Source organism: Squalius cephalus, assembly GCF_949319135.1.
Source record: "Squalius cephalus genome assembly, chromosome: 9".
In the NCBI taxonomy this organism is placed as follows: domain Eukaryota; kingdom Metazoa; phylum Chordata; class Actinopteri; order Cypriniformes; family Leuciscidae; genus Squalius; species Squalius cephalus.
In genome coordinates, this window is record NC_137130.1 from 16596414 (window position 1) to 16668502 (window position 72089).

At 40.2% G+C, this 72089-nt stretch overlaps 1 protein-coding gene and 1 long non-coding RNA gene across 4 annotated transcripts; one reads left to right on the forward strand and one right to left on the reverse strand.

Moving 5' to 3' along the window:
• The first annotated feature begins 7287 nt into the window (after positions 1–7287).
• klf7b (Kruppel like factor 7b) lies at positions 7288–49765 on the forward strand. Of its 2 annotated transcripts, none has more exons than XM_079882477.1 (4): positions 7288–7755; positions 35656–36265; positions 40333–40456; positions 45888–49765. In XM_079882477.1, the coding sequence occupies exons 1-4, from the start codon at positions 7654–7656 to the stop codon at positions 45937–45939; spliced, it is 888 nt and encodes a 295-aa protein (XP_079738603.1). In that variant the 5' UTR covers positions 7288–7653; the 3' UTR covers positions 45940–49765. The 2 variants fall into 2 exon arrangements, 1 of the variants encoding a protein (XP_079738603.1); XR_013822416.1 differs by lacking the exon at positions 45888–49765 and adding an exon at positions 41348–41680 and having other exon boundaries at positions 7305–7755; positions 40333–41086.
• On the reverse strand, positions 31366–50348 carry LOC307165145. 2 transcript variants are annotated; one of them, XR_013822418.1, is made up of 3 exons: positions 50209–50348; positions 37249–37349; positions 31366–32440 (listed from the first exon to the last, which is right to left on the reverse strand). It is a non-coding gene; the product is annotated as an uncharacterized lncRNA (long non-coding RNA). The 2 variants fall into 2 exon arrangements; XR_013822417.1 differs by lacking the exon at positions 37249–37349.
• Positions 50349–72089: the final 21741 nt, after the last annotated feature.

The following is a 72089-nucleotide window of genomic DNA, read 5'->3' on the forward strand; positions in this document are numbered from 1 at the left end:
TAACCCTGTGACTTTCTTCTGCAGAAAACGAAAGAAGATATTTTAAAGAATGTCTCAGTGATTTTTTGTCCTTATAGTTAAAGTCACTGGGGTCCAGTGTTGTTTTTGAACCCACTTTAACTGTACTGACAAAAAAAAAAAGCATCATACAGCTTTGGAACTACATGAGCTTGAGTTAATTATGACAGAATTTTTTATTTTAGGCTGAACTACAGTATCCCTATAAGATTGTTAGCTAACGTTCTAGGACATGATTTCAGCAAGCCTAAATGAAAAATTTCCTTTTAAAAATTCGACCCCCTCAAAGTCATTGCTAAATTTCATATCGCCTATGGATAGTGTGGGCAGTTGGGATGTGGGGGTCTGCAGAGATGCTACCAGCGCTGCTCCTGGAGCCTTCTTTAAATATTTACACTCAGCAGAGCGGAGATAAGGCACTGAGACGATGCAATGGAGAACGCAGCCAACTCCACATACAAAGCATACATGTATAGGGAGGCAATTCGCCGGCAGTGTGTTACTGTGTTTTTATCTTGATTCTCACACACCAAGATTGAGTCAGAGAGACTGATCAGGATAAAAGGTGTGAGATAGAAAGCGCGAGAAAGAGGAGAGGTGAGAGACAGAGAGAAAGACAGCATAGGCGCTTTCAGTGACAAAGATGGAGGCAGTAGCAATACAGGGGGATAAAAGAGGAAGAGATAAAAGTGAGATTAGATGCAAAAGAACAAATACCAAAAAAAAAGCTACAAGATGAGCAGTCTGAACATGTGATTAAGGGCTTGATATAAAAGGAAAAAGGAGAAGAATGTTTGAGGGGACAGTGTGAGGGAGTTCTAAATGTGTCAAATGGATGGATGTGATGCCCACTCTCCTCTCCCCCATAATGCCGTGAGCATGGCGAGCACTGCCGGGTCAGCCTCATAGCATACTAATGAGATTACAGCCCAGTGTGCCACATCAATAGAGCTACGCTGAATCCCCCTCACTCCATACATGCTAAACCAGAACACAGCTAGAAGCTCCAGTGCGCTCTCTCTGTGTCGGATCCATTTGGAGGAATTCCAGACTGAATTTGTACAATCCCATTTTTTTCTAGTATAAGAAAAGATGACAGTAATGTTCAGCAGGAATGTTTGGCCAACAATTCAGGTACTGAACACAAGTTTCTGGAAGACATGCACTCATTTTTTTGTAATTTGCAACTGAATGGACGGTACGCAATACCTCAAGGTTTCCTGGGCTCTCCCGCACGCAGTCAGAGGCGACGGGATGAAAGCGTAAAGATAAATGTATTCCCTTTATCATCCAAAGTATTATTCCTTGTGCTAAATTAATCATTCTGTTCTCAAGAGGTCCAAATCTGAAAACCTTCTTTTCAAAGAGGACCTTTTTTTTGTGCCATAGCAGACCCCCCTCAAAAACCCAGATAATAATAGTAAGGGAGGGAGCCATTCTTTCCATTTCTCATCTTCTCCTCTAGCTCTTTCCATCCAAAGCCACATAAAAGGTGTTCTCTCATGCAAGAGCAAAGGTGCTAGAGGTCAGGGTCATTTTGGTGTACACGCCTAGACGGAAAGAGAAGTGAGGCTGAATGAGACAAAACAACACAGGCTGAGAGAAGGGGAATCTCGGCACGTCTTCAAGAGGGCCAGTCTAATGCGAGTGGATGTTTTCATCTCCGTAGCAGTGCTCCAGTCCAACCTAATTGGGACAATTCCCACTAGTGATATAATTTCATTCCTACCTCAGTGTGACTCCTATGATCTCATGCTGCAACCTTTTACTTCTCCTCTGATTCCCCTTCCCGCACTCTGCCACGTAGGCGACCACTGCACTGCCAACTGGAGTTTGAGCTATACCGAAAAGAAAGTCCGGCGTCTCGCATGAAATCAACGATGACAAATTAATGTGCTCGTGAAACATCGCACGGCTCATGAAATGCAACTTTAAGTATCGTCTTATCTTCGTAAGCTTGTGTTGTCACAACTGAGCAAGCAGGACTCATCATAGCTAAAAATGAGTCTGTGTTTGCCTTCCTGTTTCATCTCACTAACATTTATGTTATGCAGTGAGCGACTCCACTGTGTTGTGAGCTCGCAGCAGTAAGCGCCCGCTGTGCAAGAACACTTAAAAGGATGTCAGAAAGTCGAGTGTGATCACAGGTCACAGATGAGAGTGTGGAGGGCTGTGATGTAAGTGCTAGAGGCTGGGTGGGATGCCGTTGATGAGGGGTACTGGGTGAAGAGTGCCCCGGGGTCGGCTGGTAGGGGTCGCTCTGGGAGTCGGACTGACTGAACAGACAGGAGTGGCGCCAGGCTCTCCCCTGTGTGTGTGTGGAGCAGCGGGGTGCTGTAATGGTACAACCCTGTAGCTGCTAGGATCTGTGAGAATCCCAGTGACACGAGGGACCGCAGGGGAGGAGAGTCAGCCCCGTGTGTTTATGCAAACAGATCAGTTGCCATGACTATCCAAGCAGTGGCAGATTCACATGATGTCACCTTGGCGGCAAGGGAAAAACCATAACACAGAAACACGGCTAATTTAGGACAATGCAAAGCAGGACTATCAACATAACACCCACAAATCAGAGACACTGGTAATGTCTTGGTTAAACACACTTTTTAAAAGAACAGTTCAATTTAAAAATACAATTAACATTGTTTTCTCACCCTCATGTCGCTCCAAACCCGCATGACTTTTTCTTTCTTTCTTTCTCTCTTTTTTTAAACTGTCTCCTTTTATTTTCCAAGAACGTTCATGCTACTCTTTTCCATTCAACAAAAGCATGACCAGCCTAGATACAAAAAAACACCATAAAAGTAATCCATATGACTAGTGTGTAGCATTCCAAGTCTTCTGAAGCCATAAGATAGCTCTTAAATTATTTAAGACTTAGCAATAACATTGTTCATTGATCTTGTAAATCCATTTCAATGCTTTGCAACCTTAAACGTTCAGTTCTCTAAGATGTTGTCTACATTGTTGTTGCAGATTCTGCCTGAAAATGTCACAGAGATAATGTAGACGGCCAACATAAATTCGTTTTTGCCAAAATCGCTAAAACAACTTGTAATAATCTTGAAATATCAGTTTGATTGTGATGAAAATACAAACCAATCGGTGATGTTTTCCATGATATGCCATTTTCCAACAGTGCATTTCTGAAACTATGCAGTTAGGCTACATAATAGCTGTGTAATTTCAGATTGTTGCTAATTTTCTTTTTGAAAAGAAACAAATATATTTGTGAAGAAAAAAATAAAAGAAAACAACATTTAACAAAGAAATCTAACACAGCAAAAATAAAAAGGTATTACTTAGTATATTTATTTATTATTTATTCATTCATTATTATTGTTTTATATAATGGGCCAGTGAAAATGTTGCCACGGCAAGTAAAAATGGAAAAGAATAATTTTAGAGTATTTTCTGGGAATAATTAAAGAGCAGTGTGAGCATTCTTCTTTTGTGTTCCACATAAGAAAAAGTCACAAAGGATTGGAACAATATGAGTAAGTAATGTGTTTTTTGTGTTGTTGTTTTTTTTGTGTGTTGTTTTTGTTAAATTCCCATTTTGGGGTGAACTGTCCTTTTCATTTCTGTGTATGAAGTCAAGAAGAGTCATTTCGTATGCTTAGACACAACTACATGTAAGATTCATGATATTACATGCAGTTGTGTCTAAGCATAACATATTATTCCCCTTTTGACGTCATACAGCCTTTAAAATTTAACACTTCAGCCTCAACAGTAAACGTGTGAGGTAGGAACTGGGGCACCCTGAGTGTGTTTTATTCTGTGTCCATGGCCCAGTTTGGAAGTTGCAGGGTTTGCCCCGGGTCAGGGCTAGGCTCAGTGGGAACCAGCTGTTTCAGACTTGGTGAGACAGCGGGTTAGCCATAGGAGGGAGTGATGAGCCAGTCATCAGGGCTTACCCTGCCCAGCTGTGCCACCGAGCCTGGCAGACTCGCACCTGCCCTTAACCCGCCGCGCAATAACACCAAAGCACACACCTGCTTTTTCTTTCCAGCATCCTCAGTCCCTCGGTAGTGCGCTCTGGCCAATGAGGAAGAGGCAGGACTAAGCCATGTCCCCCCGGATCTGATCTGCTGTGTGCGTCTGCAGCTCAGGAAATCACATGCACTTCGACATTCAGCTGCAAATCTTTCAGTGTATATTTTTGATAGAGACAGGCTAGCGTGTCTTGTGGAGCAGCTTCCACCCCTCCATCCAACCCCCACTCAGGCTAATTCTCTCTGGCAGGGAGACCTGTAAAAATCAATAGGGAAAATGTCCTGAAACAGTCAATCTAGCAACCATCTGCCCCGGTACTCCACTGAGACAAAAACCAATGTCCCCTGGGAAAGTGACGGAAGACACAGACAGCACAACGCGCATACAAACTCAATTACTCACTGCAACTAAAACACTCTTTCGCATTGCAAAATCAGGCTTACACTTTTCTACTGCCTGTCACTAATTGCAACTGAAGTAGTGTTTACAATTATCAAAACATTTTATTTGGTGTTTGTGACAACAAGGTTGGTGCACTTGCAGTTTCAAATTTCAAGCAATCTTTCTAACAAACTGTAGTTAACAAGAGCAGAAATCATTTAAAATGTTCATATTTTAAGTGAACAATAAACCTGTGTTCTGGCAGGTTGTTATGCTATCAAAACTTAATAACTGATTGAATGTAGCATTTGCTTTGTTGATCAAACGTAATTAAATTATTCTTTATCAAGGCATTTTCTCTCACTCAGTCCACAAATTAATGTAATTGCCATATGTTTCTAATTCATTTTAAAATTAAACTGTTCAATTTCCAATGTGATGGTGGCTGCTTCTATTAAAACAAAGAGGCAAAGTCAGTACTGTTGATTTGTCATCGTTCCCTTTAAAATACACCAAAAATACCAGACCCACAACATACCAAAGAAAATCTGGTTTCCCTCTCCCTCTCCCTCTCCCTATGTGTAAAATTATAGATATATTGTATGTATACATACATACACACTCCTGGGCAAAATAAATAAATAAAATGGCTAAACACTAGGCTTTAAATTGCCTTAACCATAAAGTATTGGTCAGGAAATTAGCTAAATTTAAGCAAATTTACTAATTAAAAAGCCATTGCTGTCTCAGAAAAACATCAAAGACAGAATGAAGTTTTTGGCAGAATTTGGGAAGTTAGTGATGAATCACACTGAAACACGAGTTGCATGGTGATGCTCCAGAGCGGTGTCTTTGAACGTCTGGTTAGAATATAATAATAAATGCATCTCTCCCACAGTGAAGCATGGTGGAAGAGACTGTCATTGTGTGGGGAGCCTTTTTAGCTGCTAGTATTGGTGAGCTGCTTCACTGTGAAAACTCATTTAAAGCTTTGGAGTAGAGGAGAATATTGCAGAATGGCTTGCTTTCAAAGGCAAAGTTATCAAAGATGATCAGATGTTATTTTTCAACAAGACAATGCTCCTGCCCAAATTGCAAAGCCAACCAAGAAGTGGCTTGAGAAGAAGTCCATCAGGCTCATGTTTGGCCTGTTCAGTGTCCAGATTTGAACCATATAGTGAATATTTGGTCTCGAATTAAACTCAAACGAACTGGGAGACATTTTTCAACTACTCATGAACTGTTTGAAGCTATTAACATTGGTTGGAACAGCGCTGACTTTTCTTCAAAAGCTGTCCACAAGTTTGCCCACACGGTTTAAATATTTTAGAAAACAAAATGGAAGTCTATGCCATGCTAAATTGCTCTATCTACAGTATTTGTGAAATTCTTGCTAATTGACCAGTGATTTGTAATCAAAAAAATATTAAAAAAATAAATAAAAAAACAAAATATTTTGTCTATTTTTTGCGAGTGTGTATATGTTTCTATAAATGAAGTATATATTTTTTTTTTTTTTTGACGCATTGTACATAGTTGAGTAGTATATCGTCATGTATAAAGCTAAAATAAAATAAAAGATCTGACTTGTGAAGTATGTTATCCCACACTTGTATGTTCTGTCAGAATTCAACATCACAAGTCTGTTAATAGTTATGTAATTTTAATAATATTTTAATACACAAAACAATAATTGTCAAAATCTAGGATTCATCTGTGTAAATGAGACTTCAGAGAGCAAAATAAATTTTACAAAACAACAAAATAGAATTAATCTCCATGCTCTTAGTGTTGTCAATTTAAGATGGTTTATCCATATTTCAAAATAAATAAAGGATAGTATACAGTCAGCTATTATCGGGGAAAAGGCCAGACAGTTGATCAGGATAGAGAGATATAGACACAGAGAGACAGAGAGAGAGACAGAGAGAGAGACAGAGAGAGAGAGAGAGAGAGAGAGAGAGAGAGAGAGAGAGAGAGAGAGAGAGAGAGAGAGAGAGAGCATGAGCCACAGATAGAGATAGACAGACGGATGGATGAATGAGTGGTCACTTATACAGGTTTGCCAGGGGCAACGGTCATTATTCAGAAACAGTATTCTGTTATAGGTTTCTGTTATATGGTTTCAGGAATTAACAGCTTATAGAAGTGTTTCTGGCTTGCGAAAAACATCCTGAAGAGTCAATTACCCTTTACACAACAATAGCCAGATCAGTACTGCAATCAATGCCATCAATTGCTGTAATAGTTGCAATTATAGATGCTCTTTGTGGTAATTTGTGCCATCAGAAGAGCTAAAACTCTAATTTCAAAGTGCTATGCCTCTTATTTCAAAATTCAAATATTTAAAGTATCCCTCATCCTGTCTGTGAACCACTCAATCCTAGTGATTGTGGAACATCTGAGAGGATCTTCACAGAATTTTTTTTTCCCCCAGCACTTGCCTGTGCCTCAATATTAGCCTAGTACAGCACAACATCAATCTATTTTTCTAAACAACTGTTTCCAACTTTATCGGCAGTTCTGTGGTTACCCGTGTACAATTTCCAACTGATATGACTTCATAAAGAGTTAGAATTGCCTCACGTCTCAACTGCAACTTCTACTTCTGTTTGTAGCGTTCTCCCTGGCCGTATGAGAGACGCCAGCGCGCTGCCGCTGCTATATAGCTCTCTAAAAATAGCTCACCTTTCACTGCCTTCTACGGCCCGATTGACAAGCGTCCTGAGCCAATCACGCTATATTATTCAAATTGTACTCCTCCTATTTGGCCATTTTAGCACCGCCTTACTTGGACGCCAGTGAGATCATCAACCCTATTTACCGTATATGGTCACGCACGGAATTGATTGACAACAAACCACGCCCCTCGAGTTCCCTTGGCTTCCTCTCGCTCGCGAGACAGCGAGCCCAGCAACTTGCCTTGGTGATCCACGGCATTCAAGATAAAGGCTACCTGGAATTTATAGCGCAAAAGAGACAGAGGCAATGCGGAAATAGGTGGACAGTTCATGTCACCGATTTTGCATCCCACTCCCAGGCTGAGGATCTGAGAGTTCGCGGGGATTGCAATTAAGTGACAAGAATTATTTTTATTTTTTTCCTTCCTTTTCCTCAAAGCGCTTAAATTACCAGCTTTGAACTACACTTCACTGAGGATTTGAAACATTCTTTTTGCGTTTGGCAGTGGGCTGAGAAGTAAAAATATACCAGAGGATCAAGCAACACTTTTTTTTCCTTCTTGTGAGCATCAACATGGACGTGTTGGCAAATTACAGTATTTTTCAGGAACTTCAGCTGGTGCACGACACGGGCTACTTCTCGGCGATGCCATCGCTGGAGGAGAACTGGCAGCAGGTGAGAGTTTGCGCGTAACTATTGGACTGTTAGTTCGCATAAATAAGCCGTGCTTATTTGCGCACATGGATCTAATGCAAACATTCACAACTTCACAGTGCGCGCGTATGTCTAAACACGCTGTTTCCTTGTACAAATTATTACGTGTAGTGGTTTATAGTGATGACGAAAGCGCTGTTTTGCTGCTTTCATACTAAAGCATGTCTAGAACTCCGGTCTTTTTATTTATACGAGCGAAAGTGATTATTATTAGTTAGACGAATAATCTATATGCTTTAAGGAATGAGACGCATATTTAGTACACTTCTCTGTTGTATACTCAAAGCAAAACAGATGTCAATGACAGAATAAGACACGAGACGATTCATGTGCATTATAGTCTACTTCTGACTGGATCTGACTGAATGGCGCACGTAATGTGGCCAGAGAAAATAAGGGCTTGGCTAACAATAAGCGAATTGTTATTAAATAATGCATTCGTCTGTCAGATAACTTCGTGTTTTTCAGCCCGACGATATCAAGAGCAGTTCCCGATCTTCATGTATTATGTATTACCTCCGCCGCGAGGGTGCGCGCGTGAGTGGATGTGAGGTGAATGCATCCAAATCACCCACTCCTGAGAGCTGGTGTGCATCTGTATGACAATTTGCTGACTCTTGAAGGGGGAGAGGTAATCAATGATAATAGTGGTGTTTTACATTTTTATGATATCCCACTTAAGCCTTCTGGAAAAGCTGGAGATGATGCACATACGTGCCACTGGAACATAGTCATGTTTTTAAGTGATGAGGTCTTAATGTGATCAATGCAAATCAATTGCTTTGTGTTATTGGGCAATGATTGTTTTAGCAGCAAATATAGTAATAATAGCACCAGGATTTAGAAGTTTTATAAATTAAACGGCAGCAATTTAATGATAAGATTTATGATTTGAGGTTAGAAGGACTTCTGGTAATCGATGTGGCGACGGACGCCTCTGAACGCATGCACTGGCTGTCTTCAGCTCATTGCAATTCCATGTGCTCAACTGCAGGGAAATGCAGTGAGTGGTTATTTATTGCTGATGTGTGAACTTGAAACATATCTACCCCCCACCAGCAATTCAACCGGCACGTTTAATACAAATATTACCTGGTAGCAAATGCAAATGCAGACGTATTGGCATGAGTATAGAAGGAAAATACAGGTCTGGCAATCTCTTCTCGAAGATTAGAACAGAGAAGAAATATGTTGTGCAGGAAGACAGACAGGTCTGGTTTATCTGCTAATTCTGGCATTAATTAACTTAAAGCATCATGGTCATATCAAATAATAGCATGCATGTGTACATGGGGAATTTATTCTCTGCAGTGTAAATTGACAGTCCAAGCACAAATGGATCACAATTTAAAGACAGAGTGAGTATCAACTCGCATCAGAAGAGAAGCGGAACAACCATATTGAATCAGAAAAAATAAAGTTGAATCTGATGGCAAGAAAATGAGCATGAAGAGAAAAAGGCCTATCTCTGTAGACAGGCTTTTTTCTTTGAGTAACATCATAGTTAAAGTTTGATTCTTTTACAAGTTGTGATAGTTTTAAAGTGTAGCCCTAGATCTGCCAGTGCAAGGTAAACAGCACCCTTTGAGAAGGAGACAAGATGGATAGCTGTGCTCGGCCCCTTGCGAGTGGAGCATGAATCAGACCTTAATGGATGTGATATGGGTGAATTGAGTTTCAGAGCTCAGTCTTCGACCAGGGATGGGGCGCAAGGGTCACGGAGGGGAGAGTGACAGAGGTGATGTGCTCAGGGATGACGAGAGGTTGTCCACCGAACGTGCACTGCATCTATTCCCCACGAGGAACGCAAACTGCTGGCACTGTCTCCCCCAACTTGAACAAAGACGCTATCTTTCACTGTCAAGAAGAGACACAGAGGAGAGAGAGAAAAAACAGAGGGAAAAGACAGAGAGGGCGGCTTTCTGTAATCACAACTCGCCAACCTTTCTTAGGGTAGAGAAGGGAGGGATTATTTTGGCGATGACCCACAAGCAAGGTTAATTCAAAGAGCGGCTGTTTGTGCAACAAGAGAGCCCCTGTTGGCTCTCACCCCCCTCCCCAAGCAGTGCCACCCAGTATGACTCTCAGAGCTCATCACTGGAGGCTGCAAGAGCAGGTGGAGTGGCCTGGGGAATGAGGCAGAGGCAGTAAACACCACCATCAGAGGCAGTCAAGGCAGCCTGGCCAATTAGTAAGGATCACCTAAGAGACGGGTTGGGGGGCTGAGTCTGTTTGTCTGCATCCATCCATCCATCTGTCCTCCATCAGCTAGCGCACCACGTGGGCCTTTGTTGGTGTGTCCTTCTCTGACAAGAAGGCCTTTTTGTGGGTCACAGCAAAAATGGGTCACTCTCTGTCTTTTTGTCTACAAAGTCTGGCAGACCTGTCCTTACAGTACTCTTCTTCTCGTCGTCAAGTGTTTTGTTCAGAAAGTTTTAATTGCCATCAGTAACTCCAAATGACTTCATTCAAATTTCTGAAGCAGGGTCTAATTGTTGCGCACCCATCCAAAACCTAGGACTACTACTGTAAGTGTTGAAGTCTGAACCCATGATACTTGGCTGTCCTGATAATCCCAGCAAAACCTAAGACCTACTCTTTTTTCCCCTGTTCTATCAATAGCTTTCATGCTAAAGGTTGAGAAAAAGAATCTGAGAAGTGGTGAACTTCTCAAAGCTCACTGGCAGCTGGAGGGCAGACGACTGACCCACAGAAACGCATCACAGTCAGTAGAACTGGAACACGTCTGAGCAGGGTCACGTAAGCCCCTGAGAGAAGCTGCAGGAAGCAGCTATCTGAGATGAAGGCAGTGCACCGCTCAAACGTTGAGACTGGTCTGTCCCAGAGAAGCCCAGTTTGACAAGATAATGAATCACACTGCATGCATATTCTGTGCTGAGTTTTTGCATTTCACAGCCCAGTAATTTTTCGAAACAAAGGGCTGGATCGTTAGGTCGGTGGATGGGGGTTGAGAAAGAGGCTACAAGATAACATTAAAAATGTATTTCAATTGAGTCAGGCTACGTCAGTGCTCCAAGTGGAGGTTCCACACCTGATTGCTGGAGCCTAACATCCTTGCCCCTACGCTTTCTTGCTAATTCCCCCCTGCAGCCCATGGTGCAGGCAGTTGGCCTGCTTTAGCTTCCATCCATGCTTTTATCACATTCCTTCTCTATCCACATTGAGCTTGCTCCAGCTGAAGGCATTCAAACTTTCTCTGGGCAGTGAACACTGAAATGTGCATTATGTAATACCCTGAGGAACACAGCTGCTTTCTCACAGTGTATCTTCTGACAGCACAGACCTTTTCTGCTCTCTTTCTGCAATTGGCAAAGCTCCAGGACACCAAAGTAATGGCCAAACGCATTACCTTGTTGACGACACCAGAGAAAGCTCCCCTGAAGCTGTAGAGTGAGTGGTAACATTGCAATGTCTTCAGAGTCTTCAGATAATGTACTAAGCTCCTACTTATCTACTGGGAGACTTGCAGGTTTAGGCAAAGAAGGATCCTTGTACACCCTCAAAGCTTTGTGCTGCATTTTAGATTCAACAGCCTGAATTTTGTCAGTGGTGATGTCCTCACTGACTGACCTTACTCTGAGGGAAACACCTTGGCATTCAACCTCAAACCTGTTCTACCGGCCTCTCTTTGAAGTGTTAACAGGTCTATCAGTACATGCTGATGCTCAGGCATGCGTTGAAATATAAGGACTCTCGCGTCAAGATAAATAAGCTGTCAAAAAGTTATCTTACACAGATATGCAGTGCATCTGTGGAGGCTTGGCTACTCTGACACATCCCTTCCCCTCCAACAGTTTTGACCTCACTGGCCCCTGCTGAACCAGTCAACAAGCTCCATTAGTCACTATGTTGTTGGTACATACTTTTGACCCACAATGGAAAGTGCCTGTCACTCTGTGTGATCCTATTGCTGATTTTGAGTTTTATAACTTAATTGATCTCGTCAGCTTTCCACTGGATTATCGACTGGCCCATATAATGGCAGGGATCGGCGAGCAGACTGCATTCATAAGTCACCACTGTGTTGGTATTAGTATGACATCATAAACCAACCCATTGTTCTGGGCATTTCCTGTACGCTGCCTCTGCCAGTGACTAGACAGGTCAAAACCAAGAACTGTCTGGGTTTAGTATAGACTTTGAATCACTGTCAAGTCATCATCTGAGATTGCAATAGAGTTGACTATTTTTCTTCCTGCCTACGTATATCTCTCTAATGATTCAGATTTTATGGTGTGCAGTCGAAATGCACTTTAAAATTCTGTGTCAGACAAAAGCAATAATTTGGCATTATGTCAATCTTTAGTCAGACTAAAATCATATTAGTCTGATTTTTGAGAAGTTTTACTAACAGACCTGGATAAGACAATTGTAGCTAAGCTTTGTTCAAGCATATATAAAAGTTAATCTGACTATAATTTACCTCGGCTTTGCGCACTTGCTCCAAAGTTGCAGGTGACATGCAACATGTACCCTTCAAATAGTAGGTTACACATTGTGTCATGTATACTTGGACAGATTGAAACGACTACTATTCGACTTCACAAAAACCCACTGTAGCTCAAATATAACTATAAACAATCTTAGTGACTACTGCAAAAGCGTAGATCCCAGACACAGCAGATCACTCAGCCCCCAGACAGCTGACAGTAATTAGGCAGTAGTGAGGTGCAGCAGGGGTCTTTCATGTATAGGGCTGAACTAGGTTTCCCTTTGAAGTGGGGACCTTTCAGTCACATTCTCCTTTTACGTTTGAGTAAAGTTCATACTAAGCTTTAGCACAGGCTGCTTCTGATGCAACCTAGCAATTTCATGTTGAATTCCATCTCTTTGTTAAAAAAGCTGTAACCACGAGCATGCATGACAGGTCTGGGCAAACTAATAAATAACAAGCTGTGGAAATTATAGAGGAAAAAAAGCAATACCCGACTCGACTATTATTCTGTGATTTTGAGTTACTACATTAAAGTGAAACAGCTTTCACAAGATCATTAGCATTTGAAGCGCAGCCCTAGCTCACCTTCATATACACTGTGTGCCCTGTTTACCAAATATCGTTCACCATGAAATGTGGCAATTGCTCTATAATTTATTCTCAGCGCTAGAGGTAGATCAAAGACGGCATCAAACTGGCAGTTGGTAGGTGTTTGAACAGTCAAACATAGGTTTGGTGAAATGAGAAATTGGGGGATAATTAGCATCTTCAGAGAACACAGCCTTCAACAAACTCAAGGGCTGAAAAAATGCTAAGAAATATATATAATAATGTCATAAGTTAAACAATATTCCAGGATGTTTTTCCATTACAATGACTTGAAATGTGCAATGTCACAAGAGAAGAAACTGCGGCATTTTTTTGCCACATGGTATGAAATGGTATGGTATAAAACCACAGAAGTGTATATAACGCAAACACAATCAGGAACATAAAATAGCTGAGGAAATAAGTATGAAAACAACAGTGCAAAAGTGATTAAAGGTAAGGAAATATACAACTATTATAAGCTAGGGGAGTTAAATAATAAGCTTTGGACTACATTTCAAGGAAGCATTGTAGTTTCCCTCAAGTTGAAGTCAAATATATCCCTCAGAAACCCAAACCAGTGCATTAATGATGAGATCATGTAAATGAATGTTATGAGAAACGCTGAGCAATACTGATTATGTTAAACAGCCTATCCGTTTCCAGTAAGCACTGGAAGTGATCTCACTCTCGATCTGGCCATGCAAGCTCTGAGACGCTAATGGTCCATGCTTATCTTCACTGAGAGTGTCTGTTGTTTGTCTAACTGTGTGTCACCTACAATACGGGCACAAGGAAATGTGTGGTCGCATATGCTGCCTAAGGAACTGCAGATGATTCACAGCATGCAGTTGATTCTCAGATTCTAAGGGTGCATTCCAGATCTTTCTCCAGGAAACGTGTGTACATAACCTATAGTTTCTGGGGTAGGCCTAAATGTTTATGATTTTTGACCCAATAGTAGTGCATGCTAAACTGAATATACCTACCCTCATCCATGCATTCAACATGCTAATTATCCCCATGCCTCCGAGTGATTGCTGATGGAGGTGGTATTGTTATGGAGGGATCAAGAGCTTTTCAGGGGCCATGATTGAGTAGCTGTTGGATGGTGCAGACGGTGTGGGTCATTTGTCTGCCGTCTCTCGAGAGTCTTTCAGCCCATGGAGATGAGAAGTAGTACTAGGATGGACAGAGAGAGAAAAAGACAGAGAAAGATGAGTGTTTGGAATGCATCTTTATGCATGAGTCCTGTCGTCCCCCTTGGTCTCGATGGAGAGGCAGTTTAGCCACTCAAGGATTTGATTAACAGGCTGAGAGGAACCAGCCATTTTTCTCTAAGTGCAAGTGCACACACAGGCATACAAACTCCGACTAACAGCCTGATGATATCTCTCACACCACTCTGAAAAAAACAAAACAAGGAGATTGGAAATCAATACTTTTCCATTGCAAATGGTACCTCAATGCTGTTTGAGATGGCAGCACTCCTTTTTCTGCAAAAATGAGAGTTGCATAAACCAGGAGGACATTTGGTATGAATAATAAATATGATATTTTGTGTATTCCAAACCAGCTATAAGTAGACCTGCTGAATGTCAAGGTAAAAATAAAGAAATGAAGAGAGAGAAGAGCAGAGGAGGAAAGTAAAGGATGCCTCATGTTTATTCAAGTGCTCCTGATGTGAGATTCAGCTCTAACGGTCCTGCACTCGTTCTAGCCTCTTGGCCTTCTGGAATTTCCCTGCACTGATATTGTCCAGATGGGAATGCGCAATAAGGCCAACCTAAGACTGCTGCCAGACTGTCTAATATTCATATTCTTCAGGTAGCCAATGGCAAATTTAAGCCATGTCATCTTGTTTTGTTTTGTTTTTTTTGTAAGAAATTTGCCCTAAACAATACAAAAATACACTTAGAACCAAAAAAAGCACATTATACTCATTATAAAACAACTGACAATAATTGAGAAGTCAATCAGTGCAAACAAATCTGTCATGTCACCTTGTTTGACATCACAGCACTAAAACATACACAACCTACTCTATCATGTACACATCACAGTTCTTTGTATCCAGATGTAAAATTCAATTTAATTCACATTTATTTGTATAGCGCTTTTCACAATACATATTGTTTCAAAGCAGCTTTACCGAAAATCCATGTGTCTTCATTACAATTTAAAGTGATCTGTTATCAGAGGTGACTGTGTCTTTCCATCGATATCAAATTGTAATTTATTTAGCATGCAGATGTTGTAGCAACACTACTGGTTAATCTGAATCATATAATGCATTTCCTCTTGAGTAATTTGGAGTTTTCTGTCTAGTGGAGATTGTGATTTCATATTGGGTTTCGGAGTGGCAGGAAGCTCAGGTCTGAATCACCAAACACCTGTTGTCAAGCTGCCAAACAGGAGTGGTGAGCTCATTGTTTGTTTTGGTGGTGGTGACATAGACACAATAAGGACACAGGTCACAAGACCCATTAAAACACAATGACCAAACAACAGGTACTTTTCCACTAGGTATAACGTGCATTTAGGTTGTGTTTTGTGACCTTGAAACAACTTGAAGTAAAAATTTGTGAATTAATACACTGGCTGGGCTCGTTGATAATTTGATGTAAGTTTATTAAAGTGCAAAGGGATATATATTGTTTTGTTGGAATGTCACAGAGATTTTGATTAATATTATATTTTGATTAAAAACAATACTTCTGTAGTTCTGATCAATCATACTGCACACTTACCAACTGATGTATACTTGACTGGGCCTTAGCAGATCTGTGGAAGCAGCATCTAAAACAACACAATAATAATATTTAGAAATTTTACAATCCAATTCAATCACACGGATACCTTTTAATAAAATATGTATTCATTTGGAACAATGTAGTCCATGAAAAAAACATCTCTCATCTGTGTAGAAGCACTTGTCTGTTGTGATTATTGATATGATTCTCAAAACTGCTAAATCCAGTGTTTCTGAAAGGAAATCAAGCTCAAAGACTATAAGGGCAAACAGAATAATAATACCAGAATAATGCTCTCTTTTGTGCACAGAAAGAAAAGTGTAGTAAAATGTAGTAGACGCATTCTCATGGCCGCTGTAGGCTATGCAAGAGTCTTATAGATGCAAAGAGACATTAAAGTTGCAATCAGACATTTGAAATAAAACAGGGAAAAATATCAATTTAAAATAAATGTTAATAATTTAAATTTCTTGAGGGAACTGAGGGTATCACAGTTTGAGAACCACTGTAGCCTATCATACCCAGCTTGCCTTTTTAATTTGGACTGAACTATATCGTTTCTTGTGTGGGTTATAGAAAACAGAAAATATCATTAACACAATGAAAAAAAATAGAAGTCAATGGAAAGTTGACCATGAAGTCCCACCATGATGTTGAAAACAAACATCTGTGTGCGAGTGCATATTTGCATATCGTCTCTCTCTGATGGTCACATGATCTGGCTCACTCCAGCCTCCTGTTGTGCCAGTCCAGTTTCACTATACTTGCTCATTTTCACTCGCTCATTCTTTTCCTCCTCTCGTTCATTCTCTCTCGCTCTCTTACCCATTTTGACCCTGTCTGCGGTTCACCTTTTAAAGCACAGCCACTGACTGTGCATGATGACATTTTGCATGATGTGGTCTGTTCAAATGTGAAAAATCCTACGCATATCTGGATTCATAGAATTGTATGTCCAAAATAGAAGGCATGTCAATTTATAGCACGGTCATCATATTATGCACTTGAGATATTTTATGCAAAATAATGAATAGTATTAAAATAGGAAAGCAGTACAACCAAGTCTCTGTGATGCAATCTGTTCATGTGGAGGTCAAAGCAGGTGGATGCCTCTTCTGTTGAGAGGTGTGCAGGCAGGATTGGCGTACATCACCCTCACAGAGCCCTCCACCTAACTAACAGCTCTGCTCAGTAATTACATGGGGAGAAAATAAAAAGGGCAGATGCCCCCCTGGCACCGGGCACACAACCGGTGTGTGTTCAACCTGGCGGTGTGGAAGAGCATACTGCTAATACACTAGAGAGCTGACTTTGAGCACAGTTCAGAAGGCAGGACCGCCCCATCAAGCACACACAAAGAATGTTTGCGGTTCTGCTCTTCGAAAGCGAGTTTCGAAGTGTGCTGTTACCACTTCCTCCCCATTCGTTGCCAATTCAGTGGAGGAAACCAAGCCCTTGTTTACTGACGGGATTCTCCACTATCGCCCACCCCCCACCCGCAGGCCTCCCTTTCCTTCCCCCTGCCCCAAAAGTTGCTCCCTCCACATGGACAACTGCCAACATCCTCTCCATTCATCAACCCAACAGCCGTACTGTTACAGTTATACTGGTTACAGCCCCTTGTGATGGTTGCTAAGCTGGTGCAAGTACCATATTGTGTAAGCTTTATTTTAAGCCTTTTATTTTAGGCAGGCCAGACCTTCTGTAAATTGTGCCAGGTGCCATACTGTATACCTGATATAGCTCTGGCTAAGGATCTGCATTGCTCTGCTTGTTTCTCCTTGAGGCGGCTCTGAGCTGCTCTGCTGTGAGACCCACCTGTTCACATTTGCTGGCATGCTTCGCTTTTCCACCAAACTCAAACAAAAGCTGAATCCTAATAAAGCTGAGTAAAATTTTTAACGGGTAGCTGTTAGATAAAGTTGATAAGAAATAAAGTCAAACTGTGAGATTATATAGTTGTTATTGTGAAACCTAAAATCGCAGTGTGAGAAATGAAGTCAGGTCATAAATAAGTCTCAGTTAGTATAAACAATACCAAACAAAGGTTTAGGGTCAGCAAAAAGTAATACCTTTGTTCAAAGAATTTTTTTCTTAAATTCACAAAAAATAAAATAAATAAAATGTGTATATATATATATATATATATATATATATATATATATATATATATATATATATATATATATACACACACACACACATATTACATAGCTTCCCAATTGCTCATATTATTCCTCTTGTATCAAAATATTGCTCATCTTGAAAAGTGTAATGTGTTTATAAATCTTTCTTAAATTGGAGCTCCCCTAACAAGCACAATTCTCCCCACCACGTCCACACTACACTCAAATGCGCTCTTTCGTCCTGAACGTTGTGCAGTGCGAGTCCTGCTGAGTGGTTTTGGGGAAGGAGTTTGTTATGGCTCAGTTAAATGGGTCATGTGCTGAGGACCAGCGACCTTGGAGCATTTGTCCTGCTCATTGAGACATTCAGTCTTCTCCCTTTGTTTTGCACAGACAGAGACCCACTTTCAACCATTTGCTCCTAAATCCTAATCATTGCAACATAATTTATACAAAAATTGGCCGTAATAACCATTCTTTTTAGTGTTTTTGGTGGAGTTACCAGGTTCTTTTAGCACCGCTTTATCAAAGCACCTGGATGCTATAACAGCGCAGTGGGTGCGAACGCATTGGAATAGAAGTGCAAAAATGACAGTGATTGTAAGGTGTTTGCAGTCAAGAACGTAAAGTCTGCCTTCTCTGAAGGCGAGGATGAGCCAGTGTACAGCTATGTGGGTCGGCTGCTATTTTAATCTGTAATGTTGCCGGGAATACCTGAGGGAACAGCCCGGCTCTGTTGGAATGGGGGCTTGTCTGTGTGCAAGTGCCAGTTTTTGTGTGTATGCATAGGTATGGCGGGTTGCAGCGCGCAGATCAGAAAGGTTGTTTAAAGATTTGCGTTAGTATGAGAGATGCCTACTGGGCACCTCTCTTAGGTTCAGTGGAGCAGGCGGCATATAAGTGGGCTTTTAAGCATGGGCCACTGCACCAGGCAAACCCAGCAGAGACTAGCCAGCATCTGCGCACACGTGAACACATCACGCTGGCACTCCTGCTCTTACGGTACCCTCCCCCCTCAGGCGATCCTCAAACAGGCCAACAGCTCAATTGTATATTTTGAGTGCCTGTGACTCATCTCTTGCGCTACAATATTCAGGATGAGATCACCCACTTTGTCAAATGCAAAGTGTTAAATGTGCCCGACTGCACTGTAGATTCCAGTAAAATGATGAGGTAATGCCTGAGATCCATCATGGAGTCACTACCTCGTCCTAGCAATGATGCTGTCATTGCGTTCGTGACCTTGTGATAATCAGCAATGGTTTGGGGAATTTTGGCAAGGTGGTGCCAGAGCTCCCGTACTGGGCTCCCTGCAGTGCAGACAGGTGTGGCGGCAGCAGGAGCACCTGCCGTTCAGCCGTCCCACCACGTCTGCAAGCCCGGTGGCTTCAAAGCATGGCTGTCCCAGAGAGAAAAACTCAGCACAGTCAAGTGCAACTTCGCATGCCCACATACACCATGCACGCTTGGCAAAGGTCTCCCTCTCTGCTGCTTCCATTGTAGTCAGGAATTAATAGACTGCAAAGGCATTCATCAAGTCCCAGTTAGGTTTCCTTTTATGTCACTGTAGCAGTCTTGTCAGATGCTGGTAATTGGGTTCAAAGTGCCATCACAGTAAAAGGCTGTGTGGGAGTGAGTCAGAAGGGGCGGGCCCTCGCCGTCTCAGGTGACCTCACTCTCGGCCCAGCTGCTCCAGAGTGCAGGGAGTAGGGAGGGAGGAGGTGGGGGATGAGGTCATTCTTTTGCTGGGAGTGTGTGGGCTGGATTTGCGTAGGTGTCTTTGTGTGCGTGTCTGCATGCATGAACGATAGACATTGGAAGAGATAAGGCTGGAGATTTTGGAGCGGACTTCTTGACATTGAAAAAAGAGAAACAAACGAAATGCTAAATGAAAAGCTTTGGGTCTGATATCGGTCAGCGTCGATTAAAGAAAATGAAAAATCTTTTTAAAAATCGAATTAAGTCTTTGTATTCATGTTGGTTTCATATTTTTAGAAATCTCAGTTTATTTACAAATTTCAAGAAAAGCTTAGTGGCACTGTGTGTGTGTATCAAGAATAATTGATTCATAAATATCATTACATTTTGGGTAAGTCACACCTAATTATATTTTACAACCTGAACTAATCGCCTTGTTATAAAAAAGGTCAAATTATCTTATATTTTTTATTTATGCAGAAAATATACCAAAATGAAAAATAAAAACGCGCTCATATAAGAGGGCAAGAATTACAACACTGACCCATATGCTCATACTGCAAAAGGTGCACTGCAAAGTCCATTTACAAATAAATAAATAAAGACACTAGTTTCACCCACACAGGGGATTTCATCAGGACATTGTTTCGTCGCAGAAATTTGCCGCCGTCCACTGCTCCTCACAATAAAAGCTTTTATGCATCAGTTCATGATCAAATGCTCCCTCCCACCTCACTTCATTTATGGCTGACTGGCAGAGTGGCAGGGCTTTGTGTCTGTTGTTAGAGAGATGAGCTGGGCTGATAGCCACGTGGAGAAAACAGGACAGCCCACAAGGATTGAGACGTCACAACACAGGGGCGGCTTGCCATTGCGTATTCCAAGCATGCATGGGAGCGCTATCAGATCATAGGAGGTATCGGTGAAACAGACATCTGATTCGAGGTGTCTATGATCGATGCCAGCATTTTAAAAGCTAAGAGAGGCTATTGTTTCATTGTAAATCCTCCCGTACACGTCGGTAATGAGACATCTAGATGGAAAGGACAATTTCTCTGCTAGCATGTAACAAAGTCATAGAAGGTTCTCTGAGAGATTGCTTTTGCGATTTTTATTGCAGTCGTCAAAGCTCTAACTCTCCTCTCATGACAGACGACATCCTCATCACTCCAGCTTACATACTTCGGAAGCATCCAGCAAATAGCAACACTGTGATTTTCGTAAACATCCCCAGAGATGGGCTTTCAAAGACAGGATTTGTGTTTACCTTCCTCGTACATGAAAGCAGGAGGAAGAGAGACTAGAAAAGAGCAAAGGAGTTTGTTGTCCCATAAAATACCAAATACCAGTTGTGCAGAGTCTGTGTAATTACCACACTGCAGGATAATTATAAAGAGGACAGATTCAGGGATGAAAAAGCCATTTACGTGCACTTAAGTGAGCGATGGCAATTAACTGGGATGCCTATCCCGGTACTGAGAAATTGGGATGGAAATCCTCGCAGTCAGTTATCACACAAACCAGAAACGACCGGCCTTCTCCTATCTCTTGGAGGTGAGCCTCGCAAACAGGCTCGAGCAAGTTGTTTAATTTTTTAAGCGGCTTTGCTAATCTGCATTCTTCATTTTGTTTTGGAGCCTTTCGTGCGTAAAAAATCCCCACAGCACAAAGACTGGTGGGGGCAGCTGTCGGGTTGGGAGGGGTCTTGAATTCCTGTTATCATAACTGCCTTTGTCCATCACAGCGGCCAGATCCAGGGGCTAAGTTGGAGATTGGACAGGTTACCATATCCATTCCCCTCAGGGTAGCGTGCCCGCACTTGTCCACACGGATTCCAGCCAGAAAATTTGTCCTGGCCGATCTTTTTGTGTGCTTATCAGCAGGATTGCAGCCAGATCATGGAGGCCCAGTGGGGTTACATAACTTCTCTCTGCTCCAGTCATTGCATCTGCAGCAAGGCATGGACCCCTGCATCCCATCTATGCAATTTCCTTTTCCATTTCCTTTCAGCTGGCTGGCCAAGCCGTTGTGCGTGCTGCTCGCATGGGATAGGAAGCTCAGATAGATGTAGTGTTTCCTCTCCACGAGAGCTCCTTGCGGAGCCTCCAGCTCACATCCTGTGGTTTATTACAAAGAATCATCCAGGGTTATATATAGCATGAGGTTACACTGTTAAACCCATATGTTTGACCATGCTTGGTTGTCAGAGTGATGCACCGAAATGAACATTTTTGGCTGAAAATGAAAATTCTGGATACATTGGGCTGAAACTAGAAATTAGAAAATGGCCAGAATAGTCCAATATACTGTAATTAAATATTCTATTTAATATATTATTATATATTATAATGTATTTATAAGTGATTACACTTCTTTATTCAGAAGTCATTACTACAAATTATATTATATCTGCGTTAAATTGATCAAAAGTGACTGTAAAAACTTACATGGTTACAAAAGATTATAAAAAAAAAAGAATAATAAAGATTTCAAATAAATATTTTTGAACAAACTTATAACTTGAACTTTCTAGTTAAAGAATGCTGGGAAAAAATATAATGTTTTTACAAAATATTAAGCAGGACAACTGTTTTTAATATTGATAACAATAATTAGTGCTGTCAGAATTAGCACGTTAACGCAATTAAAAATATTTAACGCAATTAAAGCAGCATCCATTTTTTTTCCATTTTCCATCCTTTGGGCTAGCATTACATTATATGATCACGCTCTTATTCATGCAAATGCTTTTAGCGCTCTTATTCATGCAAATGCTTTTAAACCATTCAAGAGTGACAAGACAAAAGAGAACGCGCCTGTGAATGTCCTGTCTGTGACATACACGATGCACAGAAAGACGCGCGCCAGAATAGAGTTCTCTTTTGCACTTGAATGAACAACAACACACAGAATTGTGCCAAAATGCCAGTTTTCTAGTATTCTAGAGCAGTCTTAAATGAGTTAAATAACATCATAAATGAACTTAAAGAGTTGTTAGAAAATGAGATGCGCGCCAGATCCGTGTGGCGGCAGGTCTTAAAGTGACAGCAGCCTATTAAACCCGCTGCTGTGATGTCTGTCATTAATGTTAATCAAAGAACAAAGGTAACAGAGAAAATTGTAACTTTAATAAGGATTCATCTATATTTAATTAATAATTTATGCAGTTAAGACTATAAAGTGTTTAAGAACTTTATTCAATTTAGACAGGTAGGAAGGCCACAGGTAAATATTACATTTATTATAATGGGTTTATGTGAAGATTGTTTTAAGTTCACTTAAATTAAAAGTTGTTATTTTTTTAAAGCCTAATAAATGTTGAAATTGATAGCTTTCAATTATACTGTAATGTTGAATGTCTATCATTAATGTTTTTGTTTTTTTTTAAATCTGTTTCATAGAAACATCAGTACCAGTTTTAGTATCAGTGATACTGGCCTTCATTCATAAAAAGATGCCATTACAACAAATATTTAAAATATACTGTCTTTAAGTTGTTTAACAGTGGTTTCTAAACCAATATTTCGACCAAAATATCCTTGTTACACACATTAAATATGCTTATACAAGGGCAATGCAACACAGCATTGAATAAGCCTGTTTTTAGCAGCACTGCTTTTTTTTTTACTTACCAAAGACATTTATCAGTCTATTTATCAGACAGTCCCCACTACTGACTCTGGTCAATGAATAAGACTGGGCTTTTCACTTCTCCCCTGCTGTTCCTTGACTAGATGTGAATTTCCCATGGTTTTATGCCACACTGCAGGGCATAGAATGCAGAGAAGTCTGACTGATAGTCCCTACAGTGGGATAGAGGTAATGAGAGCACCTGCTGGGTCCCTGGCTGAGGCTCCGTCCTGCAGACACAGACAGACAATGATAGAGAGCTGACACAGTGAACCTGAAGTCCTTGCAATCCAAAGTCATGTGGGCTATTGCTTTGCAGTGACATAACTGAGAATGAAAAGAAACAACCCTTTCACACCAATGCCAGAGCTGTCACGCCAGGGTAATTTTAATCTTCTCTCCATGTGGCTTCCTGCTTGTATTGCACAGAACAGAAGTGCTGATGTATGGGGTAGATCCAAAAGACAGATCTCAAGACAAGAATATTTAAATCCGCTATGCATTTTTGGCAATTTCTTTGCTGTTTTCTCGCTTTTTGCTCGCGGGTTTCTCTATAGAGCTCCCCCTACAGCTTCGGAATAGATATTTGACAACACTGTCGTCAAAACTTGTTGGCGACTCTCCCCCCTCCCATGTTCTCCCTCTGGTCATGTGCATTTGTTTTCAAAGAAGCCGGCGAACGCACGGAGCCATGTCCACTGAGGTATGTATGATACACAGAAGGCTAGCATATAAATGTTTAGATTGTGTATGTGTGCAGTGCCGTAAAGCAATTCGTTACATCGCGAGACCTGATAACACGCGATACTTCCAAACGCTGAGGCCGGCGGCCCGCCAGCCCAAAGTTGCAAGGGTGGTTTTTCCGCTCACAGGCGCTAGGGGGGTGCAAGAAGACCACCATTCAACCTGAAAAAAGTCATATAACCATTCCAATGACTCTGAAGCTGTTCAGTTAAGGTAAATTAAGCTAAAAAAAAACCTGCATAGTTCACCTTTAAATTTAAACAGCTTCCTTAAAGAAGTTTTATTTTAAATACGATGTCAGCAGGAGCTAAGTTGCAAGAATTTGTGTTTAATATCATCAATTTAATGGGCACAATCATTTATAGTGCTTCAAATATGTTCCTGTGTTTATCAGTTTATCACCATAACCGAGATAGGAGACATTCTTGGTGAAATAAAGAGAACTCTTTATGTCTCCTAGGGGTATAGACCTTTACAAGTGCCTGATAATGGTACTGCAGCTGAAATTGACTCCCTTGGAGAACTTGGCCTATTAGTCATGTCTGTTGCCTGTTAAAGTATGGTATGTAACCAGAGATCTCTATACAATACCCAGAGGGCCATGCATCTTATGATACAAAACGCCCTCCAACTCAGCCCCCACTTCCAGCTCGCTCCTTGACGGCCAGCTCTCTTTTGTTTCCTCTTGTTCTCTTTTGTCTCCATGTGTTGTATCCCCCCACCCATGTGGCATTCTCTTTGCATTGAGTAATGAAGATTAGCCTGGCATCAGTCACAATAGAGCCCCCCCCCCCAACCCCAACCCATCACTAGTATCCCTTACTTAGACTCCCCAATCTTATAACAAGCTGTTAACCCCATTTAAAAATGTCCCCTTTCAATCGGCTTGTGACGGGGAATAATCCAGCCCGAGCGATTTAATGAAAATCGCTGTATCCTGATTAGATTACCCCAGTGCCGCCAGCCAGTGGCCATTAGCCGACCCTGTACACAGATAAACAGCAGCCCCACTCCACAAATCCAGTTAAAGGAAGACGGAGAGAGGTTTTCTGAGGCTCAGCTCGCCTCTTACCAGCCTACAGTCTTACTGCCTTTGTCAGTGGGATTATCCCCCATTTGGCACATCTATGGAAAGGACTCATTCATGTCCTCCTGTACCCACTCTATCCATTATTGCGCTTGCTCATTGCTCTATCATTGTGCTAATCGTGATCTTCTATGGCATATCTGTGAGGAAGATTTAAGTTTTATGTGATTTTAACGAGCATTCTTACATATTGGTAAATCGTAAGGACGCATTGACGTTGAAATTGTGACCAATGGAGGATGTTTATTTATTATTATTATTTTCTGTTAATTATGGCCTTATCACTTAACCAATATATATAGAAACATATAGGAATGTAAATGCTACTCTATTGCTAACTAAGCATATTTGTGGAGCACCTACTTTTTAAAACAAAAAGCAAGTACACTATGATCAACATACTGTCTGGTTATGATTAAACATGAATCCAGAATCGTACTTTGTCATCTCACAGACTTCACATTGTAGCACATAGTACAATGACATCTTCATCTGTGCCCCCTCCCCAATATAATTTCACCAGGTGTTCTTCACTGAGTTTATGAAGAGTTAATAGTGACTTTGTTCATTTGGGAACACGATCAAGGTCGTATTATGTCCTCTACAATCCTGTGCTGATGAAGCCATAGTGCCTTTTCAATTCCTTCACAGCTTCTTTGTCCCTTTTGTGACCTCTGTTACTGAAGTCCCACAATACTTTAAAAGCAAAACCAGTGTTTGTGTACACAGAAATAGCTCTCAACAGCCCCATACAAGCACACCCAAAGGCTGATTGGCAACCAAGCCGCCTCTTCCATCTTTAAATGGAGGTATTCATTAGCTGCAGCTGCACCATGTCAGACTTAAAGTCTCCTTGTGTGGATGGATGCAGATGGAGAAGACAGCAGACACTGTCTTTCACTGTCAATCCTAAATTATTGAAAGTCTCCTATCAAGTAAAAGCTTTGATGAGACGTGGCACTGAAGGCTGGCATGGAAGAATCTCGCCTAAAAGGGTTTCAAAACAACTAAAATAGAGAAGTATCCCAATAGCGAATAACAAGTTTAATTTACAACCATTTAATTTTGGCTAGCCTAGTGCCCATGTTCTGGCCCCTAGCTAGTCCCCTAGTATCAAATGCAATTATTTAGCTTGCTGGTGCTCAAAGTAGGTATGCACTAGACAACATGCTAGCTTGCTAATCTTTGGTGCCAAGTGTGTCATAATGCTCTCAATAACACGTCTTTGCTTGTAGTAGCATCCATCTGTGAAGTAATCCTGCCTCTAAGGGTACAGTGCACAGATAATTCTTGGTTGTTATCTTGCATGATTAGCATTGCTCTTTGTTCCGCATTACATGCATGCTCACTCAACGTATTGTGGAGAAATGGGCCATGTGTCTGTAGAGAAAAGGCTCAGTGATATTTCCAGTTGCTTTGATGGAGTGGACGGGCACAGATGCATATTTCCTGCTCCTGACCTCAAGAGTGTTCTTGTCATAATAAAGCTGTCTCAGTTATGTCATGAACCTGATCAGGGCCCTAATGTTCCGCCAAGTGCTGTCAACGAGGATAAACTCGTCCACAACTATGGCTAATGATTGTTTTTCTATCCCTGTGCTCCCTCACTAGGTGAAGAATCTGCAAAATATTTTTATTAGCTTGTGTTTTCTCACCAAACATGGTTAGGTACTTCCAGTGACAATCTAAGATGACTAAAACCTATTCAGTGCAAAGAAATGTACCTAAATATCTGGCCAGCAGACACGTTCACAAGTCCACTCTCCAGTGTTTTGTCACAAGTCCAAGTCAAATCTCAAGTCCAAGTCATTAACTTGGGATTTTGTAGTTGGGGAAAATATATAAAAGTCCAAGTCAAATCTCAAGCCCAAGCATTAACTTGGGATTTTGGGAAATTCAAAAGTATGGGGTCTGTAAGAGTTTTTCTTTTTAAATAAATATTTTTGTTCAGCAAGAACACATTAAATTGATCAAAAGTTAGAAAAGACATTTATAATGTTACAAAAAAAATTATCTTTCAAACAAATGCTGATCTTTTGCACTGCTGTTGTGCTGTGAACTGTTTTAAGCATTAATAATAGTAAGAAATGTTTCTTGAGCATCAAATCAGCATCATATAATGATTTCTGAAGAATGTGACACTGAAGACTGGAGTAAATGCTGCTGAAAATTCAGCCTTGCCATCAGTGGAAAAAAAAACACTTTAAAATATATTAATATAGAAAACAGTTATTTTAAATTGTAATAGCATTTGGCATATATTGCTGTTTTTACTGTATTTATGATCAAATAAATGCAGCCTTGAGGAGCATAGAGACTTTAAAAACATAAAACCCCAAACTTTTTTAATGGTAGTATATATATTATAGCACACAAAAAAGCAAAAAATAAATGATCAACCAATAAATAATTAAATAAACAACCCACCTGGTAATTGTTTACAGTGAATTGTTTATGAATCATGATTTTTTTTTATTTTTCAGTATCGCTCCTTGATTTGTGTTGTTTACTAGTCTCTAATTAAAGTCGAATCTAAAATCATTTTTTTGCAAATTTGTGTCTGAGTTGCCATCTCTGTTGTCCAGTTACTTGGACATTCTATACTCTGATGCTTCACCAGACTCTGGTCTTACTGTTCTGTTCCTCACTTGATAATGGAACAGGAAAATGTGTCTTTCTGATACAGGCAGCACACACAATAACGTCCCAAACCAGTGTCCTGCTGTCTTTTCACATTTCAAAACCCAACAATGTGGCTGCTATGGAAACAGCTGCCAAGCCTGTTGTGCTCATCTCTGGCTGAGTTCCTGTCTGTCTGTTTCCTCTCATTTCCCAGAGGAGCTGGTCTATGTTTACCAGCCAAAGAGAGACACTGGAGCAGGAACAGCACTGGAGAGGCCCTCTCGGTCACAAGGTGCAGCTGCAAAAGCAAGAAGCAAAGCTAGGAAGGAAAATGGAGGGCAGGGAAAGGGATGAGGATTTCAAAACAAATTTGCAAATCGCATTACACGGTCAACATGTAATTAGCTTTGTGTGCGAGTGTAAATATTGATACACAGTAATGAGTACATGGAGTTTACACTAATCTGAAACCCAAAGCCAAGCTTAGCCTTTCTACAGAGCTCTCTGTACGACCATTATGCTCGACGGGATCATCCTTACATTGTATTTGCATGGTGCTTTTTATGGTCTTTGAGAAGAGGGACATTACTAACACTTAGAAGCAGTCTTGTGTCAAGTATCTGATTTCTCAGTGGAGTCACGTAACATCGTTTCTGAACAGATGTGAACATGCTGAGACAAGAAAGGAAAAAAAAAACACTCAATGGGAACGTCGAACAGAAGCCACATCAGCTCCAGACATTACCTTCATCAATATATAATAATCCAAGATTGGAAACATGATAGAAATGAGCCAGACAGATGAACAGATCATTGAGTAGCACAGATACCACATGTTTTGTTCTGAGTCAAAGAACTATAAAGCGATAATCTTGATACTCACGGTTCCAGATGACAGTATTAGTACAAGTATGTTTGCCTTCTTAAAAAAGGACTTTGGCCTTGCTGATCCTGTCAAATTTGTTGTGTCTAAAATAGTAGCAGACAGAAAAGATTCTGGGCACTGGGACCGGGCCAGTGATTCAATTACTCTAAGTACACATTTGAGCAAGGTCAAGTTCGGCGCACGGATATTCAAGACATAAACTGCAGCCAATGTCTTCATATTAAGCAGTTGTAGTTATTACATACCAGAGCACTCACTTGTTCACAGGTTTGGCAGACAGACAGGCCACTAGACATAAAGGAAAGAAATATGGAGCATCTGTCTATAGCAGTGAACCCAGCAGCTAATTCATACACACACGTTTCCACACAAGCTACGGATTTCATTTATGAGAAAATTCTAAATAAATTGCAAAACATTATTTGGAACATGCAGCATTTCCATTGCTTGTGCTGAGTGAGAAATATTGATCATTCTATAAATTATTTAAAAATGCAATACTGAATCCATTAGTGAATTTAGGCATCATAAAATTATAATGCACAGTATGGAAATGGATATTCATTTTGAGATTTGCTAAAGATTATATTTAAGTTTAGATTAACTTCAAATGAGTTTTAGATGTCTTTAAAGGCCATCTAAATGTACAAAATAGGGCAAATGAACATGCACAATTAAATAACCTGTATGGACAGAAACAGAAAAAAAAAAAAAATCAGTTGATATATGATATGGTACTGACACATCATGCATCCCCATGCTCTGACAAGCTTCATGTTTGCTAGCAATCTTTGACAGATGCCTTACGTCTGGAAGCAACAGCGTCCCAGACTGTTCTGGGAGGTAATAATAGTCAATCACAATGACTTTTTTTATCCACATTTAAGCATTTATTCAGTAAATGTGCTTATAGCATTGTTTATGTGCATGTCGTCTTATCAAATACCCAATGAATCTATCCACCTCAAGCGAGCATATGAATATTTATTTATATTTATCTATTTATCTATTTATCTATTTATCTTGCTGATTCCATCCAGCATTTTAATGAATATTCATGGATGAAAACCCAGCTACCGAAACCAGGTTTTACTCAGCAAACCTACAGCATTGAAATGTTCACTGTAAGGTATAATTTAAAATTAGGATGTACAATTTGAAATGCCATAATGAAGAACTACACTGCTATTATATAAATGCCACTCGTTTGTAATCAAGTTGTGTTGTTTCTAAAAGAGCGACCCTGTGTAGTGCAGAGGTGGTTTTGAGCAACTTGATGACAAGCCTGTGTAGATGCATTTGCAGCGTAAGCCTACCGAATCTGGCTTTTTGTTTGTGCAGAATGCCTCCCTGACAAGCCATGCAAGTTACATTTGCAGATGTACACAAGGGATTTAAATATCATCTGGTTCCCAGGCAACCACAACAATAATGAAACCTATATGTAAATGCATGACACAAAACCAAGTCTTTTTCTCCAGAGAAATCTGGGGCAGAGGTTCTTCCGCTAAAGAGCTGCTCAGTAAATCTGGCCCTGAAAATGTTCAGGCAGTTGGGATGCCAGAGCCTCAGGCTTATTTGCAGTGGCCCATTCGTCACAGAGTGTCCAGTTTTGCCAACTCGCTAATAGGACACCATCCTCAGTGAATAATTGGCCCTTTTTTTATTTTTCGCCATTATACCGCAGCTCTGCACATTTTAATTTCACCACGGCAAGAGCTGCATTGTTTTCTCTTGGGGTTTTTATGTCTCTTTTGGCAGAAGCATGATATTAGAGATCTTTAAAATGGATCATTCTTAACATGTTACCAGCGTTCTGCCAATGACAGATAGTCAGCACCAATCCACATAACCAATCTCAGCCTACTCTTCAGCTATGCAGCAGTGGAGAAATCAGTGGCAGGTGGTCATTGGCACGTCACTGAAGAATGACAAATGGTTTAGCCATGGCATTCAAGCATCATACTTTTCACTAAAATTACACAATTTTCAAGATCGCTCTCTGCTGCTCAAACACACAGATAAGTATCTGATCTTACACGTGTAAATACACCCTCAAACTGGAGGCTGACCGGCAGAAATTCACAGCCTGCTGTAAGTAAAACATTTCTCTTGTGTCCTCTATCTTACATCTTTTTCCTCAGCAAACAAATGCTGCACATTGGAGGACAGAGGCCCTGACTTGACAAACGACCTGCGACGAGCCTCCATCCACTGCAACAGTGGCCAAGGGCCAAGGGAAACGGGATTAAATTATCCACCCAAATTAAAAGAGCATATCTGTCTTGTTCCTGCTAACAGCTGTTAGCATTTATCTCCCACATGTGTCCGTGCCATTCATTCATTTTATAATCTGCGTTTATCAGACTGGCTAGGCCGAAGTGGGGCAGAGGGGACCAAGAAGAGGCGCCCGGGTGCTAATTGCCTCGCCATGCTCGAGAACGTCTGTGTGTGTGTGTGTGTTCCAGAGGACCCCACCGTTTTGGCAAAAAAGGGGGAGGTGGAAGTGTAAGAGGGGGTAGGGAGGGATGACACAGGTGCAGAAACAGGAAAAAAGGAGGGCTATTACACAGCGGGAGAGTCTGCAAAAAGTCACTCCATCACAGACCGCTGATTAAAATTTCATAGGAGGGGGCCAGAAGGACGAGTCTGCTGTAGGTAGTAGTTAAACAGTAGAAGTGGATGAAGGCCTGTAGAAGTAGATGGATTTCATTTATTTAAGTAGGGTTATGGGTCAATGACGTATAAGTAATCACTATTTAAAAAAAAAGAAAAGAAAAAACAATCTAGTTTAAAACCAATGTGCCAAGTTTTAGAAATGTACTCTTTGAATTATGTTGGTTTCATATGGTTTAAAATAAATAAAACACTCTTATTGTATACTATCTTATATCCATAGTAGTTTCAATTGAAAAAAAAAAAAAAGTAATGTCATTGACCTACAGTATATCCCAGTGTTTTCTGTCCTTGTGCTTCTTGACGAGCAGCATACAACCATTTTCTGCAGGTGTCGGGTGCAACACAAATTGTTTGTTGTCCAAATGTTGCAGTTTAGTGAGAGTGACGGGTTGTGTAAAGGCTAGGGCTACATTTTCAGATGCAGTCGTGTCTCCGTAGACTCCTAACAAGTTGCTGACATCTCTTCTGTGAGAGTGAGGTTGCAATGGAAGCGGCCGTTTATTGACTGCGCTTGCTTTGATGGGGAGAATCACAAGCGAGATCAAAAGGAGGTTCAGCAGCCGCTCGGGATCGTACCACACTGATGTTTACTTTTCACATAAGTGCTCTTCTATTGGTTATTAACTGCTTTACTGAGACTCTTTTTCATGTTTTTTTTTTCGGCCCTTTTGTTAGGATGTCTGCTTGTAAGAAATTGTAGTCATTGGTTTTATGGCCACTTGTCAATTGGCCATCCGCACACAGAGGTCTGCAGTAAATCACAAACTGTGATCAGCCCCATGCTGTAACTGTATTGTCTAAATGTCAGGATACCCAGAGTGGGGGTACAGGGGGATGGGACGATGACAGTAGATAAAGTGAAGAGATTCAAGCTTCACTCTAGTGTGTGTGTTTGACAGCTGTTTTCTTCCACACTCACTTCCCCCTCCCCAGACCCCTGTCAGCCTCCCCTCCATTACTCAACCCAACACTCCAGCACCAGGACAGCAGTGACAGCTCCCCTCCCTGAGCTCAGCCAGCGAGGTGCAGGAACCAAACTGAGAGAGCGGTTGAAAAGGCACGCAAGATCCGTGAAATCCTATCCATGACGGTGAGGGCCTCAGATGACTCTGATGTCCACCCTGCTGTGATGATGGTTTATATGTCATCGGGACAGATAGGATATTCCTCCGACTGCAAATTTGCAGGCGGCTTGGTATCTCTCTCGGTGCATGGATAGACACATCCTGGAGGGAGGTCCTTATGGGCTATAGAGTTTCGAAACACTTCCTGAGGTTGATGGCGAGTGTGTGTCACTTGGCACAAGTCATCTCCAAGGGTTCCCGGGTAATTGTTGTGTCATTACAGAGGTAATCGTGCAGCAGATATGGCGCATCCCTAAAAAAATATTTGAAAAAATTTAGATAAATGCATGTGGTGTGCAAACAGGAAAAAAGCCCTTCAATACATGAAGGATACATATTTAGTCTTGCTAGGTCATAAAAGTGTTAATGGCCATGGTGGAATCACATCACCCTGGGAAATTGTTATGAACACTGCAGGGTACGAAATTATGTCATATAGACAGATTTCATCACAAGATCATTGACAACCATTGTGCTTTATGGAACAAAACATTGCTAGAGCTTAGGACATGTGTTGCAGGAAGGAACACCTGGTCTGCTCATATTTCTGCATGACAGCCTATAATCTTTAAATTGTTAGGTGCATCAAAGAACCCTTTTCTTGGGTTCCAATTGACTATGAAAATGTTTCATTATAGGTCCTTCAGATCAGCATATTTTTGGAAAAGAGGAACAATTAAACTCTTCTGGGTTCTTTGAAGCACCATTAGAACCATAGAACTGATTTAGGTTCTCCTGTTCCTACTGAAAAAGCATCTTAAACCAGCCTGCTGGTCTTAGCTGGTCCCATACCCTAGTCAGCCCAGTTTATTGGCTGTTTTAAAGGGGATTTGGGGCACTTTTCAGATGGTCAGCCTAAACTAGCTGAAAACCAAATTGTGCAGACTGTAAAATCAGCCAAGAACATGCTTGGGCTGGTTTAAGATGGCTTTTCCAGCAGGGATGAAAAACTAAAATGTTCTTCTATTGCATTACACTCTATAACCCTTTTGAAATGTTTAGCAGCAGCGCTTGCTACGGTCCTTTTTTTTTTTTTTTAAATAAATATATAAATACAGCACTTTTAACTCAAGTGTTGTTCTTAGTGACTACATCTTACACACATACAAGCACACAGACGCACACATACACACTTAGGCTTCCCATCAGCAAATTAACTGAATAAAGAGCCTCTCTTTGCTGGGTCGTTTGAGTGGCTAATTAGTCATCAGCGCATGCTGTGTGGAGAGAGAGAGAGGAGTGCAGAAGAGAGATCGGTTTTGCATCAAGAGGTAGAACTTCAAACGACATCTGATGAAAGCCAAAATGCTTAATTAAAATCTATTTGTATGAGCGAAAAATCATCATAATTTCAACCTCAAAAAATAGAGAGGGTTCGAAAAAAAAAGCTGTTTTGTTAGATGCGGGTGGAGATATAAACACATTAGTTTAGATAATGTGCCGACTTTATTATCCAAGCAGGGAGCGGAGACAGCGAGAGGAACTGACTCTGAGATTGGCGATAATTTCCCCTTTGTGTCTAACTTGGACTGCATCCACATTTGCTAATAACAGTTTTGCGATTCTCCCCCTCGCCTCTCTTTGCCCGCTCTTTGTCTGACATTGGCTCTTAGCGCTGCATGCGAACCCCCTGGCACTGCATTTATAATAGATGGAGCTCAGTGTGCACAATATAAGCAGGGTATGAAGGGGCTTTCTACACAAGCAGCCCGTCCAGAAGAGTCAAATCACCTCATCTACATTTTCCTTTCTTTTTTGTTCATGTAGTTGCTCTGATGTGTGTGAAAATATAGTGTGCTTATGCCAAGTTTTTTCAACCCTCTGCCATCTCTCAATGGCATGTTGCTTTAAGCTGCATTACATTGAGAATTTATACTTATGCTGCACTGTGCTGATCAATGCAGGTTGGGTATGTCCGCAGAGCATCTATTAAAGTAATAAGGCCTACAAAATGCACAAAAATGGAATAATTCCAATAGGTGCATGATCTCTCTTGGTTGCTAAAATTCCTGCATGCTAAAACATGGCTAAAAAAGCTTCAGTGCATGGATAATTCATGCACTCTCCAGGTAGTGCTCAGAATCATAAATGAATGGAGAGCTGACGGGGAGAGCTTGCAGTGGTGAATTGTAGCTGCTGCAGTGGACTGTGTTTCAGTTATTTTAGTCTTTGTTGAAGGCTCTGCTGTATTGCATAACATGAGTCAAATTGTAGCTATGCTACAGTATTAGTGCCTTTCTTTCAGTGTCACCAGTGAGGTCAGAGAAAGTGCAGAGGAACCATTTGGCTTCAAGTAAATTCAATCAATGTTTCACTTAAGCAGTAGCTGGGATTGAATTGCATTAGAAATGTATCTGATACTGTTTCTAAAAATTTTCTGTGTTTAGTCTGAAACAGTAACCTCAAAGAAATCCCTGCATGCATGCAAGGGTTTATCTCTTTCTAAGGGACCCAATATATTTTCATGTAGTAATATATTTCCATGTATAAAACCCCATTTATACTATGTTAAGTGTGACATTGCAAAAACAACCAATTTTGACCATTTAAAAAAACATTTAGCAGAAATTATTTTAGATAGAAAGTTTTTTGCAGGCGCCCTAATAGCCCCTAAACCTTAGTTTGAAAAACCCCTGCATGCATATACATATTTCAATTAATAGACTAAAAATTGCAGCTTATCAGTAGACAACTAGGAAATAGGAAATAGCTAGGAAATACCATTCATTTTGGACAATTTTTTTTGGTCTGAGCTAAAGGAGATGACAGAATAAGTTAAGATAGGGCATGTACAACAACTGTAATTTACAGCTGGCATGAAGTAAAGAGCTGGAAGGTTTACTCTACTGCCATTTGACTGCCAAAGTGCCTTTACCGCAACACACTGAACAGAACTCTCTAATATCCAAACTGGCCACTGTGACTGGGGAACAATAATGTTAAACCACTGAAAAAGAAACTGCTGAGTGAGCAGTCAGTGAGCCATGATAGTGCTGTCTTTCTCTTCCGACCTCCCTCTGTCTGCCAAAGTATTCATCAGAGGAAAAACCAGAGTGAGGGGAAAGGTATCTTAAGTAATAAGACGGTCATTTCTCGCTCAATAAGCACCGTACAAAATAGCCTACGCTACATAGATAAATACTATTCCCTCAACCGCAGCAAGTGTAATAAAAATTCCACGGATGTTCAACTTCTCTCCCAGAAAATGTTGCCCCTCAGCTGCACTCGAAAAAAATTCTGTGCGAAAGTCTCTATGTAGCAGATGTAGTCGTTTACACTTTCAACAGTGCGACCAACTAAACCAACACCAACTGGAAAAGTGTTGATGCACCACGTGTTTCACTGACATGTTCAGCTGTAACCATGTGTTTTTTCAGACGGTTAGCTTTCCCTTTATAAACATCACTGGACTTAAGAGTATTCTAAGGCTTACTGTCTCATGTTTATGCATTTCTGTTTCTCCTGCAGACATGTCTGGAACTGGAGAGGTACCTACAGACGGAGCCCAAAAGGCTTTCGGAGCTCTTCGACGAGGAGCTTGACTGCCTCCTTACGCCAGCCTTCATGAGGGGAGACAGCGACGAGGACCTGATGGACCCTCTGCTGCCCAATTTATCAGACGAGCCCAGCCCCCCACCTCTACTGGTATCCCTTCCCAAAAACCTCCATGCCCCAGCCAACGCCAAGAGTACCGACGCAGGGCTTAAAGAAGCCAGCGGAGGGGTTAATCCCGCCCAGCTAAACGCAGTCACATCCCTCACGCCACCTTCCTCCCCGGAGTTGGGACGCCATCTTGTGAAGCCCACGCAGACACTTACCGCCACAGCTGATGGCACGCTCACGCTGAAACTGGTGGCCAAGAAAGTGGGACTTGGGGCAGCAAAGTTAGTGGCGACACATTCGCTACCTTCGCCACCAAATCGCGGGGCACAGAGTGACGGTGAAGGAGGCCTGGGAACAGTAGGCGGAGGGGACATCCCGGAAAACAAAAAGAGGGTCCATCGTTGCCAGTTTAATGGCTGTAGGAAGGTTTACACAAAAAGCTCCCACCTAAAGGCACACCAGAGGACACATACAGGTGATTAAATGCTCCAATAACATATGTTTTAACATTTAGCATCACGTATAGCATTTAGCTTTCCTGGAGAAAGGTTTCTGGTTTAGCAAGTCTTACTCGGCATGTAATAAGATGAAGTTTTCAGAGTTCAGAAAATACTATAGAAGGGTCACAAGAGATCTTGTGAAGCTAACTCGATTTTTGCTGCACAGCCCCAAAGCAAAATATCTGTTTTTCTCTCTCCTGCACCTTAATCTCAAACTAAAATGAGCCCAGCCACAGCATTCAAAACCTGCCAGTGCAGTCAGTAATTGCAAGAAGATTGATAGACTGACTGAGCTGAATCTTGTTTCCCAGCTAATTCAAGCTCACACGCTCCGGTGCCGTAGTTGCTGCCCTCTCTCTGAACCTGAGAGCATGTTGCACTCTGCCATGGCCCCGAAACCTACTGTGACAGTGGCCTCAATGTAGCGTATCTGGCCCCTGTGGCCAGCTGTTGACTCGGCAGGTTTCTGTGAGAGCTGGTGGTGCTAATCGCTTTTAGGCTGATTCTAGCGTATAGATGGTGCTTCACTTTTGAAGATCGGGGGAAATAAGCAATAGCAGGAAAAAGGGGAAAATAAAAACCCTAAAGGAACATTTTGGCTTGCTAGCTCATCACATAATGTGTTTATTACAAGACAGACTATTATCTTTAATTAGCTTAAGCCTGCTCTTTCAGTTATCATTTCCGTAGATTACTAAAACAGGGAGATTAAAATTACAATAGGATTTAAGAGAAGCCATGCTCGATGCTAATATTTTTGTTTAGGAGCACTCATGGCCCTGAAAAGTGAATTAAGCATTTCTACAGAATTCATGGGGAAAAAAATATTTTTTTCAGATTGAATATTTTAAGATAACCTGAGAGATGGCATAAAACAGTTACAGGGTTGGCTGATGCCCTTATGAATAATGTTATATATATATATATAACATTATTAAATGTTGAACAGTAGGCTTACCTTATTGGTTGAAAGACAGATGTTGTTAAGCATGCATTAATCAGTTGGTGATAATCCAACAAAGCTCATGACTGGATTTGACAGGACACCCAAAGGGCTACCTAGGAACATCGACATGACCAAATTACAAATCACAAATAATGTCACATTATGATTCACATTATTCTAGTGAGAAAGGAATCTCTGTTGATTTGGATAGAAAACAAAAGAATACAAAAGCATTTAAGGTTAAATGCATTAGGGAGCTTTTATTTTGTTTTAATTGCATTAGGGAGTTTTATTGTATTAATATACACCAATACATCTGACTGGGTGTCAGAAGTCACTTAAGTAATTTTTCACATTCATTTACACTCATAAATGCAGACGTGGAGCCCTGTGGTAATGACATGGTCCTACTTTGCTTTGTCAACAATTTTTGCTGAAGTTAATAGCACATCCCTGAATGGGATTTGGAGGATAAAAATGGGTTAGAATCAGAGAGCTCATTTTGAAATGCAACATGAGCCACTGGAGAAGCCGAAATGAATGGATGATAATTGGGCCCTACCTCTGAAATCTAAACTTCGGAGACAATAATAGCTTACCAGCACTCTGTCCTGAGGAAATGTAATTAACCACACCGTACACACCTAGGACACTGGTGCGAGGGAAGGAGCTTGCCGTTTTGGAGGGGATCCGTTGCTAGGAAACCATATCAAAAGACTGTAATAGGTTGATTATTTGCAGCTCTAGATACCAATTGAAGCTCCAATATGCCAAATCAATCCCACCTTTCCCCTACCCTCTTTGGGTACAGTTGGGGTTGCCAGGCAACTACATCATGCATATCTAAAGCAAGCAATAATTGGTTGGTATTGCGGAGTGTCCATAGGTTGCATACCGACTGAATGGCTCTTTCTGTCTCTTCTCTCCTTTTAACACTCTCTCTCCCTCTCTTGGCTGGTTGCTAGGCGACTCCATCATGCATCCGTGACTCTCCAAGTTATAATTGGCCTGCGTTATGGTTGCCGTGGTTGCAGGTCCAAGCCTGCCTCGCTGCTGTCAGACAGCAAGAGAGGGAACGAAATAAAGAGGCGGAGGAAGGGGGCTACGGCATAAGGAGGGAGCGAGCGCGTGGGGGTCTTTGGCCAATTATTGTGAGTGTAGTGCGAAACATTTGCCGTCTCACACCTGCGGCCCGCCACTCTCCAAATGACACAGAGATGCTCTTCCTGCACACTTGTAGCAGTCACAGACACGAGAGCAGACGTGGCAATATTTTCTCCAACTGATTTTATAAATTGAAAAAGCTCAAGGACAGGCAAACATAATAAAATAAACCTCAAGGCACTTTGACCTACTGTTTGTCTGTGCGCGTCTTGCCTGGCAGAGAAAGATGAGAGATGTCAAAGAAGGCCCGCTGCTTGTTTGCAATATTCCCAGAGGTGAACTAGTGAAAAAAAGGCCAAGTACATTGTATTATATTTAAAAATCCTCTTCTATTTGTCATTGGAAGTCAAGAAATATTTTTATGGGGAATGGAAAGAGGACCTGGTCAGGCCTCTTACTAGTAGTTTTCCTCGTCGCCATTGCCGTGTCATTCTTTATGTTGCATCATAACAGACTTTTAGGACAGACTGAGCAACGTAGTGGTAAACCCGACGTTATGTCATCCGTTACCTCATCTTGCATCATAAAGCGAAAAAACGAGACGGGATAAATAGATGAACATACTTTGATTTCATAACAGTAACAGTGTGCTCATATCAACTGCATACATTTTTGGGGATATGAAATATTGCGAAAGCGAATACCTTCCACTTTCCCCACATCTAACTGGATCATATTTTCCTTACAAAAGGAAAAAAGAAAATAACAGCCTGTAGTCATTTCCATTCCCTCTATGATTTTCTTCATCAGTTTCCAGAGTCCAATTTCTGTTGGTCCAGGCTTGTTAGTATAGTCTTTCAAGTAAGGCAGGTTTAGTAGGATTGTTAATGACTAATCATTCATTGATTAACCATCAATAATCAAAAATCAAAAATCAATAACCTGCCTACTGCATCTGTCTGAACTTCCATCCTTCCATCTGTCTATCTGTTCATCTATTCATCAGTCTATTGGTCTATCTATCTAGTCTGCCTATCTACCTTTAACTATCTAAACTTTTTTTTTTAATTATATTACATTTGATTCAACAATCAACTATGAAAATCACCATCCCTACTTAGTGAGTTTAGACATGTGGTCGGAACCAATTTAGTGAACTATTTCCAATGGAGAAACAACCACTTTATTCTGGTTAGGAAGATTGGTGCACACAGCGTTTGCTGGAGTAGCTGGCAGCTCTTGTACTGTGAATATGGCATTGTTTCCCATTAAGCGTCATTAAGACCCCAATTATCATTACCACCTCCAGATCTGAATCCATGCCATCAACACCCTCCCCATTCCCACCCAGGCCCCAGGCTGAAGCCAGTTCTGTTCCCCAGGAACACTGCCACTGTGCTGGGACCCTCTCTTCGGGTGTTGAAACCCCCCTTCCTCCCTCACTCATGGCCATATTTTGAATTTGAGGCATAAAAGTACAGCATGTGGAACAATTGGTTTCTCCTTTCCCATCTGTTTAACTTCATTTGAATTTCAGAGCTCAATGGGAGGGTGAAGAACATTTAGCACAAATGGCTTCATTTTGGATACTTGACTTTGGGTTATGAATTCATTCTGTTATGGTGACTGAGCACATTTAAGCAGCCTCACTTCAATTTAAAAACAGATGGAAAAACTCTTTGATCAAATACATTTTTGTTTCTGAAAACGATCACCTCCATATATTGAGAAGGCAACATTTTTTACTATTGAGAATACAGGAGGTTTGGGCTACAGACATGTGATTGGTCGACTGGGAGAAAAAGCAGCAAATTTGATTGGCTGGCTGGGATGTGTGATTGAGAGAAACAGTAATGAATGATGTTGATAATGGAACTGCTGACGGTGCTCACAGTGGCACATCGGCTGCCTCGCTCCAGAGGTACACCATCTGTGTACAGGTGTGTGTGAATGGTAAAGCATGGATTAAATGATGTGTGTTTGTGCATGCAGGTGAGAAGCCTTACAAATGCTCCTGGGAAGGCTGTGAATGGCGTTTCGCACGAAGCGACGAACTGACAAGGCACTACCGCAAACACACTGGTGCCAAACCTTTCAAGTGCAACCACTGCGACAGGTAAGAGACACTGCAAATCCTGCAAAGCTAGCTCACAATAAATGCATACGCTCATTTAACCCTTTTTTAATTCTTTAACACTCCTACACATTCAGTAGTCCACAGTCCTCAAGTGCCCATAAACAAATTCCTTTAGCTATGAGACTAGAAGACCAAACTCTCTCCCTCAAAAAAAACCCTCCCTTTGCTCTTGTTTTCTCAAATTCTCTCTGATGGCATGCACATACCAAAACTGCATCAGGCTCATTGGAAGTTAGTACAGGCCCAGTTCCCTGCTGAATAACTCATTCACAGTCTGGTCCTGTGATACCCATTACTGAATTACTGTGAATATCTCATGCTCGCATCCTGTTCCACTTTCCTCCGTCCTCCCTTCGGTACAGCATATTCCCACACTGTGGCTTGAGTGCAGGGAGAAAGAGAAGTTAAAGGCATGGGTGTGCATTCCAAGGTAAGAGAGTTACACAACAGTAATATAAAAGAGCTGGGTAGAGGCACAGGAAGAAATGGATGCACGTAGAGCTACAGAGGAAAGACACAGCATATTTGATGAGTTTGTTTTGTGTTGTGTTTTTTTTTAATCACAATACTTGCATGAACTGTTAATTAAACTTATGGAAACTGCTCCTGGTGAATAGAATGAACTACATGCAAATCATTCCCAACTAAAACACGATGTGCCAGTTACGTGGTTTATTGGTACTTTACTTTTATTTCATTACTTACTAATTAACAACAACGTTGACGTATATTGCACGCGCTAATGCAGCAATGAGTGCTGTATATCTCTTCACTATACATCAACGTTGTTGTTATGTTGTTAATAAATAAGTCATGAAATAAAAGTAAAGTTGCCAATAAACCACGAAACTAGCACGTCGTGTGTTTTAGTTGGGAATGATTTGCATGCAGTTATTCTATTCATCAGGAGCAGTTTCCATACGTTTCATTAACAGTTCATGTAAGTATTGTGATTTACCATGGTGACTGTTGTTTCTGTAACCCCAAAATGCCACTTTTGTCCATTTATAACTCATACCAACTTACCAACTCTATTGTATTAACAAAAACGAGTTTGGGACTGCCATTTAATAGCTATACCTTATAGGCCTACTGTTTAGCCATCAGTAGTAATTTTCTTACAATGTGTGTGTGTGTGTGTGTGTGTGTGTGTGTCAACAATATGAAATAAAATTGCTTGTTTTTTTAAAAACAAATATTCCTAAAAAAAAAAAAAAAAAAAAATGGGTCATGGCTTAATTACCATGGGACCCACAAGTTGAGAACCACTATTTTTAAAGTATGCATGATTAGAATTGGTGTGTCCGAAAAAAAATAATGTACTTGCCTGGATGGTTGCCCAGGCTGACTGAAACGGTTTAGGGCAGCCATAACTTTTTCTGACCAATGGGAGACAACTGAGTGTCCAAGAAACCTGCTTGAAAATAGTACATTTTGTAATTTTGTTTAGTTATGCTAGTGGCACAGAAAATACACATTCAGTAGTAATGAACTTTAAGTTAAGTGCAAATGGAAACAGTACACAACAAGTTGTCTGTGGACTAAATACTGACTTTGTACTCAAACATTCTGACCACTGAATTTTCCATGAATTGTTCAGGATAGTGATTACACTCACAAAGAGCAATTTTACTGCAAACAAAATATTTCAGAGCTGAGTATAAATATATTTATATTTCTGTTAAACACCAAGTCATGGAGAAAGTCATAGAAATGTCTAGTCTGGAAATCACAACTTCACCTCATGACTGTGGGAACCCAGTTTAAATCTTACAGGCTATATTTTAGCCAAGTCAAGTCAAGATTGTTTCCAAGCAGCTTTACAGTGATAATTGGAAATTAATGCAACAAAGATTATTTTGGCTGTACAACAGCTCTAGAAGAAAGTCAAGTGCGCGCACACACATGTGATGCAGAGGCAGCATGGTGAACGTGTGTTGGCGTTGGTGATAAAGAGGTGAAGAGACACAGAAACAGCAGAGAAAAAGGGAGATTTGCATTAGCATGGGGAGAAAGAGTGATAGCCTGTCAGGTGACAGTATTAGGAAGCTGTCACTCGGGCCTGGCATGCGGGCAGCAATTACACAGTGGAGGCCGCGTGCCCACTGAGCCAGCTCCAGGTGGAGGCACAATTAGACACGGCTCCCTGTCTCGCCGTCGGCATCAAACCAACCTTGCCGCAGCCTTTTGAAAGTTGTCCATTGAACATTTCTCTGCTGCTCCATCACAATGAAGCTCCACTGATCCCAGCGGACAAGTTGCGGCTGGGACGGCCTCTGTTCTGCAGACTGCTGCCGACACCTGAACAGCGCCGTTTTCCCTCAGGCTCAGCCAAGCACGTGAACTCTCTGGGGGAAGGCATGGGGAAATCTGTGTCCCTACACTCATTACTCAGTGTTTGGCAGCTATTGCATGACAAAAGGAGGAGGAGCCGGCTTGGATAAGCAAATCTACATTGACAATTCTTTCTCCCTGATGTCAGGTATAAACAAGGGCATCTTCTGAAGTTGAAGTCTAGCCTAAGCAATTTAGTTCCGCTGCAGAATCCCACACACAGATCCCCATCTTTCCCTGGGAAGCATTTATAAATTGAGCCCTCCTGTTATTAACTTTTAATACTAAACCTTGAAGAACCTTTCGGGAAAGCACATCCATTTTTGGTTGTGCATTGAATTATGGGTGTATAAAGAATGGAAAAACTATTACAAATGTGAACAGTGATGCTGCTGAAATGTGAAAGTGTCCTTGTGCAGCATTATTACTCTTGACTGGGATAACAATAAAGAATAATGTGTAGCAATGGCACAAGGAGACAGTATCTATTGTCTGATGGCAGAAAGGATGCCTAGTTGAATCTGGATGGAATAAGCCAGGGGCTAAAGGTGATTCTGAGTGTACACTGTTGAAAAGGTGTGCAAAACTGCCCATTATGGTCTTCAATTTTGCAACTGACCTCTTCTCTGGCACTGCCTCCAGTCAGTTCAGGGCGAGTCCCATTACAGATTTTTTTTAATTGTATTTAAATAGTCTTACTAAACAAAGGCAGCTGCAGACATGTGGCAACACCATTAGATATTAGAATAGAACAGTCAATACATAATACAGCATTTCTTCCATGATTTTTGGCATAGTGCCAGACATGTGCATCCGTCTTAAGTTACAGAGATAGTTACTCTGAGGCAACCTGAGGATAGGAGTCTTGCTCACGTCCACAACAGTGATTAAGAATTCAGTTTAAGAATTAAATGAAAAACCAGTGCTGACCAAAATTACTGATGCCAAACTTAGGTAACTTTTAGGGTATATTTAAAAAAAAAAAAAAAAAAAGCCTTAACATTTTTTCACATTATCTAGAAGATAAAACAAGATTTGGAACAGCATGAGCCGTGGTATTTCTCTCAGCTAGGTGTAATTACACAGAGTGTGTTACCATCACAATGGGTTATGAGAAGCTACAGTCAAGGGCAGTCTAACAGTAAATACAGTCAGCCAACACACACAGTCATACTGTCTCACAGTCACACACACACAAGTGTATTGGGCATCATTAATCCTGCCTAATCAAGCACAGCCCCCTGTTGGGTGTTGAGAGGGGTTGAGTGAGAGGTGGGGGGAGGGGTTATGAGATCTAAGGGTGTGCCAGCTGGTGTAGCAGCCACTTACAGTGAGTCACAGGACCATCTGTCCAGTCGCTCTACCCTACCTCCACACACACACACACACACACACACCCATACACATATTTACACCTAGATCAATGCAAATCACAAACAAAAATTTACCCGAGTGTAATACAATACAATCATCAGGCTCTGCAAAAAAATTCACATACCTGAACAAAAGTGAAATGTATATATGTCATTCACATAATGCAAATCCACAGATGATGATTGGTCATTACTGCAGTCTAGCTGTATTTTAGTAAACAATAAAAGAAATAAAGAAAACGTGTCTTGGCTGCTACTGGGGTGCTGGAAATGGTCAGGTATATATGCTTATTTTGTCAAGAAAAAAGAAAAAATAACCACCCACATTTTCAGTGGCCTTCGTTCTGAACACTTTTCCCCAATTAAAAAAAAATCCTCAATAAAAGCAAACCAACAAATAGACAAATCACAAAATTACACATTATAATTTGAAGTAAATAAATAAGTATGGCGGGGGGATACATTTATATGGTTTTGTTTTTATGAGGGAATGAACTACAATCCCCAAATTCTTTTTGATTTGTAGTCATTGGTTATGCACATAATATACAGTATGTCAATTAATTGCAATATTTGAGCTTTTTTTGTTTAACTTCAAAGATCATGGTAGGTCTGTCTTGAAAGGTTTCTATGGAATCATTAAAAAAATTCTCTATGGAGAAAAATGTATGGGATTGTTACTTCTAAAACCCAGCTTTTGCCTTCTATAGACCGCAAGGCCTCATTGGGCATACAGGTATGACTGACCATTGGAAGTCCGTTTGAAAGATTTTCCTTGAAGGACCAAAGAGAGAAAGAGAGAAAATACTAAGAGAATGATTGTACATTTGTTCAATGTTCAGAACAGAATTCTGCGAAGCAACAGGGGAAAACCAAAAACTGTCAGACTGAGATATAATGTAGAAAAACCAACTGTGTCTACCTGTATATACACACACCGTCCTCCCACCCCATTTTGCATCTTGGCTGCTTCCCATCCAAAAAGCAACAGCGGATTTAACACTGTGGCTCTTGACTAATTAATAATGGATACAGCCAGAGGCAAAATGAAATTATAATTCTCTACTCCTTTTCAACTCTCCAAGTTTTTATTCATTCCAGTTAAGATTCACTTTCAACACTTTTTTGGCTGTAATACAGTAATCCTTATAGCCATATAAATGTAGAGTAGAAATGGCATCGCAACACCATATTTTCTAAGCACGGTTATGCATTGCTCCTACCAGCAGTGGTTACATGTGAGCTTAATTGATGATGACACAAAAAAGCCCATGGCCCACTACGAGAAACCAACCGCTATGACTCAAGTGCTACATAACTAATGCAGTCGCACAGTTTAAACAATACCATTTCACCTCCAGCCTCGAAATAATTTCCTAATTCAAACGGGCTCGCTGTGATTTGTGGTCGCACTCCCAAAAAAATATTTATTGCGCAAGGCTCAGCACAGACTTTTCTGCTAACTGCATTGGCAAGCTATGCGTTCAAAACGATCTGTCACCAGTTTTAGAGCAAAAAGCTGGCTATGGTTTTTTTTTGGGTTTTTTTTCAAACGCCAAATGTTGTTTTCTCTGTTCCATCTGCAAAGCTGCCACACATCTTCCAAGAAACTTAGATCGTGGCCCTCTTTAGCGCAATCTGTGTCAATAAATGTGTTTCCTTGAGTGATTCCAAGCTAAGTCTCTCTCTTTCTCTCTTTACAGATGTTTTTCCAGGTCTGATCACTTGGCTCTGCACATGAAGCGACATATCTAAGGCCGAGGGAGACGGGATAGAGAGAGTGAGAGAAAAAGAGTGAGAACGAAGAGAAGAACATGTGTGCACCGCCCATTCGGGAACATTCACAACAGACTTTGGGTGCACATGAGGGGTCTGGCCGCAAACGTCACCAGGAGGAACATGCGAGGCAGCGTGGGCAAGCGTTGTTGGATTCTACACACTCTCAAGACCGTACAAAAGCCTTTTCATCAGTGATTAGCCATGCCTTACTGAGCGTTAGCTTGGAGGTCAGACACTGCCAAACACCACCTTTTTTTTTTTCTCATTCTCTTTTTGTACAGTAACTTACCACTAGCATGGGACAGTAAACTGAACGCTACATGTACAAAATCGAAACGCACATGTCATTCATCACGTAACATAATCCTACTAGAGAATCAACGTTCATTGTACATTCTGGAACTTCCTTTTTCTTTTTCCAAGGACACATCCCAATTACCAACCTGCAGCTATGTCGTATACAGCAAGCAACCAAACACGGAAAACAACATTGCCAATACGTTCGGAGGAGTGACCAATGGAAGTAGCGGCCAAACGCAACGCACGGCCCCCGAAGCAGTCTCTGCACGGGAAAAATTAAAAACAAAAAATACGGCAACGCTCAGGATGTGTGCTGATTTCTTGTACTCCTTCGCTCAGGAGCGAACTCTTCTCTGCTCTTCACACCCGTCACCTCACGGGCGACCGAAATGATGCGCAGCGACACTTTCTTGCCTTTGTTTTTTTTTTAAAGACTGTTAAAAAGATGGTTTGTTTTCCTTCTGTGCTGAAATGTCTTAAACTTCTGAAAAGTGAAAACTTACTTTGTGAACACAAGCATAAATGTGCACATACGGGCAACGGGGGGGAACTGTGAGCCCTTCTCAGTATGCACAAGGTTCAGTGGCTGCTATCTGGCACTGAAACGTAACATTGGAAGCATAAGACAGGAACAGAAACCCCCAGAAAAGTTTGAAACTGCTGGCTTGGTATGAAAGGACAGAAGTCTTCTATTTTTCATTTTGCTTTGCTCAGACTTGATCCGGGAAAAGTGAACCAGAGTGCGTCGGCACGGACCTTGTGTGATGCTCTTGACACTGGAAAGAGTTATTTTGCTTTGTGTTGATTCTGGCACCCATGTAAGAACATAGTAGTCTGGTGCACTGGAGGAGACCAATGAAGGAGACGTTATGGCGGGGAGGGACAGCTGGCAGGATGTTTGACTCTCAGATTGGAGCACCTGCTGGGATAAGGATCCAAAAGAACTCAGTGGCATCAGCCCAGACAAACTTTGCCTGTTTCGTATCCATTGTCTGCACTGATTTTTTCAATGTTCTCTGTGCTTTTTTTTCATACAGTCAAAAAAAAAAAAAGCTCAAAAACAAAACAAAAAAAGCATAAAAACAAAAAAACAACTTGGAGGGTAAAAAAGCAGAAAACAAAAAAAAATACATTAAAAAAAACTCTTTCACACAGACACGCACCACAATGCAGACAGAATGGTTTCATTGCTCATGGCTTTTTCCTGAGAAAAACGCAAGAAGAAAAAAAAGCAGAACAATAATTACCAAGTTAATGAACAGCATTAAAACGAAACACTGCATGGCAGCCTCTTTCAGACAGACACACGCACTCGCACACATACATGCGCAGCTTGCCTCTCAGCATTATTTGTTTTTGCACCGAAATCTTCACAGCAGGGTTTTAGCAATTGTTGTTTTGTAGGATTGCGTTCCATCCAGACGTCAGACGTTAAATCGAGAACTTGTTGATACACTCGAGTAAATTCTGCTAAACCGGGCCTAGGTCTAGCTCTGTGTTAACAATCAGCTTCCAAAATAGCGGGTACAAAAAAATATATCATCGTTCCCAAGGTTGTGAAGCCTGTCATGGCGTCGCAATCAGGACGTTACCCTGCCGACCCTCCTCTTCTGCATTGATTTAATGGCTGCAAGGGTGGAGGGGAGATTGAAAGCCATTATGATTCAGCGGTAACATGTTCGTAGTCATCACAGACTCTACTAAATAATCCCAGATTATCCCTCAGGGGACTTCCAGAGCTTAACGTTCGATACCGAAACTCTCAGTGCAGAACTGCCTAAGACTGAAGGGTTGGTGCCTTTCTCTTGGTTTGAGTCCTGCTGAAGGCAGCTCTTCTATCACACATACACACACATACACAGACTTACACACACACACCATCACCTCGGTTTGACCACAACTACAAGTTTGATTTTAGTTGCCATTTTCAATTGATTTCCTTTTATTTCCAATTCATTTTCTCCATTGAAATGCAAAGTCATGCCAAATTTTTGACAAAATAGGGGATGAATTGGTTCATCTCCATTAATGTACAATCAGTTGTGGTTCGTGGCACTTTTTCCGCGAGAAGCGGCCCATATATGTGACGATTGTATGTATGAGTTTCTGTAAAGCAAGCGAGCAGGATGTATTGCTATAGTGTCATAAAAACGTTGTCTAATGTCCCACAATTCAACAAATGGGGCAACTATCGACGGTGTACAGCATTCTACATGTTACATCAACTATAAAGTTTCGAAAGGGTTCAATTTCCGTTTTACTCACATATAGCAGTGGTGAAAAGCTACATTTGTTTCACACTGCTCTGCTCTCCTGTTTTTGCTCCCTGACAAAGCGACGATTCCCCTTATTCCTTTAGTCACCATATGGGATATAACAGAAGGAATGCAGAGACCAAAAAAACGTGTCATATCATTTTCTTTGACACTGACAAGCAATGAAGCCAGTCTTCAAGTTAACACTTAAGATATACATATAAATATTGTCTGTTTAAACACAGTGCAAAGCAACGTTAAATGCAAAATTACAAACAAAAATCCCTTCTTTTGCCAACATGCTCCAGACGTTACTAAATTCAAATGTAATAGGCCAATCAGATTCATTAGCAGGCAACATGCCGTACATATCCCCTCACATATCAAGTGCCATTTAAGACCCCCGATATCTCACTCTCAGAACGACAGCAGCGGTCCAGTCAATTGCACAGGCGTCTGATGCATACTTTGCCCAAAGAATTACGCATTTGCAAATAAACTGCTGGGTGTTGAAAGAGAGAACGAAGAATTTTGTGTTCGACTTTATTCTCACAGTATCTCTTCTGCCCTTCACCAGCTTCCTATGATTTGTTCTTTAATGTCTAGGTGATCATTGGCTTGGTCTTGAGTATGTGTGCTTGTAAAATATGGTTTGAATGCAAAGTTGAGGATGAGTTTAGAACCTAGCCGTGAAATTGAAACAGCGAATTAGTCGCATCGGTTCTAGTGCTTCTATAGTCAGTGCAGGTCACGCATGTCTTTAGAAATCACCATCCAGGCGATCGTTTTTAAAACGATTGTTTACGTAAGTCCTAACACGATTTTAGCTGTACAGAAGACCACCTTATCTACTGCGAGTTATCCGTACGGAGATAATGCTGTGGCTGAGTGTTTTACACGACAGTAAGAATGTTTGAAAACATTCTAAGGGAACAAATTTGAAGTGTACTAGATATGCGCACTCTTCCAGAGAAGCTCCCTTCCCAAGCCGTTTGCTTTGTTGCTTCAAAGAGGCTTTTGGCAGCTTAAATTTTATACAAAAAGATGCTTGAAACATCACAAGGGGATTTTATGATAAATGGTCAGAGGTGACAACTTTTTCATTTTTATTGTCCGTATTGGAACATTTCACTGCATAACTAACACACGTCATTGTTACCGCTAGCTTAGTCTGTTTAAATGACACTGCTGTCGATTGTCTACATAACATTTAGTGGCATTTCAAGATGCACTTATCACAAGATCATGGGAACGATTCATACTTCAGCTTCTTAGATAAAGCTTGTAGGTTCATGGCACAACATTAATTGTCTTTTTTGGTCAACAATGCATTAAAATAAAGTCTGCTTACTCTGCTATTCTGCGTATACACTCAAATACTCATCCATATAGTTCCCAGTCACTCGTTTGACTTGAGATATACTGCATCTTGAAGTGCATCTGTATCCGTGTTTGTCCGAACTTGATATGTCAGTACGTAAGGTTTTCACCAGGTCTTTCCCTTTGGCTTTTTGTGTTCCTCACCTCCCACCCCATCTATCCCACCCTGCACCTGCAGAACCACGGTCACTTCCTGAAAGCGCCGTCACTTCAGTTTCATCCTGCAGTTATGTTACCAGCTGTCAGCAATCTTTTACCTATGAATGTCCCTAGACATCACTAACCAGGGAGCAACCGGCCAACAACAGACCTCAAAGCTTTTACAGGTGCTCTCTCTCTCTCTTATCCAAACATGGATCTTTCAGACGGCCTCCAGTTGGTAGAGCAGGTACAAGTCTGAAAAAGAAAAAAGAAAACAGAACAGTTATGTGCCATCTTGATTTATCTGTATGGAAGTAGGACGACATTTTGCCATATGTAGGCTGAAGCATGTAGTTTCTCGCTAGAGCAGGGACCCTCATATTCACTGTCCTCTCTTTCCCTCGCCACATCACTAACACTCCACCCCCTCACTTCCTGTAATCTTCACACTCTTCCTCTCCGTTTTTTTTTTCTATTCTGTTCTTTCCTTGTGTGTTTTTGTTTATTGGTTCTTTTGCTGTACAAAGTGTTTAAAATATTATTATTTGTATGATATAATGTTAGTATGGTAATGTTCTTTATTAAGGAAGAAGATGAAATTTATTTTTGTTACTGGTCTGTTTCATAATTCTTTTTTAAATTGGTATTGTAAGATATCTATGCAAGAACTGTTCAGTGGAGCATTTTTATTTAAGAATGTAATAAGTGTAATAAATGGTAGAATCTGAATACCCCAGACTGACGTTTTCTGTAACCAGAAAGAAGAAATATCACTTTGACAGCGAGTGAGAGCAAGACGCTGTCTTTTCATAGCCTTTCATAACCTTTTGGTGCAGTGCTTTCAAATAGTCAAGACTCATTAAGAGACAATTTTTGTCCCAGAAATCACCACATTGTGACAATGGCTCTGTGTACACTGGCTTAAAATGACTTTTTTTGTGTGTCCACGGTTCATTGGAATTGGAAAGCCGAACACCATCACCAACAGAAGCGCTGTGAAGGTCAAAGACTATCACACTTTGTTTGCAGATATATATTGTTGTATATCTGAATTTAAACAAGCAGCGATTTTACCGTTGTGCACAGCAATAAATAAATAAATTAAAATTTAATTAAATAAATAAAAATAAACAAAATTATGAATGAAATAAAAATAATACATTATACTATATTTTTTTTAAATAAATAAAATAATTCCATCAAGAAGGCAATTTCTGGTTGCTGCATTAATAGTTTGCGCAATCAGTATTTAAATTTTATATGAACTTAAATGCTTGTAGGCCCAAGTAAATAACAAGTGCTTGTATTTCTGAAATACACTTTTTCCTGCAACTAAAGAAGACCTGTATCCCCATCCTTTGATGAGAGCGGCCCACAAAGGTCCTCTATGATACAGTTTACTCAACCATAAAAATATGTCCCACGGCCTGAGAATTTTACCAACAGCCCTGCAGGTGTGTGAATAGCCATTTTACAATGACTAAAGACTCATCCAATCGGATTTTCAAGCCAGAACTATCCATTTTATACCTCGATTTTTATTACAAATTAATGACCCTCCCTCCCAAACTTCTCTCTACGGGCCACTTTGTGCATCACATCCTTTAATTAGTCGTCACAGGGCTGCCAATGACTAAGCCACCATTTAGAAACTCGTACCCATGACTCAAGGATTAAAAGGGCTAATCGAATAACTAATGGTTAATTAGAGAGTAATTATGTGAAAGAAAAGGTACTTCTAGCGCACATTCTCACAGCCATGTAAATGTCTTCCAGTGAGATTTCCTCCATCAGCTTCGCTCTATTATAGCTGATGCTGGTAATTGAAATTCATATTGTCATCGCCTCAAACCAAGAGCAAATGTGATATTTATGCGTCATCCACCTCCTGATGCAAGCCTTACTCCTGACAGACACTCAAACGCCAGTACGTTTCATTTCACCCCGATACACGGCACATCTGGTGTCAACTGTGAGTAGACCTAAATCCAATTAATTGCATTGTTAATTTGTAGGAATAGACGTGTCAGTGACTGCTGAATAATCTCACCTAGGCTAATCACCAAAAAAAAAAAAAAAAAGGAATTCTGCAGGCTGCAAATTTCCAGCCTAGTCTCTCGGGATCCGCGTCAGTAGCTTAATGTGCATATCCAGCCCCCTCCATTCACCATCCCGCTCACCCTCTCTGCTCTTGGCACAGGGGTCGAATCGTCTGGGTGGCGGAGAAGACATTCATCCATGCCAAGTTTATTAATGTAATACGTCCCCGTGCCCTTGTGCGCCGAGACAATGGTACTAAAATTAGTGCGTTGATTAAATGGAAATCATGCCACTGATGTGATTATTGCTTTAATAGGGCTAAACCACTGTAACTGATGCTAACTAACAAAAGGTCACTTAATTAAGGAAGTGATAGCAGAAGATAATCAGGAATTTACAGGACTCTCGAGGTGGCTGGGGCCAGGAAAACAATGTTTTGTTGTGCACAACATGCTCTTGCGATCGCCTTGATTGTGCGATAGTAAACAAGCTTGGATTTTCCCTTAAGACTGCATTTTGGGATGTAAGCAAACATTATTGCAGACGGCATGGGCACAAGGAATTTCCCATGATTCCATTTGCCACCCTTACACAAAACTACTGTGATTGTAGTTTGTATCAAATTATAATATCATTGCACTTTGATATAGCCTGCTTTGGTATTTCCCATGATATTCCAAAGGCATTAAAATATAATATAGCTTTAAATTATATAAATTGCCATAAAATAATGTAATACACAGTATATAATTAAAGATATTACATATATAATATATAGGCAATACCAGACAGGCAGCAGTGGAACTTTACAACAGTAATATTTCACAATATTAGTAAAAATTTATTACACAATTATTACAAAATGTTATCAAATAAATGCAGCCTTGGTGAGCATAAGAAATAGACTAAATATAGGCCTACATGTATGTATACGTATGTAGTGCACTGACATAAAATGAAGGCTGAAATGAAAAGAAATTAAGTCATTTTAAATTTCTCATTTCAAATTTATAAACGCTAAAGAGATCAAAATATGATACCTTTCATTAATAGTCTTGAATTTTAGCTTTTTCCTTCACCAGCGATTTCACACACAAAAATTTACTGCCATCAAAATGAAACATCAAACTTGATTAAAAATGGTGAAAATGTCAAAGGACTCATAAAAATCTTCTCAAAAGCCCTTTAAAAAATTCATTGTATTAGGCTATAATTTAATGTCTGCTTTGCTGTCTGAAGAGGGATGATCACATTTAGTTAAACCTTTAATCTTAAGATGGCAATAAATATGCTTTTGTTTCATTAGCTCACATATAAAATATCTGCTGTTAAGGCACAATGAGCGGTTTCCCATAAAAGCAAGCAATTTATTCCTAACCATGGAGGAGGGGAATTATATTAACTGCCAGAGGAGATGGTATTTGGAGTGGGATGTGGCATAAATTGAAGGGTTTCATGGTTGTCCCAGCACAGGAAATACTTGTATCCTGACAGGCTGGAAGCAGGAAATGATGGCAAACAGTTTAACTAACACGTGTTTGGAACAATACCTCCTACATGTCGACGGATGTCACTTCATACAAGCGTGAGCTTGTTTATGGGTACACACATTGAGAGAGTAATCAAAAATAGCTTTTATGTATTGCATTTAATAGTAATTTGTTGAAACAAATTCAAGCTTGACAAAATTTGTAATATTTTGAATGAACTAACCACCAGACAAAGATAGCAAAGTTCTTGGTGGCTCAGACAAAGAGAGAGAGAGAAATCCCTGTAAAATGACTTCCTCCTAAGAATAGAGGGAAGGAAAATGATGATCTCACAAGCAGCCCTGCAAACACAACAAGATAAATACTTCCCCACCGGATCGTCAAGCGCACCCATACACTTTTCTAGTATCCTCTCGAAATATCTGTAGTGATTGCTCCTGATATGACTGTGCTAAATCTGTCTGTCCTTTGCCACGGTTTTGCTGTAAACAGCATTCCTCACCCCTCTGCCAACCACGGAGAGGGAAAACATATCTGGTCTGAACATTTAGAATCTGAAGGAGGACTATCTGAGGAGGATTAAAACATAATTAGCTTAACCATAATAACCCAAAGAATGCAATTGAGTTCTCTTTCACGTCTTCTTGCGCTTGACAAAATGATGTCAAAATATCCTTGTTAACACAATCGGTTATGTCTTAAAGGGGTGGTTCAGGATTTTGGACATCGGACCTCATTTCCAAGTTAGCCTGGGTGTTATTTATCAGTGGAGACAGTTTTCAAAAATTTTCACCCAGTCCTCCCAGTTGCATAGTTCGCCGGTGCTAGGCTAGCGCGAGTCAACGGTAACTGCTAGCCTGCCATTAAAAACAGTTTTACCCAGTCCACAGTACACCAAAAGCAAATAAATTATAACGCCAGACTATCGATGTAAATGTCTGTTGAGAGAATAATGTTGCAAACTACTCTTGCATCTCAATGATTGCATTAGCCTACATTTACAGGAACTAGTTTCTCAGCAGCGGCGTAATTTTACTTTGCTCCGGTTAGTACTGCGCCGAAAAGTAAACACAGAACAGAAGCGGACTACAGTCGGACGTCTAGCTAGCTAGTAGTAGTCTCGGTTGCCTAGGTAACTTAATATCACTGTAGACTGTGCTAATAAATACAGGGAACAAGTATAACTATTGCAATGCGATGAAAGGGTAGTTTGATTTCTAACATTATTCTCTCAACAGACATTTACATCGATAGTCTGGTGTTATAATTTATTTGCTTTTGGTGTACTGTGTGGAGTGGGTAAAACTGTTTTAATGGCAGGCTAGCAGTTACCGTTGACTCGCGCTAGCCTAGCACTGGTGAACTATGCAACTGGGAGGACTGGGTGAAAATTTTTGAAAACTGTCTCCACTGATAAATAACACCCAGGCTAACTTGAAAATGAGGTCCGATGTCCAAAATCCTGAACCACCCCTTTAAAGGTATAGTGGAGGATTTTCTTTTTCCGGGTGGATCATCAAGACTATTGGTCCTCCTAGTTGTCAATCATTCTGTTGATATGTTTACGTAAGGCCGTCGTACGTGCTCGTCCCTACAGTAGGTAGTTTTCGCTTTCTGCACATGCGCACTGTCAGGTGTATATGTGTGGTGAGCTACAGTTTCAGCCATTCATTGAAGCTCGCCGTTCTCACCGGGCTTTTTCAAAATGTCTGAAGGTTGCAAGAGAAAAAGTGTCTACGAATTGTATGACAAGAAGAGAAAGGCCTCTGAAGAAAGAAACAAGACCAGAGTGTTTTTGGGAGAATATTTCACACGCTGGCGTGCGCTAAAAGCACAGGTTGGGCTTCCCACTGATGCCTCAATTTAAAAATCCACCTGCCACAGTAACTTTTTACCAGCCAGTTTTTTTGTTGTTGTTGTTGTTGTTGTTTTTTTTGCCTCATAAAGTTGAAAAATAGAAATCACACAAACATTGTTCTTTAACTTGTAAGAATACACATTTAAGTGCTGTCAAGTTATTAACGAAATCATTTTAAGTAATAACAACTCTTAGACTATAATTTTTTAAAATCTTTTTATTCATAAATTTGCTGTGTCACAGACATAGTCATATGTCATAGTCATATACACTGACTGCTGCTAATCTGGCACGCACGTACACACACACACACACCGTGCTAACTCAACAGATATAGACCTAAGTTACCCCAGCTCATATGTAAACAAATCACATAGGCTACTGTGTTGATGGCTAATTTATTCAGTAGACAGTTCCTGGCAACTGTTAATTACAGCCTTCAGGAACCATTAAGCAGAACTAAATTAATATTAATATTACTGATAAAGTTACCGGGTACCGGACATTTTCTCACTGGTTCCCAACTCCCAACATACAATCGCACACACATCTGTGTAACTGTCATTGTACCATAACCAACGTCAGATTTGCTTTATCTATTCTCATCCCATCTCACCAACAGTTTAATACTTAACGTTACTCGCACATCCAAACGTAGAAGGGCCTCATCTTCTTTCCGATCGCGCGAAAGTTCCGAAACAGGAGTCGCATCTTCTCAAACTGCGCTGCTTTCATGGACGTCAGTGCCTTGACCGCCTCTTTACATCAGTAATGAAACAAACGAAACGAAACGAACGAAACGAAATTACAAACGAAATGGCGGACTTAAAAAAAAAACAGACGCAAAAAAAATAACTAATGAATCACTCAATTCTCATTGGCTACCCGCCAATGTGGCAGGTAGATTGACAGTTTTACCCGCCAATTGCAAAATTCACCCGCATTTGGCGCGTGGTCGGGTGTTAATTTCAGGCCCTGGTGTTGCGCATGTGCATTTTTTCAAAAAGTGGAGAGGGCGGTTCTTTTCTAAAATTCGGGAAAATCCTCCAATACCTTTAAGTGAATGTAATCAGTTGAGAAAGAAAACGAATGTATAACAGTTTATTTGATCCGTGCATTAGGTATTAAAGTGACACCAGCCTAATAAACCTGCTGCCATCTGTGTCATTAAAGAACAAAAAAAAGAAAGAAAATCACTCACTGATCTTGGCTGAATAACTTTAATCTAACTTTAACTTTAATCCTAATGCTATGTTTAAATCAAATGTTTTCGATTCATTAAAAAGAACCACTGTATAAGAGTCATTTGTTTGTGAATCAAACTACACTGGTCGATGTGTATGTTTGTTTTTAATTGCAGCTCGTACAGAAACCTCAATAGAAAGATGGTTATTGATATTTCGCAGCACATGCACTTATCACCACATCGCATTCAATACAGATTGCAAATTCACATTCACGACAGAATTGAGCAGAATGCAGTGACACCTGCAGGACAGGATGCACTGTACAAATACATTTTCACACAGCCACATAAAACAGGTAGGGTAAAATATTAAAACTGGGATTTTAAGAATCGATATTAGGAATGTTCAAATGAAGATTGCGATCAATTACAAAATCTATATTTTTACCAAGAACACTCAGAAAATGTAAAAATTTGTCAACTTTTATAAATGCCTATTTTACTCTAAACTAATACAAATCTGTTGTGAATAACAACATGTGGTCTACCAGTCTTCCTGTGGGAAATACCGGTAGTGCTATCTTCACAGTGCAGACACCTCGGGTTTGCCATCCAGAAATGCTGCTGTTTACTTCAAATCAAAGGTAAAGATTGAGTGGGGTCAGGGGTCAGAGAGGGGGTCACATGGTGAGTGCTTCTCATTTCTTATTTGTGCATCCTCGTTTCCTTCTCTCGCTTCCTTTCCTCGTGTCTTAGCTCCACCCCCTTAGGGCGCGGGGTAAGGATACATCTGTGTATCCTCACTCATGACTCCTCAGGAAGCTTCCTCACTTCTCATTCCTCGCGGTGCAATTAGAGAATTGAGACGTCCTTCAAGATGGCTGAGTACGATCGGTTTCCGGGTCACGGGCTGGAGGGTGTAGGAGTGAATAAACGAGGAGGCATCAATTTGAGTATTGAGAAGCACCCATGCATTGCATTTATCCATATCCATTAATCCAGATAAAGTGCTCAGGGATGAGTGAAGCAATTACAGAAGGTGTTTAAGGATTCAAGACAATACAAACTAATCTCTGGATGACACTAGAGCAGATTTAGCACACTTTCAGCCTAGTTTTTAAACTCATTCAGTACCTCACACACTGACACACACGTTTTCCTGCATACATTTTCTCTCTGTTTCCTCACAGAAAATCTTAAAAAGAGTCCAGTCCACTGGGTCACACGGGGTCAGAACCACTCAGTCCATTCAAAACTCCCCCATAGTTCAGACCAAACATCTGCAGATTCCATTGAGCATCAGTTCTGACCAGTGAACTACCTGGATATACGTGCAGTGTTTCCTGCACCACTGCTAAATCTGCAGCACCACAGAAAACAATAAATTTTAGATGAGCTGTTAGCTCGCAAACGAGTTCAGGAACCATTTCTGTGAAAAAAATCATTAATCAATAAATTATTATTATAAAGTACATTTAAAATGATAAATCAATTACTATTATTGACTGGTTGTTCTTAAGTAGTTAAAAATAAAAATATATTAAAATCAATGGTATTAAAAAACAAAAAATGTAAAACCTGATCCCTGTATTATTTACATAAAAAAGTAAAAGTAGCCTAAGTCAGCAAAATGCTGCTTCACTTGATTGTCCACCCTATGAAATAGAAGAGAAAAAATCCACAACAAATTGACCTCATGTCTCTCTGCTCGATTTCAGATATGTATCGGGGTCCTTCAGTAAATCTGCTGAGATCCACCATTATGGCCAATTTCTTGCTCTGCTGAGTAGTCACATCAACAAGCTTCGAATAGCCAATACGAGAACTTCAATTGCTATCTACTGACTGCTCAGACTCATTAATGTCATACGCAGTCTTTATCAGACAGTTGCTGGAGTGTACTGCCTAAATTATTCAGGGTAAACACGTGCATATCTGAAGAGGGCTGAGGAGGCTTATCTCAGAGAGCAGCCTGTTGTTCTTCCACGTTCCCTTCTCAGTGCATATCAATTCGGCCCATGTCGGGAGGAATCATCATCATCATCATCATCATCACCCTGTTTCTCTGATCAAACTGTGGATCACTATATCTGCAGCTTGCTCTCTGTCGCAGCAAATGCACATTGATTTTAATGTTATCATTATAGCCATCTTGTCTTTCAGGGGATTACATTAGGTGCTTTTCTGCACATTCAGTTCTTTGCTTAATCATTTTCAAATTCAAAAGTAGCGATCTTTGCACTATATATATATATATATATATATAAATAATAGTGCAAAGATAACTACTATATATTCCACTACTATATATTTACACACACTGATGAGCCAAAAGATTATGACCAGTCACAGTTGAGGCAACAGGGTGTTGGGCACCCAGGGCTCATCCATGCACGAGGGCAACAAAGGCAATCCCGTCTGGTCGAGCCTATGACTCCACCCATCATATTATAGTTAAAGGGGTCATATGTTGCGTTTTCATGGTTTCCTTTTCTTTAGTGTGTTATGTAGCTGTTTGTGCATGTATAAGACCTGCAAAGTTCCAAAACTCAAAGTCTCCCACAAAAAGATTTATTCTATCTCAAAGAGAAGGCAGATCCAGACCTAGCTAAAATGCCTCGATCGGATTCTCCCTCACATACCAACGTCACTACGTGGAAGTATTTGCATAATGCGCCGCCCAAATGCATAGGCAAAGAAAGAAGGCGTGGCTTCAATTATCGTAGTGTTGTCGCCTCCATGTCGTGAGACGCTGTGTGTTTCTATGCGAAAGCAAAAGCAATTTATTTGGCCTTCTGAAAGTGGACGCAATTATGAATGAGTGGTTAAAATTTATTTACAACATTTACTTCCACAGTACAACACAAATGTTCGTGTGTGCAGCTCATTTTATGGAGGTCAGTTTCCTGAACCTGGGAGAGTACAAGGCCGGCTGTGCACAAAAACTATTGGTTACACTTTATTTTAAGGTGTCATTGTTACAGTGTAATTATGTATTTAAGTACTGAGTAATAATAATTAACAACATGTACTTACTATAGGGTAAGGGTAGGATTAGGGTTTGGTTTAGGGTTAATTGCATGTAATTATGCATAATTTACTGTTATTACTATGGTAAGTACATGTAACATATGTAACAAGGACACAAATAAAGTGTTACCAAACTATTTCTAAAAAATGAGGAAATTCCAACTGTGCTAGGGTAATCTGGCACTTCTGAATCAGAGCCTGTAAGTATGTTTTATTATTTGTTAAAGTGTTTGCTATTGACTGTTCGACTCGGCGCAGTAAAAAGTCACGTTGGTTCTAATGACAGAAGTGAGAGGGAGAGGATTTTTCAGGCGTGACTTTTTACTGCGCCGAGTCGAAGTGCTCCCGAGTCCCAAGTGCTATTCCGCCATACATTATAGTTATCCTTTTTACCCGCTTAGAAAAGCGCCACGTTTTATTTTGTGTCACCATACTTGGTCGTGTAACTACTCGTTTAACTGTATTTAAATAGGGAAAACGTGGAGGTGTTTGGTCGCTTCTAGCTTCATCTCTGTTTGGTCCCAAATGAATGAATTGGGCTAAGCCAGGGTTCACCAATCTCGGTCCTGGAGGGCCGCTGTCCTGCAGAGTTTAGCTCCAACCCCAATTAAACACACCTGAACCAGCTAATCAAGGTCTCACTAGGCATACTAGAAACTTTCAAACAGGTGTGTTGGAGCTGGTTGGAGCTAAACTCTGCAGGACAGCGGCCCTCCAGGACCGAGATTGGTGAACCCTGGGCTAAGCTAAGTGCTATCAAAGTGTCGCCGCGCGCCAGAGCGATTGAGTGCACGCTCTGAGACAAGAGAGGTATGTATCAACTCGTCTTAGTTAAGGGAATAACATAGTTTAATATGAAAAAACGATGGAGTGTTCCTTTAAATTAGAATGGATTCTGATTGGCTGTCAGTGTCAAAAATCGTTCCGAAAGTGATCCCAACAATATCGTTTCTCTATATTGTTATCGTTATCATTATAGCTCTGGTGTGAACTCTGCTATTCTTTAATATTGAGAACGATTTTTAGAATTATATCTTGTTATCGCCCTTGGTGTGAACGGGCCTTAATGCATATTGTTTGTTGTCCTTATGATCAAAAGTTCAGAGATGGATTTTTGTTTACAAACATAGTATCCTCTGTTCTCTGCTAATAAGTTGTGGTGAAAAGATGACAAAGGTTCTGTTTCACACAGGCCACTAAAGCAGAGCTTACAACTTACCACAGTGAAACATTCTGCTGAAATCGCGCTTGCAAAGTTGGTTCCAAACGATCGCTTGGTCATCTGCATTTTCAGAATCTGACTCGGGCTTGAACCGATATGGTAAAACTGACAACATTATTAGCTGTCTTTATAATTGCTTTGGAAGCTAAAGCTCACGATTATGGTAAGGGGAGTTACATTTCCGACACACGCTTGAGGTGTTCGGCCAATCACAACGCACTGAGTCAGCTGGCCAATCAGAACACACTGCGCTTTTCAGAAGGAGGGGCTTTGCAGAAATCGACACGTTTTAGAAAGAATGGGCACCGCGGTGCTACAAATGTACGGTATTTAAAAAACAAAAAAATATTTTTTTACTTTAAAGCATGTTGTTAACATATTCCTATTACACCCAATCCACAAAATAATGATCTTTGAAATAGCATCATGTGACCCCTTTAAATAGTTTCTGTTATTAAAAAAATGTGTTATTACCATTTGATTTAGTCTAGTTATTATTATCAAATACAATGTGATTTTCGGTGATTAAGATCTGGCAGCAACAGCACATTTCTCCGCTTGGGTGAGCAATTCACGGACAGCTTTCCTTGCGCATGAAATCCCCCATATGCCACCAAACCAATGACAATGCAGAACAATGAAGATGATGATGCATAACAACAGAGTAGGCGCCAAAGCTGTTGTGGATCCGCTTACCCAAACCCCTCCATAACTGGCACAGTTTTTTACAGAAAATTAGTCGTTTTGCAAATAAATAAATTACTGACAGTTACATGCATATTACCACCATTTTATAATGTAAGATTTATGATACACCTCAAATGATAAGGAATTGTATAGGCCTAGTCATTTATAGAGTTAATATTAATTAGCAAGTCCACAAACTCATTCTCTCAAATTGTTTGGGTATGCAGAGCATTTGCAGCTTATGTGAACTGCATGCTCCTATGTATGCATGCAAGCATGCATGTATGTACACACACACACACACACACACAAACACACACACACACTAAATAACCTTTGTTAGCCCACCTTCAGGCTTCGCCAAATGAAAGCATCCAAACTGCATTTGAAATCTGCCTGCCATTTACACTTCTAATTTGCATAACATTAAAAATGTCTCCACTTTTTGATGCTCTCACTGCTTTGATGAATTATATTTATGACATAGGCAAGATTATAATCTAACCTCACTATACAATTTAGCAAAATGAGTTTTAGGCTCTCCCATGACAGCATATCAGAACACGGCTCAGATATTCAACAGAAAAATGTAAAAACTTCTTCAGAATGTGCCAATGAAATGGACACCCCCATCTTCGTCGTCGGCTTCAAAAAGAGTGTGGGGCCATTAATTTCCCTTGAATCGGGTTTCAACTGTTAGATGAGCCTTTGAACATGAACTTAAAAGGAACTTGTCCCACTCACAAATATGCCTCAACTCCTTTTCTTAAAAAATAAAAAATGAAAGGAAAAAAAAAACATAATAGGCTACCCCAAGACCTGGTTCCTCTTGATGAGAAAGCACCACTGCATATATATATATATATATATATATATATATATATATATATATATATATATATATATATATATATATATATATATATATATATATATATACAGCCTCATCGAACATGAGGTAAGAACGTTCCTTTGTCACCATACTAACCTCATAACTAATCCCCTTGCCAGAAAAAAAGTGTAAAAAGAAAAGACCCACTGCCGTTTGTCTTGTCTTTCATCCTGTTTTTCCCCCTCTCTCTTATCAAGCCTGAGAGGGGAGAGGAAAAGGAAGTGCATACACACAGAAAGGTCTGGTGACAGTCACACGTGTTTCCTTTTTCTCAAGGCCTGTGTGTATTGTTGTGGCCACAGGTGTGGGGCAGAGGGCAAAAACTGTAATTTCTTTCCCTTACAAGCTAGGTCAAATACCCTTCACAGTGCTGGACCCGGTGAAACGCTGCATCTAAAGCTGGGTGCACAATGTGCGATTTATAATAGTCCTTTACGATTGTTGCTTGTCAGACTGTACAAACATGATCATCGCTATAAGCCATGTCACACTGTAAGATCTCAGTTGTCAATGTCAGACTGACAGTCAAGACGCACGCAAGAAAACTTGTCCGGCGTTTTACATCCATCAATCAATGACACGTTCGGTGACAGTGAGCTGCATTACAGGCGGGATTGAAATGGTGGCTACAAATAAATCTCGTACGTTTATTTTGGTCATGGCTTGTCTTGAAAATTGAAAACAATTTGACTGTCGTCGTAGGAGAAGTCACACTGCAGGACTAGTCAAATCTTCGGACACTGGCAGAATTTCGTCGGAGGTAAAATTTTATCGCAACGGTCATTTATCGGCTGTCGGTGAACATGTCAAACTAATGATCAAAGACTTCAGATTTTAGCCTAGGATCAGAGGATTCTTTTAAGATGTACAAATTTGGTCTTAGACAGACAAATCGTGGCCAAAATCACAGTGTGCTCCCGGCTTTAGACATAGACATTGATAAAATAAAATAAAATTCTGAAATCAAAACTATAAGGAAACACCAGTAATTTGTTTAGGCTTGGTTTGTAGGGAATAACAAACCTGCACACATATATTCAAACGCACATAACTATAGAACCAATTCTTAATGCGCATGTGACCGCCATCAGCGTTTCTCACAGGATCGCGTTTAAAGTTTGTGTAGAGAGAATGGTGTCTTCGTGCCGGCCCCTAATTTAATAACAAATGATCGTTGCGACGGAAGCGAATCAATCAAAACTAACTTTAGCTGGAAAATAACTTTATTAAAGAACCGCTATAAAGCCAAAACATTCTCTGTTACCTTAAATTATACGTTTATCTCTGTAAAGCTGCTTTGAAACAATCTACATTGTTAAAAGCGCTATATAAATAAATGATGACTTGACTTGACTTGACTTGACTAGAACACAATCTGTGCTGACGCACATTAGTTGAACTGCAGAATGTCTCCACACTTCTTCAACCCTGATCCATCAATGTATCGAGGAACTGAATTAAGTAAAATAAAGAAATCATTTAGTGTTGTCAGTGATCAACTTAGAGGATTGCATATCTGTGGCATCAAGACCAAACACACAGGTTTTAAAGTTAATTTTTTTTTAAAAACAGACGTATATGAAATGGATATTCAGAGATTATAATTACATAAACATTTATAAAATGTTATGAATTTATACATTTATAAAGTGCAAATATATCTTTTTTAAATAAATGTTCAGTTTTTCAAATGTTTATGAAAATTTGCATTGCAAATTAAAACCCATATTGGCCAACCACTAACAAATAGCACCTTAAAAGCTACTGGCTTACACTTTGCACAGTCCATTGTCCACTGGAAGCAGAGCGATATGAAGAGAGAAAGGAAAACTTCCTTTGAAGAAGTATAATGAAGGCTCTAGTCACATCTTTTTGTATGACTTAAAGGGGTCATAAAAATGTTCCCCCATCTCTAGAGATAAAAGTGTTCATTGTACTATGGGAAACACACTATAACTTTCAGAATTTAAAACTACTGTACGTGTTCTTCTGGTGTTTCAGACCATTGAGAAAAAAAGCTACAAAAACAGCTTTTTCTTCAGTTACGCAACTTTCTGACATCAGACAAATAAATATATTTGAACACTTGACCGCCATTATAAGCCAACAATATCTATTCAGAAAGATGAAAAGAAAAAAGAGTTTACAGTGAATTTTTATTTATATGCAAAATCATTATAGATATCGCAGTAATAAATTATCGTGAGTCCTTTTGTCCACAGTTGTGTAGTAAGTCTGATATTGTTAAAGCCCATGTTGATACTGGTTGTGTGTAGCATCCTAACATTAGAAATGAGCTAAAAAACAACAACATTTTTCTCAAAGTTTCTTTTCTGTTTCTGATCAGTTTGGTCTGAACTTCACATTTTCAGTGAATTATTTATTTTGTGATGCTGTCACAATGTAATTCAGGGTTTGCCAAAAGGCTGTTATTGAATTGCGCAGCGCAAACAATACTGGAGCCAACAGCAAACCCACAGCCTGTGAGAAAAAGTTCTGCAAAGCACTGTCTCTTATTTCACATATGAAGAGGGCATTTATAGAAAGCACAGAGAGGGTGAAAAATGGTCATAAACACACACACACACACACAAAATTACAGCTGTTTTCATAAACTCAGATAATTTTAGAATGTCAGCAAAACAATAAGGGATTAAAAAAAACAAAAAAAAAAAACAGTTCATTAAGCAAATATTCCAGGCTGCCAATGGCTAGGGCAGAGGAGAGTCGGGCTGAGGATGTAATTATTACATTATATAATTGTCAGGGCATATTCAGCTATCTAATTTCATCTTCCAACACAAAATGATGCCATGGGCAGGGATGGGGTTGCGATATGCGATACAAAATTCAATGCACATTTTTCACCCACTTTTAGTAAAACTATTACCAGTATTCCAAGAAGTTAAAAACCTATTTATGTTGTTTTTGTCAGTGAACTAATCACATTTTAATTCCTTTTTTTCCTCTAGTATTTTGTGTTTCTGCAGAGACAATGATCCAATTAAGCTGAGGCTTAGAGCTTATCTCTGTGCCCGTAGCCTGCAGAAGTGAATGGGCTCTAATTGTGTCTCTTAATTGCCACGCTGATTTACCTGCAGCTGAGAACGGTTAGATGGCAGTCTCACACCACCCTGACAGACCTGGAATGGAAATGATGCCATTAATGAAGACACTAGGCGGAACTATTCCTCACTCTGACAGGAAGGAAATACACATACAAGAAAGACTTACAGGTTCCAATAGGGATTAGAGGGCTCCGGGGTTTCTCTCTATTGGGCCTATGTTCACATGGGCTTTGGCTGCATCTCAGCACCATTATCGCAAACTCAAAGCCTAAACTATTCACAGATTACTGCTGGAGGGCGCCTGACTCCCAAATCACACACATGCTGGTCTGAATGTCGCCTAGCTGAGTATTGATTTTAGTGGTTTGTGCAGTGTATCAAAATGAGATGAGATCAATATGAAAGTGCACACCAGTTCAAGGCTCTATTAATATCAGTTTAAAATCAAAGTTTCCATGAAACCTAATTATTTCGAACTATGATCTACATATAATATAGCCTACATACAACTTAAAAAGCTTGACCCCAACTTGGTGTAGCAACACCAGCGTTGTCAAACCAGCTCCAGCCGATTTACGGGATGGCAAAATGTCCATTGGTTGCACGTTTGATAATCTCTTAATTATTGTAGAGCTACTTTTGTTCATTTGTTAATACTTAATTATTGTAGAGCTATCTAATCAAAGATTTACTCATCTGCCATAATAATAAAGTCTTTGAATCATCTTCAATTAAGGGTTTATCTCAGCAAAAACTGACATGCAGTTAATTCGGATTAAATTTATCAATTAATTTGCCTTAAATAAATACATTACCATTCAAAAGTGTAAGATTTATTTTTGTTTACAAGGAATTAATGCATTTTTTCAGCAAGGATGCTTTAAATTCATCAAAAGTAAAGACATTTACAAAAGCGTTACAAAAGATTTATATTTCAAATAAATGCTGAGCTTTTGAACTTTCTATTTAAAGAATCCCTGGGGCAATCATTTTCAACATTGATAATAATATGAAAAGTTCTTTTAGCACCACATTAGCATATTACAATGATTCCTGAAGGATTATTTAACACTGAAGACTGGGGAAATGGCTGCTGAAAATTCATCTTTTTCAGAAATATTTCATAATATATATATTTTTTTACTTTTAATCAAATAAATGCTGCCCTGAAGTGCATTGGACTTTTCAAAAAAAAAAAATTAAATCTTAAAAGAAACTTTTGAACCATATACTGTATGTTTTACTGTTTTCTCCACATTGACGTAGCCTATTTTCTAGGAATATTTGCATGACCAGGTACATACAAGCTAACATGAAACTTTCTGATCATCCTCTCTGTGTCCTCTACGTTGCCCTTGGACTGATGCATGGGGCTCAACATGGTGCTAATACTCCATGATACACGAAAGTGAGCAGTGGGATATCAGAAAACATTTCAGTGCCAACATGACTGGATTGAGCACATTTTCTCAAAGGGCTTCTGCACTCGGGCCAGCCTCCAGAGTGTGTCCCTATAGCAATGATGGCTCTCCTGCCAACCCAGCAAGAGGAACAGAAGCCCAGGTGTGGATCAAAGCGACACTTTAAGACTCTGCAGTCCTAAATGGGAAGCTCACAGGATGGACAGACCGAGCCACACCTGTGCTGGGCTTGATAAAGGATCACCAAGGTGCCTCGACCATGACCTCCAGACGTGTGCGCAGACAACTTTCTATTACGCTCCCAGGCTTGTGCAGGCGATTAACATGTCTAATGCCTCAGTGACAGAGAGGCTGAGAAGGGGGAGACGGGGGTGTTTGCTGGCAGAGGAGTGTGAAATCCGCTAATTAACGTGACCTGCCTTTGATCCAAAGAGAATACACAAATAACATCTGAATCAGGAGGAGCACCATAGGCAAACGTGGGCTGCGCCCCACCCAGGCATGCTGGGGCTTGGCGTGTGACTTCCGTCATATTACACAGAACAATTGTAAAGCACTATGGGCAACAAAGTTGTTTTCAAATGTGCTATATAAATAAATTAAAGTTGAATTTGAAAGTACACATCCTAAAACAAAAATATCACAGGTATCAGATCTTCTTCATTCAAAGACAGTGCCTTTCTCAGAGAACATGTGTGGACCAGGCGGCATCTTTTGCGCCAGGTCTGGAGCAGGCAGTCCCCTCCCCGTCCCCACAGATGGCCCTATAGGCCCCCGCCTGACGATGTGTTGTTGTGCTGTGCACTCAAGCACATTTGATTGAGGGAGGAGGACACGTCTCTTACTCTCTCCGTCCACCACATGGGGCTCTCCGAAACATTCCACCTGCTACTCAAGCATCAGCAGTCACAAGCTCCGGACAGATTGCGGAGTGAGAGGTAGCAGGAGGGTGGAACGGCAAGATTTTGTCGCACGCAATTATATTGAATTTTTTTCTTTTTTCAAGAGACTGCTCACTGCAAGCCATGATTCTGTTTTTTTTTTTTTTATCATGGCCCCATGTGCGACTCGCATTGCATATGTAGTAACACAGAGCCAATTTCCCAAGCTAAGTCACAGGAAGACACATGGGGGTGTCTCACAGACATGTCACGATAATGACTGTTTACCTGCCGTCTTCCTGTCTCCATTTTCCACATGCTGCATCCCATCATACAGAGAAAGACAGAAAAATAGGTAGAATAGCAATATTTCTTTGGAATGGCATACTGTGCACTGTATGATTTTTTACTGTGCGCATGCCACATGATCTACATTGAGACATATATTTATGTAGGGTCCTATGATTTCCATGGTCTGGAAAACACCAAAATACAGTCATAAAAATGGAATTCATTTCATTGATTTCATCACAAGGATTTCACCATTTCAGATAAAAGATAAAAAGCTAATACACACAGAAACTCAAAAGATCTTCACTATACAACCCACCAAATTTTTTTATTTTGAATCATTACAGAAATATATATTCAAGTATTCAAAGTAATAATGAATACAAAGTTATTAATTGTTAAAACTTAAAAGTTTTATGCATTTGTTTGATTACCACCATTTTTTATAATAAATAACAAAACACCAAATCCAATGAAACTTGAAAATTACATTTTAATAAAATATTATATTATTAAATTTGAATGAATTCGATTAATTAGACTGCAATACTGTCAGTCCAAATGTGAACACAAAACTTGTCAGTACTGCTCCACAGCAAACAGAGAAAGTGTTGCAGTTGTGGTTTGGAGGAAGCTTCATAAATTGAGCGAGCGAGGAGGAGCACTGGACAAAACAGCACACGGTAATTTACTGTATCCTCCTATCAGACACGTTCTGTCTATCTGCTTTTAAGAATCAGTAGGGACTGTCAGATCTCTGGCAGGCTGTCTGGCAGATTAAGGACACCATCTTGGCATCAAGCCGGGTCTACAAGCACAGCTTCTGGAAATAGATAGCACATGGCAAGCCTATAGCCACAGAACACACTGCAGGTGCCCAGGATGGGGCTGTTCAATAGCATGAGCCTATTCATAGGGGATGTACTGTAACATTAACGATTATTAATTAATGGCGCAGATTAAAGCCCTGGACAAAAGAGGATTTTTATATTGAAGAATATTCCTCGCTGTGATCTCTGCTTCACACATACAACACTCACCCTGAGTCACCCAGAGATCATCATTTTTAAATGCTAAGACGTAATTTAAATGTTAAGTGTGTTAGATCAGTTCCCCACACCAGAGATATTGGATCCAGATTCTAGTCTCTTTAAGATCCTGCCAGAAGAAAAACGTTTTGTCTGGTATCCAAAACCAATCAGCAGAGTTTTGTCTGATACCCAAAAAAAAAAAAACAGTTATCAGAAACATCTAATCCAGTATCCAAAATCAGTAGTTTATCTGATACCTCAAGCCTGTATTAACAGTCTTCAGTCAGCCTAAGATGTTGACTGAGAAAGCCAAGAAAAAGAAAGTAGGAGACAAAGTGATGATTATAGAAAAGGGGGAGAAAGCAGGTTTTATAATCATAGTTGCATAAGTTTCAATGGTCTGACTTCGTCTGAGCATCAATTCCTCCTTTGGACTATGTCCTGTACTTTTGTACTTCGTCTGGCAAGTACAAATCCAAAAAGTGTTATTTAAAAAACAGCAATGGAAGAAAAGTGTGAATAGCATTTAATGCATCAATTTGACTGCAATTTAACAGGGTTTCAAGCGTGAAAGTGGCTAATAATCCCGTGCACACTTTATCTTACATATTCTAGCCAAAGGGATTGTAAGATTGTTTGCAGTCAAAACAGATGATAATGCAAACCACTACAGGGGGGTTTTTCTGGAGGAATGTTCCTCATTCGCGATCGCATCATGAGGAAGCCACATGGCGCACTGTGAATTAAAGGATCTAAGAACATCTGAGTGCCAATACATGATACATACTGCTTGATTTACATGTTTCATTCTAGCTCACTTTAATTGGGAAAGAGAAATCAGCTTTTGTCTCATGAATGAAGCACACATGGCTCTGAATATGAAAATCACATAAACGCCTCAAATCCCAAAGCAGCAATAACACCGGACACACTGTGCCGTAATGCACCATATGTTTAACTATACAGACTTTAAAACGTAAAGGACCCCCTAATATAAGCCTGGTGATTAACTGCCTTAGGAAGCAGATTTCAAACTGTTCTTTTAGTGACACTGGATATAGGCAATAAAACAAGCATCTGTTTGGTGCAAGTGTCTTCTCCTAATGAAATGTTGAATCTCACACCTGCTACCTGTCTCCTTCAGACCAAAGGGGATATCCTAAACATATTAGATGCCACGGGATATGAAACTAACATTGCATGGCAGTTAAAATGCAGTCTATCTCTTCTTTGTAGGTCACTTTGGCTGTGTATTGTTTCCTTGCTGACTGTAATGCATTCATTCACGAGTGCCCGAAGCAGGGAAAGTCTAAATATTTTCAATTATTGAACAAAGTGTCAGGTACACCTGTGGTAATTAAAACCCAGTTGACATGGAAGATAGTCAGCACTGTCATAGGTCGCCACTGCACAAGCTGCAGGCCTACTCAGTAATTACCAGATTTAATTGTTTTTTTATCTTGATATGAAGCTAGGTGCTACCTGTTAGAGACAGTATGAATGATGATTTCTCCTTCCATGCATTTTTGCATGTTGCAGACCCTCAGACTGTAACTAAAATAAGAATATGCAACAATAATTTAAAATCTAGTTAGTTGAGAAAGAGTGTTCGTCCCTAATGCGGATATTATGCGTACCAGTGCGTACCAGAGTTATCTGCATGCAAAAGAGTGCTTCAGTGCCAATCCACTATTTTAACGGCCTTGGTTCCGTAAGTATTTTTCCCATAGGCATTTTAAAAAGTCTTTAAGAGTCAGGTTATGAATCAACATTACAAGCTTTGATTTAAAGCAAAAAAGTCTTTGAAAATCAGACAAAAAGACAAAGGAACAAGACTGTGTACTAAACAGCTTTAATGAGGGAAAGAACTATGAGGCCATGCATTAACTAATTTGTTTAATCCCATCCAATAATTGACAAAATCCAATTTAAACAATGGCGAAATCTAAAACTAGTCTTGTAAAGATGTTGATTATAAACTGATTCTACATCATTTGTAGTGTTTCATGGGAGTGGGTGGGCAAAAAAAATGTTGTTCATGGCGTGATTTGTCGCAAATTTCTGATTGGTGGAGATTTCTCTGTTGAATCATGGGTAGTGTAAATTGTTCAGAGCCATTACCGAGTTCGCAACTGACTTCCTCAGTGAACAACGGTTCTTCTTCCATTTATGTCCAATTCAAAATGAACCATGAATGTTACTGTAATGTATACTATACAATGAACTGAAGCACTTGAACATTATAGGCCCTAGAGTGATTCTGTAATCGGTCAACTAAAAAAAGAAATTTGACAATAGTAAATGCGCCATAAATTGTCTAGAGCCCTATGTTGCTGTTGAGCGAGAACTGTGCATTTTGTATTTTTTCTTAAACATATCGCATGTTTACAAACACACTGGGTTTTGATTAGCTCTACTCAACCAGGGTTGTGCGCTCAGAAGAAAATCTGACATTTTTGTCAGCTTATCTGAGGAATAGCTGTAGTCGGAGGGATTTTCAGCATGTGCCGCTGAGAGAATAGCAAAATATATGATTCAAATCTTTTTGGGTGTAACTGTTCATGACATGAATTACTGATCTGTTACAAGGTCACACTTACAGGGTGCTGAGATGAATTCATATACAGACAAATGATCAATGGTACACAGTTGTATTCATGTGCAACCCAATTTATGCCTATTCGGACATGACTAAATATTTCTTTCTTATTTTTATGAGTCATGAGGTTGCCTACTGCAGATTTGTATCACATTCAGTAGCGCAACTTAATACATTATTCATATCAAGCGAAGCTTATGATCCAGATGACCTCCAATCTAGATGCCCTTAATATGCTGATCTAGGATCTACTTTCTCATAGCCATGATCTTCACCATAACCAGAACAAACAAAACCTTCAGATGGGCAAAAGGATTTATGGGTGTTCACTTAAGTTCCCATATAGACTCACTA

Coding starts and splice junctions, on each gene's coding strand:
- klf7b (XM_079882477.1), top strand. CDS start 7,654: ATGGACGTGTTGGCAAATTACAGTATTTTTCAGGAACTTCAGCTGGTG. Junction 7,756..35,655: donor TGGAGGAGAACTGGCAGCAG/GTGAGAGTTTGC, acceptor TTTCTCCTGCAG/ACATGTCTGGAACTGGAGAG. Junction 40,457..45,887: donor AAGTGCAACCACTGCGACAG/GTAAGAGACACT, acceptor CTCTCTTTACAG/ATGTTTTTCCAGGTCTGATC.